Genomic DNA, 66,366 nt, shown 5'->3' with positions numbered 1-66,366 from the left:
AGATATTATCCTGTTCTAAATTTATCTTTGAACTTTAATTTCCAAATTTAATTCTTTTATTTAATTAATTTCTCAATTAATTAAATATTAAAGATATCATATTAATTCTCTATTAAATTAAATCATTAATTAATCTTTTTTAATTAGACTTAATTAATAGAAAATACATCAAGAACTCATATAACAACATATGAAAACCCTACATAGAAAAACACATACTAAATCAAAACAAAAAGGTTATAATCCCGAAATTACATCATTTGATGCATTCGGAGGGTACTTAACTCAGATACTTGTCCTAATTATCAATTAGGACAATTGGCTAAAGGGTTTAGGAATTGGACTTAAGAATTTATCTCCCCTCTCTTACCATTGAGACAATGCGATAGGGTACGCTCATCCTGACAATTCAAGGAAGTCGATACTTGGTACCTGCAACCTGCATAAAATCCACGCATGTACAAACACAATATTCTAAGCTAAACAGACAATGGCAGGAAGTGGTGCATCGTGTAGATCTCGTCTAGCAGGTGACTACGACACCCTTCCTTAACCACATCAGAAACACCATACATAAATAAAACAAACACGCACACCATACACATGCCGTATAGGGTAAGTATCCATAAGAAGCACATGAAATAATAAACCATCTAACTAATCATCATCGATAACTGAAACCATTGAATAATCATCATACATGCATGAAATATAGAGTATCAAGTAATCTCATCATATAATAAACTGAGTGTAAAACAACATCTAATAATCTCTAAAATAATAATATCAGTGGGGAGTGCAGTGAGATCAATTCAGGGAGACCCTTGGAGGGTAAGTTTTCAGGCTATGTCCTAGAGTTAGATGGCCTTTTGAGACATTCAGGAAGGATCTATGTGCCGCTACTGGATGAGCTTCACATATTGATCCTATCAGAGGCCCATCGTGCACCTTACTTGACACATCCAGGTGTCAAGAAGATGCATACAGATTTGCGACATTTATTCTATTGGTTCGGGATGAAGCGCGACATTGCTGATTTTGTGGCTAGATGTCTTGAGTGTCAGAGAGTCAAGGCAGAACACCAGCATCTGGTAGGACTTTTGCAACCGAATCTCATTCCTTCATGGAAGTGGGACATCATCTCTATGGATTTCATAGTAGGATTACTTATGACTCCTCGTCGTCATGATGCTATCATGGTCATCGTTGACCGGTTGACTAAGGTGGCACATTTTGCACCAATCAGGTCTTCCTACACTGTAGCTTCAGTAGCTAATGTCTTCATGCATGACATTGTGAGACTACATGGTATTGCCCGAAAGATCATTTCGGATAGGGATCATGTTTTCACTTCCGCATTTTGGACATCACTACAGCATGATCTTGGAGCACAGTTGAATTTCAGTTCAGCATATCACCCAGAGACAGATGGGTAGATAGAGAGAGTGAATCAGGTTCTCAAAGATATGTTGAGGATGTACGTGATGGATAGGTAGACTCATTGGGAGGACTATCTCTACCTAGTGGAGTTTGCTTACAACAACGGGTATCACAGTTCTATTGGCATGGCACCTTTCCAAGCCTTATATGGACGCCCTTGTCATACACCTTTGAGTTGGGATAGCCTTGAGGATCGCATCCTGTTGGGTCCAGAGATGCTTCGTGACATGGAGCAATAGGTTGTGCGTATCCGAGAGCACTTAACAACAGCACAGGATAGGCAAAAAAAGTATGTTGATGCACATAGGACAGATAAGCAGTTTGCTGTGGGAGAGAAGGTTTTTTTGAGAGTGTGTCCGCGAAAGAGTCCGATCCATTATGGAAAGGGCTCAAAGCTAGCACCTCGCTTTGTGGGACCATTCGATATTCTTGAGAGGATTGGTCCAATTGCCTATCGTCTTGCTTTACCGCCCAGCCTTGCTCGCATTCACGATGTTTTCCATGTTTCAGTACTTAGATAGTATATCCCTGATGTTGTACATATTCTTGATTGGAATGCATTGCAGGTAGAGGATGGGCAGCTGGCTTTGGAGCCAATTTGTATTCTGGAGCAGCGGGAGTTGACCCTCAGGGGTCGAACCATAGAGCAGGTAAGGGTCCAATGGGACCCTACTGATGACTCTTCAGCTACATGGGAGGATGCATCTAGATTACGAGATTTATATCCCTATTTGTTTATAGGCTTCCAGGAGTAAGCCTAAGTCTAGGGGGGGTGGATGTAGTGCCTGCCCCTAGTCTACATTTTCTAGTTACATTCCTGATATGATTGCCAAACTCTTTTAGGCCAATTTATGTTTGATGATTAGTATTATTATTTTAGAGATTATCAGATGTTTTTTTACACTTAGTTTATTATATGATGAGATTACTTGGTACTCTATATTTCATGCATGTATGATGATTATTCAATGGTTTCATTTATCGATGATGATTAGTTAGATGGTTTATTATTCCATGTGCTTCTTATGGATACTTACCCCATACTGCATGTGTATGGTGTGAGTGTTTTTTTTATTTATGTATGGTGTTTCTGATGTGGTTAAGGAAGGGAGTCGTAGTCACCTGCTAGACGGGATCTACACGATGCACCACTTCCTGCCATTGTCTGTTTAGCTTAGAATATTGTGTTTGTACATGCATGGATTTTATGCAGGTTGCAGGTACTGGGTATTGACTTCCCTGAATTGTCAGGATGAGCGTACCCTATCGCATTGTCTCAATGGTAAGAGAGGGGAGATAAACTCTTAAGTCCAATTCCTAAACCCTTTAGCCAATTGTCCTAATTGATAATTAGGACAAGTATCTGAGTTAAGTACCCTCTGAATGCATCAAATGATGTAATTTCAGGATTATAACCTTTTTGTTTTGATTTAGTATGTGTTTTTCTATGTAGGGTTTTTGTATGTTGTTATATGAGTCCTTGATGTATTTTCTATTAATTAAGTCTAATTAAAAAAGATTAATTAATGATTTAATTTAATAGAGAATTAATATGATATCTTTAATATTTAACTAATTGAGAAATTAATTAAATAAAAGAATTAAATTTGGAAATTAAAGTTCAAAGATAAATTCAGAATAGGATAATATCTATTTAATTTAATAATAATATATTTGGAGTTCATTTTTAAATAAATGCTAAATATTATTGTTATTTAAATTAATTAATTATGTTATCAATTAAGTTCTAAAATAAATTAAAAGTTGAAAGATATAAACTTATTAAGAATTCTAGATCGCATGATCTAAGCATGAGTTTAAATATGAGAATTAAATTAAAAGATTAAATATTAGAAATTAATAATGTTATTTTAATTTCATGAAGTACACATGAGATTAAAGTAATAAATTAATTTAAAATAGAAGTCAAGTAGAATATTAAATAAATTTATTTAATAAATCAACTTAATGTGCATAAAAGATGAATGCAAATTAAAAAGAAAAGATAAGAAAGGTTAATTTGGAGTTAACTCAGTTGTGCAAAGAGTCTTCTTGGGTGAACGCACAATTAGTGCCCTGATTTGAGGAGAAAATTGCTTATCACAACTTTGGAGGTTCATTCTAGGGGGACACGTATTTGGATGGGAATTTTTGGGAGACTACTTTTGGAAGCAAATTTCAGAAGGCTGAGACCAAGAAAGTTTTCCAGAGGAAGGTTATTGAGGGAAGTGAATTCTCTTACAGTTCCTGGAGATTGCATAATAGCATCAGGATCAGGTAGGGTCTTGTGTTTTTTATTATCGATTTATTACGCAATTATCCTTTCCTGTCTTCTTCGTGTCTGGGATTTGTAAATCTGAAATTCTCTGTGAGGAATGTTTAAACATTACGATATTGGAATTTATCAGATGCTTGTGTATAAAATTATGTATACATGAGATTTAAATGGGAAGGGTTGAATCTAATACCGAAATTCTAGATTAGAAGTTTGGATAGTTGACTATATTTCTATACCAATATATAAAAAAAAAGAGGCAATTCTTTAATATATTTATATGTTTATATATTAAAGAGGAATTGAGTTAGTATATTTATAAATTTATATATATATATATTTAAACGAAATTAAATTTCAATTAAAAGAAAAAGAAATTGTTAAAAAAAAACAAATTTGTTGTTTTTGGTTTTTTTTAAAATAATATATAAAACAAAAAATGTATTTAGTGGGGGGGAGGGAATCACCCCGTACCCACCCCCACTGTCGGCAGGCCGACAGTACCTACATCACAGGTACTGTGACGGCAGGTACAGAGTACCTGCCGCCGCAGGCCCTGCGACCGCAGGCTTGCAGCAGAGCCGACGGGCTTTAAACGTTTGTTGAAAGGTTTGTTTATTTCGTTTTTTTATATATACAATTTTTATTATTTATAAAAACAAAATTTTATTATTATTTAAAAAAAATTTAATTAATAAATATTTTATATATATTAATTAATAAATATTTTAATATTTATTAATATTTAATAATTAAATAATAATACACTTAACATAGTTTGTAAATATTAATTTATTAATAATTTTGGGTTAAATATTAATAAATTAACAATTAATGAATAGATTAAAATAAATAATTAGAATAAGCAATTATTGATTAATTTAATTAAAATTAGTTTAATTAAAGTTAATTAATAAGGAATATTATTTGATTAAATTATAGATTTGGATTGTTGATTTAATGAAAGTTATTATAGAAATGGGTTAATCGTAAGGGGTAGTTGTGAAAACCTAGTTACTCAAATTCGACGTTAAACTGAAACATAAACCTTACCTTAACTCAATAATAGACTTTCAAATCCAATCTCTGAGACTTTGATGTTTTCTATGTGTTCTCTGTGTTTTGGGGTTGTTCTAGTATTGACCAGTTTAGGTTGTTACCAGAGGCTCGGGGTTGTGAATGTGATGTTATGATGATTTGTTCTCGATCTTTTCAAACCAACCAAGGTAATGTGATTATATGCTCTATGATGGATGTATTTACTGTTTGTTATTGCTTTCCAGTTTCCTTGTGTGAAGCTGAGATGTATGTATTTGAGATACCTGACTTAACCATTTTCGAGTCTCGATTAGTTATATTTGATAACCATTTTTGAGTCTCGATCAGTTATACTTGGATTTCTTTTCGGTCGCTTGAGAGGACTGAAGTGTTTGTTATGTAACTTGTGATGTATGTTTGTCGATGATTACATGTTATTGCTTCTGCTACTATGTGTTTGATGTGTATGTTATACAATCTTACTTTAAAAAAAAAATGTTTAGCAAACTTAGTGAAACTTTAGGTTAATTCTTTTGGATCACTTGGCGGGGCGTTACATTATGTAATTATTATTTAGTTAAAATTAATCTAAATAGATCAATATAATTACATCTTTAAGGCTTACATTAACTTAGAATTGTGCAATACAATTAAAATTATTATTACACAAAGGACTAGGATTAGGGTATGGATTAGGATTCAAATTATATTTAAATTAGGGTTAAGATTAGGCTAAGGATTAGAAGTTTAAAAAAAAAAGGGTTTAGAGATTATATATATATGAATTTATGATAATCTAGTTAGGTATGAGATTATTGCTTAGGAATATAGGGTTAAGGTTTAGGTTGAGGTATAAAAGAAGCATTTTAGGGGTTAAGGCATGCATAATCCATCATATAGTATTTTCATAGATGTGATTTATTTATAAATTATAAAAAATCATAAATTCAATAAACAAGTATACATTCAATACAAACCAAAGATGATGCTTGTATTTAATAAGGGTGCAAGGGATATCAACAATTGAATCTATATACATTATATTTGTAATGACCTATTTAATATATAGATGAAATAGATGAATAATATTATATTCACGATCATTTATCTTTATATATTTATATAATAACTATATAATTATGTTGATTTTTCCTCCCTATTTTGACTAATATAGATTCATGCCATAAATGTTGTATATTAAAAGATAAATACTCATGTTTCCTATCTCTCTAATATTCATTACTCTTTCATTTTTCATCCCTTCTACAACTTTTATTTTGATTAGATATATTATCAAACTTCATAAAGTTGGTATTTGGGTTTTCACAAAGTTTTTGAGCACAACCTTTAATAGTACATCATAGTATATTTTTCCACTACCATTGGAAATATTACTTTTAGAACACATATTTGTTCAAGGGTCAAGCTAGGGTTGCATTCACAAGGACAAGATCTTATGGTAAGATTGATGATATTTTCCATGGAATCAAGAGGAAGATGATCTCATCCTTGATACTTGTATAAATGAAAGATTTAATAATTCAATCATAATAATTATGAGAACACTTTATTTATTCAATTAAATTTATGTTTGGTATTATCTTATCCCCAATTAAATTAATTCTACCTCTGAGTAAAACTTTCATGTTACATATTTTGTATTTAAGATAAAAAGGAAATTTTCATTATTATGTTACACATAAAATATAGACAATAAAATCAACTTGTGACATTACCAAAAACTTAAAAAATTTAAAGGAATGGATCTATATTGTCTTACCAAGTCCTAGGGGCCTATTCGAGGTGATAGAAGAAACTTTCAAGTTTAATATATTGAATATGAACCAAGTTATTGTTGTGATATACATATACATATACATAGCTCTAGATCATTTCATGATATAAAGGTACTACTTAATCTATTTTTTGAAGTAATTGATAGTAGCCAAAAGAAATGGGGGGCTAACCTTGGAGTACAAAAAGGCTAAGAATTCAGTCAAAGGTTACCTCCACTTTATCTAACTTATACCAACTTTAAATATCAAAAACCATAAAATTTTCAGAGCCAAATCATCTTTAACCAAAGTCCAAGGTACACTACTATGCATAAGAAACTATATAATAAATCAACAACATTTACAAATAGCACTACTATTGGTCAAAATAAACGACAGTCCAAAAACCCATGTGGGGTATAAAGTTTAGAGACATAAACATAAAAATAGAAATAAAAAATATTAGACCCTTGGCTTAATACCCTCCTCCTTCTCCTAGTTACCATTCTTTTTCTCCTCAGGTTCTTCCTTAACTGCATCCTCCTCCTCTACTTTCACTGGTTTGTCTAGGATGGTTTTTAGTCAGTCCTCCATAAGGAACCCATAAATGGAATAGGTTGCCTTAGGTATCTTTCCGAGGGCCTTCTCCTCTTTGTTAGCTTGTAGGAAGTAGAGGGTTATGGCCATGGAGTGCATGACCTTGGTGGAGAACTCCACCAAGGTTTCAAATCTATGGCAGATAGCAGTATGGATATCTGCCAGGTCCCTCATGGCCTTCTCAAGCCTCTCCATCTACACCTTAGTGTATCTATGTTTACCTTTCTTCCCAATACCTTTAGGGCTTTACTTCCAAGTAGAGGTGGTGTCTTCCCCCCCACTATGAGCTAGGGTAGCTTCTAGGGTATTAGAGATGTGGGATGAGCTAATAGAGTTCAGGGTAGGTTTAATGTCTAGGTGGAGACATTTCTTTTTAGCAGGTTTATCCTCACTGTTGAAGGATTCAAAGTTGGAACCATACTTTAGGGGGATCTTGAATGTCTCCATCTAGAGGCACTTGTTGGTTCTCCTAGCACACTATTTTACCTTCCTAGTGTCTAAGTCAAACTCAATAATGCTAAATTTGACAACAAAGCTAATTTTGACCTTAGTGGCATGGGCTTTCTTGGACCTCTTAAGGGTAGAGCTAGGGTTGGTGTCTAAGGAGACCTGAGGGGTGATAAAGGCCAAGGGGTTAAATAGGAGTGGGGATTTCTGAGCTAGGTGCTAGATGAAAATTTTATTCATGGGGCCTTGGTGGATAAGATAGAAGGGTTTGCCCTCCTTGTGTTTCCTTCTAGCCTTAAAAATACTATCCTCTAGTGAATGTAGTAACAGTTCAATGGAAAGAATATATGGTCCAAATTTTTGAAATGATTCAAGATAGGGAAATTATAATAGTATAGTACCTAAGTGCAGTCCTCCAAGGTAGTGTATCTGATGATCGCATAGCAGATGACATCCCAAGGCTTAGGGAGCACATCCCGGTCAAACCCACCACACAATCTCTTTGATTACTCCTTGAATATGAATAATTTTTGCAAGCTTTCCTCCTCATTAACTATTTCTTGCCTCTATCATTTCTTCCCATCCAGTGAAAAATCCCCTACACTCGCAATGGTTTCTTTAAAAAAATTGAAACTCATGCCACTAACAGTAACTTTTATTTCCTTCCAAGTTTGAAAGATTTGCATCGAGATGACTTTATTGTGTTTAACCATGCCCTCCATATAAGGTAAAGGGCCTCCCTCCTATAGGTAGACCATTGTTGCCTCACTACTAGTGATACACTCATCCACACCAACTAGTTCAATATGGTTGCTTGTGCCTATGTCATCTGCCAAGTCGACCACTAACACTTTCGATGACATAGCCTTGCACCAATTTTTGAAGTTGCTAAATATAAAATCAAAGCCACAATGGAGAAAATGAAAAGGCATTGCATAGTCATCATGAAATTTTAATGTTTCCCAAAAATAAAATATCTCCCAACTCAATACTTGTTGATAGACCCTTTCCATTTGTAAATGATCATCGCTAGTTGTAACACTTGCGAGAATAACCAACCTATCTTTATGATCATTGCATGAACATTCTTTAAATCTTGTTGAATCCCCTTCTTGCATCATTTTATGATAATAATCAATATTCACGATAACTAGGACATAAATGTCGATCAACATCCAAACACACCAAGAAATTGTTTACTAAGTGCCACATTCCTAGGACCATGTGTAAAAAAGGAGACTTGCTAACTATTTTGATAGTTCAATTATCATTATTAAAGGTAGGCTCCCTTACCAACAAAACTTGAGTTGATGATGGCATTAAACTAATGTCATCCCATTCAAATAATTGCATGACACCATGGCCAAAATTGGAAAGGATATCTACCACACTATTCCCTTCCTAGTATATATGTGCCACATGGATGTCATGGTAATCTTCCATCAACTTTCAAATTTTATTGATTATGGTTACAATTGATCAGTTGCATTTTCCCTCTCCCTTGGCAACCTTGATAATAAGTATAGAGTCCCCCTTTATGACTAGCTTAGTGACTCCCCAATCTCTCATAATTCTTAGACCCCAAAGAAACATAAGAGCCTAGAATTTATTATTAGAGCCTCCCTTATAGTTACTTGAATAAGAAACCACAAGAATTCCTAATTTGTTTTGAAGGATACCCCCCACAATGGTGCTACCCATCATAGCTTACCCATCAAAATTTGTCTTGATCTAGGACTCAGAGGGTGCCAAACTATCTTCTTCCTATCTAGGATTTTGGAATTGTCAAACTGTGCCACCATCAAGCTGACACTCCAAGTCAACACCCATTTCATATATGTTTCACTTAGAGGATGGGGGGGTTTCCAATGCCAAATCCTGCTACATTATTTTAGGAGTTTGATAACTTGTTGGGCTACCCCCAAGCTAGTGTTGGCTTGCTCCCTAAAGATCCTATTGTTTCTCTCCTTCTAGATTTTCCATGAGACATATGGTGGAAGAATCAACCATAGATTTTTGAGGTAAGGGTGGGTAGCCGAACCATCCCACTAGAAAAATTGCTTCAACTCATTATCCATACACCAAAAAACCTCCCATAAAGAAAGAACCTCCCTCTAGATGTCCATGGAAAAGGGATAGTGGATGAGTATGCATAGAATAGATTCAGCATCTTCGAGGCATAAAATGTAGAAGTTGGAAAATTGGAAACCTTGATGTTGGAGGTTATCAATGGTGAGGATCAGCCCATGCAGAGCTGACCACCAAAAGAATTTTATTTTTGGTAGTATCCAAGACTGCCAAGTTTTATGCTAATCTATTTGTGCCCCCTCCCTTGTCAAAGTGTAAAGATAAGTAGACTTGATAGTGAACTCCCTCAAGGGTGTGAGTTTCCACACCAAGGAATCCTCAATCAGGGTGAGGGGAATCCTCTAGGTGTGTAAGGGATACTACAGTTCCTGAGCTAAATTCAAATCCCTTGGTTGAAGGCTCTAGAAAGTAATCCATTGTCTATCAAGGGTTATAAAGTGTTGAGTTTGAGGGCCATGCATTCTAGTGCTCATCTTCCACAAAGGAGAAAACCTAATTTTCCTAAGGGGGTCATCATGGATCCATCGATCTTCCCAGAAATCAATTGAATTACCATTCCCCATGAACCAATGACACCCCTTTCTCGAGATCTTCTAGGTGTTAACAATGTTATTCCAGATCTTAGAACCTTAGGGTAGAGCTTGTGCCCAAATAAACTAGTGGGAAGACAATCCCCCAAATTACTTAGCCATTATGATGCTACTCTAGCTACCTTAGGAATTGACTAGCTTCTAGCCAATTTTGGTTAAAAGTTCCTTATTCAAGTGTACAGTTCTTCTTAAGTTCAATCCTCCATGAATTTTAGGTCTGCAAACTTTTTTCCAGCTAACCAAGCTCATTCTAGCATTTTCTTCAATTTCAGACCATAGAAAATTACATTGAATTTTTTCAATGATGTGTCTAAATCTGCCTAGTAGTTTGAAAATAGATAAGAAATACACTGAGATGCCTTGTAGGGATACTAAGAGGAGTTGGAGTTTCCCAAAATTGCTCAATATTTTTCATTTCTAGTCTGGTAGCTTCCTTTGTAATCGTTCCATGTGACCATTCCATAAATGGTTGGGGACCTCCTTAACAATGAGCAGTAGACCAAGATAGATGTCAGGAAGGGTTTCCTCCTAGAATCCAAGGATACTAGTAACCCTTTCCTACAAAGTAGCACAAGTGTTAAAGAAATACACTTTACTTTTTTGGTAGTCTATGCATTGGCCAAAGACTAGCGCATAATATTTAGGGTGTTTTTCCATTCTTTGGCTTCATGGATGGAGGAGATGCCAAATAGGAATGTATCATACACAAACTATTGTAAGACTTGAGGGAGATATCAAGAGGCAAAATTGATACCCTTAATTGTGCCAGAGTTAGTTAAAGAGACTAAATTTCTACTTAAAACTCCCACTACAACAATAAAGAGATAGGGGGTAGGGGGTCACCTTGGCAAAGACCTTGAGAGGAAGAAAGAAATTTTCTAGGGCACCAATAACAATCAATGAGAAATTAATAGAAGTTGCATCAATCTTTATAATTATTATTACCTTCTCATTAAAGCCAAGTTTGGCCAGAATAGCAAACACTTATCATAGGCTTTAGATATGTCAAGTTTAAGGGCCATACCTAGGTTCTTAGATTTTTCTATAGAGTGTAACACCTCATGGGTAGTATGACTACATTGAGAATCTATCTCCTTGGCACAAACACATTCTAATGAGGGCTAATAAATTTGTCCAAGAGGGGCTTGAAGCAATTCACCATAACTTTTGTAAACATCTTGTAGATAGTGTTATAAAGACTAATGGGTCTAAAGTCTTCCATTCTTTGGGGGTCCTTTGTCTTAAGAATGAGAACAATGAAGGTTTGATTGAGTTCCTTCAGCAAATTCCCCATTCTAAAAAAATCCCCTACATCATGAACAATGTCATACTTAACAATGTCCTAGAATTCCTAGAAGAAGGTAGGGGGAACCCATCAAGGCCAGGGGCTTTGTACTAATTCATACTGAAAATAGCAATTCTAACTTCTTCCTCTTTGACCTTACATATGATGTCCTCATTCATTAGGTCATTAATCACAAGTTGGAAGGTCTATAGGATATCACTCTGTAAGTTACTATCAACTTGTGCCAATGGGGGATTATATATTTCCTAGAAATATGAGTTGGCTCTTTCTTCTATTTGGTCCATTTCTATGACCTTCTAGTTATTATCATCCTCTAACATTTTAATAGTGTTTCTCTTTTTCCTCCTTGAGGCCAATCTATTGAAGAAAATCATGTTTTTGTCTCCATCCTCCAACCATTGGATCCTAGATCTTTGTTTCTAGGAAACTTCCTCCCTATTCAAAAGGGAGTTCCATTTGTGATGGCACTCCCTCTCCTCCTATTGTTGCTCCACCTGAGCTCTAGCTTATTTTTCATGTCCTTTTCTTTCGCTAAACTCCCAAATGATGATCTACACCATTTCTTAACCTCCTTACATATTCTCTCCAATTTTCCAACAATTTGGAACATGGTCATGCCTTCCATCAGTCCTTCCAACAATGAGAAATATATTCTCTAAAATCATTATGCAACTGCAACATAATCTCAAATTTGAAAGGCCTTCGCCTAGTTAAGTTTTGTGTCTAGGAGAAAAGAAAAATGGAATGGTCCAAAATGGTCCTTGGATAAGCCTTTAGGGTAGTGTGTTGAATAATGTTCCATCCAGCAAAGATAAAAGCCCTGTCAAGCCTAACTTGTAATAGGTTTTTCCCTAGTCTTTTGTTAGACTAGGTGAAGGCTAAACCCTAGAGAACAATATCTATCAAATCATTTCTTCTCAAGAAATCCTCCAAATCTTGCACACTATCTAAGAAGTCCTCTAGTCCTCCCATCTTCTTTGAGGGGTACAAAGGGGTGTTAAAGTCCCCCATACATAAGATATATCCTAGTCTTATGGATTACAATTTATTTTAATACATAAAGATTGATTATTTATTATTTAGAAATTAAAATAAATGTTAACTTGATTTTTTCATATAATTTTTCCAATCCACACATGTGAACATATGTGAATAATTGAGAGAGTGCAACAATTACCAATTTATAAATTTAATATAGACGTAAAATATTAAACTTACAATCAATTCAAACATTCATGTACATCACCTATGTAAGTTTTGGAATTGAATTTTTCAAGGTCTAAGATGCAAACAGAATTGGTGGTTTATAGATAGTTTATTTATGTCTAAATTTCCTATGATATTTGGCTTAGAAAGCATAAAATTTAGGATTCAAACTCAAGGATTAAACTTACATTCAATTCAAACATACATGTATATAACCTATGTAAGTTTTGGAATTTAACTTTTCAAGGTCTAACATGTAAACAAAATTAGTGGTTTATAGATAGTTAATTTATGTCTAAATTTCCTATGATATTTAGCTTAGAAAGCATAAAATTTAGGATTCAAACTCAAGGATCCCTAGTTTGTTGTTAGACCAGGTGAAGGCCAAAGCCTAGAGAATAATATCTATTAGATTATTTCTTCTTAGGAAATCCTCCAGATCTTGCATACTGTTTGAGAAGTCCTCTAGTCCCCCCATCTTCTCTGAGGGGTACAAAGGGTGTTGAAGTCCCCCATACATAAGATATATCCTAGTTTTATGGATTACAATTTATTTTAATACATGTATATTGATTATTTATTATTTAAAAATTAAAATAAATGCTAACTTGATTTTTTCATAAAATGTTTTCAATCCACACATGTGAACATATGTGAATAATTAAGAGAGTGCAACACTTACCAATTTATAAATTTAATACATATGTAAAATATTAAATTTACATTCAATTCAAACATAAATGTACATCACCTATGTAAGTTTTGGAATTGAACTTTTCAAGGTCTAGGATGTAGACATAATTGGTGGTTTATAGATAGTTTAATTATGTCTAAATTTCCTATGATATTTGGCTTAGAAAGCATAAAATTTAGGATTCAAACTCAAGGATTACACTTCATATATATATATATATATATATATATATATATAAGCTTAATCATTCAAAATAATTATACCATTTTGTGTTAAAGTAATTTTTAAGTGTTCAATGGATAGCTTATAGATGGTTTAAAATAATCAACATAATTTTTTTCTAAGTCTTAAAAATCATATACATTATGAAAGGAACAATAAATAACAAAGTATCCTACATCCCTTATTGAGAAAGAATTATAGATAAGTACTGATAATTTTCATGACTTGAGGTCATGACAACTTAGTGACATACTTCTTGTTGTAAAAGTGATGGTATTTTTCTTCACTACCATCACCTTTAGTTGGTTGGAAGTTGACCTTTGAACTATAGCTCAAAATGACAAAATAAATACAAATTTGGACTTTTCATTTTTTTAAAAATATACCTTAAACTAGAGGATTTGGGTTACATGGTTAAGTTTTAGAAATAACATTTTAGGGTATGAGTTCATAAAACATGGTGAGGTTTAGTGTTAGGGTATGGATATGGGTTAACATCATGGTTTACATTTACATTTAGAATTTAGTGTATATATGGTAGGATTAGGAACATAAGGTTTGAAACTTAACTTATTATCTATCGCTAGGAATTTATGGTTTAGAGTTAGTTTTAGGATTGAAGTAAGGGTTTTGGATTATGCATTATGTAGGGTTTAGTTAGGATGTACATATTAATGTCTGTGTTACTATGGCTCTAGTTAATATTGGATTATGGTTAGCATTCAAATTAGGATAGATTTATATAGTTCAATTGTTCTTATGGTTGAAGCATAATTTTTTGTAGACTTAAGGATAGAATAGGGTTATGGTTCAAGTAGAGCCAAATATGAACTAGTTATAGTTAAGGTCAAGAAGTGAATTATAGTTATGGTTCAAGATTATTGTTAAAGTTTGATTATTAAATTCAAGGTCTAATATATACCTAAGATTTGGATTATAGTTGAATTGGGGATACAAATAGGGTAATAAGTTAATATATTAGAGCTAGAAAATTATTTCACAAACATGTATTTAAGTGTAAAGTGTAGGTTCAAGTATAGGGTTTATACAAATCTTAACCATAAAGTTTGGTTAATATTTAATATGTACAAAAAAATAATTTACAATTACAATTTAGTTAAAATAAATCTAAAACATCAATGTAAATACATGTTTAAACAATCTAAACATCTAATACATCTAGAATCATCCATCACTTTAACTTTAATTATGTGTCATATAAATTGAATACATCCAAACATCTAAAATACTAATTTTTAAATGAACATCTAACTATCGAAAAAGGGAGGATAGAAAACATAATATAAATATAATTTGAATAATAATCCATACAAAAGAATAATTTACAATGCAAATCTAGAATTGTACATATATACAACTATTAATCATGAAAAGGGTTTGAAGGATAATCTGAATCTAGAAAATTAGGAAACTAGCATGATGTCAAATTCTCCTTTGAAAGATAATTTTAGTGAAAATTAGGAGATTGGAGTGTTGTTAGATTCTTCCTTACTTGAGAAAAATAAAGAGAATATGGTTGACATGATGAAACAATTAGTCATCTACAAGAAGAATGATACAAACTGGGAAGATCTAGTAGAAATGGAAGAAATAGAGGAGGGTGAAATTCTAGTAGATAGAAGTAGATCTATGGTGTTGGAGGAATCCCAAAATTTCCAGTCTATTGAAATCCAAAATGTTGTTTCTAAGCATCTTGAGACACCTTTGTGCAAAGAAATTCTTCCATTTCCAAATGATTTCAAAGTTGAGGAGAGGAACTCAGAAGGGAAGTATTTGAAACAAAAATAGAATCAAAGGAAAAAGAAGGAAAATAAAAGTAATACAACTCCTAAAGGAGTAGAGACTCGAAGTAGCAATCTAAGGTAAAACCAAATGTTGGAACTCTGGAGAAACCTAGAAGGAAATCTTCTAGGAAAACTAGAGAAATAGAAAGTTTACATAATATTGTTAATGGAACATAGGAAACTATTCTAGATTTTACCTCTAATTTTTTTTTGAAAATTATCACTTGGAATATTAGGGGATTGAACAACAGTCATAAACTTGATGTTCTTAGGAATTTTGTTAGGGAGCATAAGCCAGATATTCTCTTGCTACAAGAAACAAAAATGGAGAAGGAGAGAGCTGAAAAAATTAATTCTTTTAATGATTAGTATTTAAAGGCAAGTAGTTTAGAAGGAGCTTCAGGGAGTACTCTAATGTTATGGAAGAAATCCTACTTCTTAGGAACTATTTTGAATGCTAGTAAACGTTTCATGGTGGCTAAAATTACTAGAATTGACCAGAATAATGAATGGTATATTGTCAACATGTAGGCACCTAATATTAAGAATTCTAGAAAAAAGGTATGGGAAACTCTATCTAATACAAAGAGTAAAGACTACTTTGGTAGATGGATCTTCATGGGGGATTTTAATGTTCCTCTTTATGACCATGGAAAAAAGTGGGGTAATGTGAGTCAGTTGGATGGGAGACTGGATCTTATGGATTTCATTATAAAGAGGGTTCAATGGATCTAGATCTTCATGGTATAGAGTTTACCTAGAGTACTAAGAGGCCAGGTAATGATTGTATTTAGGCTTAATTGGATAGAGCTCTTATTTCTCTAGACTGGACTAAAGATTTTGTATGCAAGTTAGAGACATTATAGAAAATTAGGTCAGATCATTTTACTCTAATTTTTACTACTCAAAAGGTTAATATCAAAAAAACCTTTCCTTTTAAGTTTGAAAAAATGTGGATATAGCACCCACAATTTAAGCAGGAATTGGTTGAATGGTGGAATACAGATGTTGATGGAACTGCTCTTTTTAGAGTGGCTTCAAAATTAAGAAATGTCAAAAAAGAGGTTAAAATCAGGAATAAAAAATGTTTTGGTAATATTTTTGAGAGTAAATCAAGTATCAAGGAAGAACTAAAAAATATCCAAGGTAAGATACAGAAGGAAGGATACACTCTTGACCTTATTAGAGAAGAAAATGAAAAATTGGTGGAGTATCATGACATTGTTACTAAAGAGGAAATTTATTGGAAGCAAATATCTAGATTGGTCTGGCTGAATGAAGGAAATAAAAATACTAGGTTTTTTCATCTTTCTACTTTGAAGCATAGAGCTAAAACTTGTATCTCGTATCTTAAGAAAGGTAATATGAAGATTATAGAGGAAAAGGACACCTTGGAAGAAATGGTTTCCTTTTTTTCCAATTAGATGAAATCTTACTCTAATATTGATTCCATTCACCAAGAAAAACTTTTAAAGGTTATTCCATCTCTAATTACTGAAGAGAAAAATAAAATGTTAGGTGCTATTCCTAAGGAAGAGGAAATTTTGAAGGCATTTTGTTCCTTAGGAGGGAATAAGTCTCCAGGACCAGATGGTTTTCCTATGTTCTTTTTCCAGAAGGAATGGAAATTGGTTGGTAAAGATGTATGTGATGTTGTTAAAGAATTCTTTGGGGAAAAATGTATGCTAAAGGAGATCAATTCCACTTTCCTTCGACTCATTCCTAAGAAGATTGAGGCCAATTCTCCAGACCAATTCAGGCCTATTAGTTTGTGTAATTATTTCTATAAGATTATCTCAAAAGTCCTCATTTCTAGGATGCTTTTGGTGCTTCCATCTCTTATTACTATTCAAAAAAATGGTTTTGTCCTAGGTAGGCAAATTCTTAACTCTGTCATTGCTGCACATGAGAATATTCATTCTTTATCTTATTCCAATAATTAGGGTTTTATCATGAAAATTGATATTGCAAAAGCCTATGATAGAGTGGAATGGGCTTTTCTTGAAAAGATTTTAGTGGCCTTTGGCTTTAGTTATAGGATAATGAGGGCAATTCTTTAGTTGATTTCTACTACTTTGATTGCTATTCTGGTGAATGGGTGCTCCTCTAAATTCTTTAACCCTTCTAGGGGATTGAGACAGGGAGACCCTTTATCCCCTATTCTATTCACTATAATGGCTGATTATTTAGGGAGGTATATTGGGAAACTTGTTTTGCAAGGGGTTATTAAAGGTCTGCAGCTTTCTTCTCAGCCTCTTACTTTCTCTCATGTTCAATTTGTTGATGACACTATTTTCATGGAAAAAGTTGAAGCTAGGGAAGCTAGAAATCTTTAAAAAGCCCTTATCCTAGACTCTTCTACTTCAAGACAATTGATTGACTAGAATAAGAGCTCTTTGCTTTTTATTAATACCCCAATTTTAAGACAAAACAAAATTTCTAAAATTCTAAGGTGCTCAATAGGATCTTTTCCTTGTATTTACTTGGGTCTCCCTTTTGGACCTAAAGCTCTAGATTCTTTTTGGGAGGATCTCATTAAGAAGTTTAATAAGAAACTTGCTAGCTAGAAGGGTAACATTTTGAGTCAAGCTAGAAAATTCATGCTCCTTAAATCTTGTCTCCAAAGCATCCCCACTTATGCTTTGAGTCTCTTCAAAATTTCAACAAAATTTGTAGATACTATTGATAAAATCCAAAGGAATTTTCTCTAGTCTAGAACTGAGGAAAGGAAGAGAATGGCTTTGATAGCTTGGGATCAAATTCATAAGCCTATTAGGGAAGGTGGTTTGGGAATAAGGTCAGTGCAAAGTATGAATAAAGCTCTTCTAGCCAAACAAGGATGGAGAGTGTATCATGATGATAAGGAATGGAGCACTACATGGAAACATAAATACCTTTTTAATGCTCCTTATTTATCTGATTTTATATCATCTCCTAATGTTCTATCCCTTTCTATTATTTGGGGGGTTGTGTAGGGAGCTAAGAACATCTTAAGTAAAGGATGCTCATGGAAAGTTGGAAAAGGGTAGAAGGTCATAGTCTTGGAAGATGTTTGGATCCTAGATTATCCTCTGATTGAGGAATTTGAGGATAGGACCCAAATTGGTAAATGTAAGCAATTGTATGGGACTCTTGGGGGACATTACTAGTATAATAATAGGCAGGTAATCCCTATGGATGTTAATCATGATTTTCATAATATCCAGATTATGTTGAATTCCTTTTCTTTGTATCCCCATAAGGAAGATAAAATGATATGGAGTGCTGATGTAAGTGGATATTTTAAAGTTTCCTATGTATCAAATTTGTGGAGAAAGGTAATCACCCTTTGTGGAGTAGAAGGCCTTAATGTGGTTAATCGGTGTAGCCTATGTAAAGAAGGTTATGAAGATAGAGATCACTTGTTCTTAAATTGTACTTATAGTCAAAAAGTATGGAATTCTGTTCTCAACTTTTGGAATATTACTTGGGTCCACCAAAACAATATAGAACACTATTTTCAAAGTTAGAATTGCCCATCTAAGGATAATGATGTTAGTTTCCTATGGAAAATTACTCTTCCTCATCTTTGGTGGGAAATCTGGAAAGAAAGAAATAACATAATCCTTAGAAACAAAGAAATGCCTGAGTGGGTGCTTGGCCAAAATATTGTCAGAGCAACAAAGGAAAACTTCAATTCCTAAAGAAAGTGTAATGAAGATTTCCAAATTGACAATCCAATGAATACTAAAGGTTCTAAAATGAAGAAAGAAGATCAAAGACTAAATACTAAGTGGAAGGCTCCTCCTCTAGGATGGATTAAAGGGAATTTTGATGGTGCTAGTAAAGGAAGCTCTAGCACAATAGGTTGTGGAGGGGTTTTGAGGGATCACACTGGTAATATTATATATGCTATTGCTATACCTATTGGTACTTCTACTAGTCATAAAGTTGAGGCTACTGTAGCTCTTTATACGATGAGGTTAGTAGTGGAAATTGGTTTTTAGTACCTCTGAATGCAAGGAGACTCCTTGAATATCATAAATATGCTTAATGGAAAATGTTTGATCACATGGTCTATTGAAGCTAGTGTAATGGAAATAAAAACCTTAATGGATAAATTTGATAAAGTCTTTTTCTCTCATTCCTTCCATGAAGGAAATGCTATATGGCTAAATGGATTGCTAACCAGACTGTCCAATGGGAATGTAAGATGACTTGGCATGATGACCTAAGTAGGAGCATGGATTTGAAAGCTCTAATTAATTATGATAGAACTCATGTGACGAAAGGTGAGATCTTCTAAGATTAGCAATTTAATGATAAATGGATGTGGGGTTATGGAGGACACTATTATATTCCCAAGAAAGTACATAAATGTGATTATTATCCTAGCTTAGCACGTAAGTGTTTTAATGAGAACCTTGGTTGTTTTAATGAACACCTTTGCTTTTTGCAAATCTTTACATCTACTTCTCTGCTCAACTTTGGCCTTTTGTAGAGAAACAAGGTTTTCATAAATGAGTGGGGAATCAAGAAAATAGGAACCAAAGAACTATAAAGCATGAAAGGCTAAAGCCTCTATTTGGAAAATTTTGGAGAAGGGTAATGTCATTACTTACCTGGAGCACCTTCATGGCTACAAACCACATGTCACAGAGGCATTCTTCAAAAAATGGATTGAGGATAGGGTTTCCATGCATGGGGTAATGGTTCATTGGTCTAAGGATTTCATTGCCAAAGTTACAGGGCTACCTAAGGAGGGCATAAAGTTTAGCAAGGAAACCAGTATCTCAAATGCTACATTTAAGAAATTTTTGAAGACAAAAGAGGAGGAAAAGAATCTGGAGAAGAATGGCAACTTTTACGAGCTGAGTCAAATAAAAGTTATTTGGCAAGATGTCCTCTCTTACATCTATGAGTACTTCATTTTAGATGGTAGGGAAAAATGAGTTCATAAATTTCATTTTGTGTTCCTGAACCATTTTTGGTATAAGGATAGGATCCCATTTCCTTTTTATCTGAGGCTCTCTTTGCTTCAAAGTCTTCAAGTGCATAACAAAAAAGATTCTCGTCCAATTTTACATGAAGGGCTAATCCTTTTAATTGAGAATTACTGTAAGAGTAAGGCTATTGTATCTTCCCCACCCTCTAAGAAAAAGAGGGGCTTTGTAAGTGAAACCTATTCTAGGAAGAGTAAGGGAGAGGAAGGGGTTAGTGTGAGAAAGAGGACTCTAAAGCAAGATATGCCTCAAAAAAATGTAGAGGAATTATTGAGTTTGAGAATTCAGACAAAAATGATGAAATGAATATGGATAATGAGGAGAATAAAGATATGGGAGACTTTAGTTCAAAACTGGAGGGTTACCTTGGCAGAAAAGGTGAGACTAGTAAGGATGAGGCTAAGGAAAGTTATGATAAAAATACTGGGTCAAAAAATGTTGGAGAAGAGGATAAAAACTAGAGTGAGCAAACCCAAAAAGTGAGGGAGGAAAATTTGGAGGAAGAAATGGTGAAGGAGAAGCATGACCTCACTAGTAAGGGTGCTATGAATGTGGAGAAAGATATGGGGAAGCAGAAGGATGACTCTACTAGTAAGGAGGCAATGCTTTCTTTCCTTCACATTGCCAAGCTCAAGGAAAACTCCTCTCTTCAAGGTGACTCCTAGATGTACAATGAATTAATGAATCTAAAAAGAAGAATGGGAAAGATGCAGCAAGACCAGGAAGCTAACCAATATAAGATCATTTAGCTGGAAGTTTAGGTTGGCAATATCCTAGAGAAGCTAAAGGAATATGAATATAAACTCCAGCTTTTGATCAAAGAGAGTGGCAACAAGATGGAACCACTCACTTCAAGCATTTGCATAGCTGCTGCTAGCTTAGGGAAGAGAAATAATGAGGAAATCATGTCTTTTGGCAGACCAAGCAAAAGAACAAGATAGAGTTCAAGGAAGAAGGTGGCTGAGGCAACTAGGGGATCTACTCCTAACACTATCCAAAACATTGCAGAGGCGGGTAAGGAGGTGGTGAAAATGATCAAGGAGTTGTCATAGTTGCTAGTGGTGGTTCTGGTAACTAGTCTCTAGTCTAGGTTTTTTATCTAGTTTTTGTTCCTTTTGTTCAAACTCTAGGTTCCATGTCCTTGTAAAACCTGGTTTCATTATTTGGTCTTATTTTGTGGTTTCAGGCCCCTATAAAACCTCATTTTGTAACTTTTATACTACAGGTTTCAGGTCCTTGTAAAACTTGGTTGTGCTTACTTGAATTTCTTTTGCTTTTCTGTTAAGGGTTTTGGGTCCCTTCAAAACCTTTTTTTTACCTTAATCTAAAACTATTAATCATGAAAAAAATGCAATAAATTGACAAAATTGTAAAGCAAAAATCTAAAAATGAAATAAAATAATATAAATCAAATTAAAATACTTGGAAGACTAAAACAATAGTTGGGGAGTTAGTAGAAAGCTCAAATTAGGCTCCCATTTCTAAGCACAAATCAGGCTCCCGTCTCCAAATACTAATCAATAGTAACAATGACAAAAAACCCAACCAAAAAATGGGTTTTATGTTTTTTAAATTGGGAGCCTGATTTTTAAAATATGATTTGGGTTCCCAATCAATATTAAAAAATTGGATGCTCGATTTTTGAATATAGATTAGGCACCTGAACCACAATAGGTACTTAGTTCTTAAAATTTGGGTGCCCATTTGTAAAAAGGTCTCATTGCATGGAATGGACTCTTGTAGAATTGTGATCCAACTTCTTGCACTTACCCTTATAACATATTTAATATTCTATAAAATAACATGTATTATATAAAGTATCATGTAATATAATACATAATAACATATCTTATAAATTGTGTGTTGAAAAAAATTGCTTTAGGACTTCCTTTGGGATACCAAATCTATATGATCAACTCAAAAAAAAGTGTTTTCCCTTCTTCCTCTAATCTCATAACTTTGAGCATGTAGCTAAAAACTTTTTTTTTCACCCAAATTTGATGAAATGAAAAGTGTTTGTCCAAAAGATTCTTATCATTTCATCAATATAATTGTTGTCAAATTTGAGTCAAATAAGTACCTATTTCTTATTTTCTAATTGGGTTACCTTGGAAGTCCTAGTTGATAGACTAATTAAAAAACAAATTAAACTTTCTATTATGGTTAAAAAAGTGATGATGAGAGTAAATTTTAATGATGTAAACTATGTGAGTAATCTCACTAACAAGCTACATTCTACACATTAAACAATATGAAATATAAGAGAAAGAGTAAGAGAAAGAGGAGCTTTCTAACATAACTCTCAATATAACCCAAGTTAGATTAGAAAAGCCCAAATATATGAAGGGATAGAAATGCTAAACCCAAACTATAGTAAGGAAATATGTAGGAAAGTCCTCTTTCATGCATTGTGAATTAATCAAAGATATGCAATGTAAATGTGAAATTGAACTAATTGGTTTAATAACAAGTGTAAGATAAATCTGGGTGTTAAATGTATGCAACCAACCCAATTAAGATAAGGGATTAGGTATATGTTAAAAGATGAAATGAATGATAAAGACTTACCTTGAGTTGCGTTAGGGAAGATGTCTTTTTTCTCTGAAAAATTGTGAATCTGAACATGTGACTATAAATTTGTGATCATGATAGAAAATAGAGTAAACCATATTTTTCTTAGACCTCTAGGAATGGGTCAACTTGGTTGTAAAGTGCCCAAACATTTATGAGGAGATTGATGTGTTCCTAAGACACTATAGAAAAGTCAACCCAACTTCTCTGAAAAGGTCTTAACAATTAGTTTTTCAATCTATAACCATAATTTGGATATCTTGTTCCTACACATAGTAAAAATTGATTTTTATTTTGGTTTTATGAGGACTTTCCTTTTTCAAGCCCTAGATTGAGGAATCAGCCTTGAAATTGAAATGTAAAACATGGAAGAGAGTAAGACAAATGTAAATATTGACCTTTCTTGATGAAACCCCTATCAATAATAATTTTACAATGCACTATTGAATTTTCAATGAAGGATGGAGATAATCTCCACAAATGCAATGGATCTACCAAAACTACATTATGGAGTCATGGATGTAAATGTGCATCAATGAAGATTATGAATGCCACAATAAATATATCCTCCCTTTATGGCCAACAAAGGCTAGATCTTGAAGAGGAAATGCTCAAAAAGGATTCTTCAATCTTTAAAGCTTTGAATGATTGATAAAAATATGCTTGCTTGAGTGATTGAACATGCATTAAAATTCCTAGATTCCAAGTGTATTTCCTTGGATCTTTAATTATGTCTCATTATTTTGAAAATGAGGAGTCTAGGCTTTCTTTTATTCTAGTTTTTATGCATGAAAATAAAGCAAGCCAACTGAGACACCTAATTTCTAAATTTGTGACAAAATGATCTGACTCCAAGGTCTTGAAAAATTTTAAGATGAAATTCAAGATGTGGGATAGAATAGGAAAAAGAGTTGATTGAAAAAAAATCCATCCATGGTCCATAATGTCACTAAAGGGCAGACGCTAAAATGTCTCAATGATGGGTGCTTCCATATTTAAGAAGGTACACTTTCAAAAGGTGTAACATTTTTAAAATCTAAAACATACGTCACATTTTATGTTTCATCTATTGCAAAAAAAAATTAATTTTATGAAGTTTAGTCTAAGTTAATGTAGTCAGAAATGGGATAATTTTGATTCTTGAAAAGGTGTAGCAGGAAAAAAAACATTATTTTTTACGTTTAAAAAAATTACAAATAAATGTACATCACATTTGGACTTGAATCTACTACTTATATCTAGAATCTTGTAAAAAATATTATTATGTGATTTCATTTAAGGTGGTCAGACCCACTTCTTATATTTTCATGATTTTTTTGTACTATTGCATTGAAGTTTGGATTTTTAACCATATGCAATAGTTTTTTTTTTTTTTTTTTCAAATGGAGCTACTAACTTAGAAAGCGTATTCAATTAGATCTTAAATTCTCTTCTTACATATTTTTTATATAATATTTACAATTTGTTCAAATTCTCATGTCAACTTGCCTTACCTTGATGTTTTGAATTTTCATTGCCACTTATGGACCATATTTGGTACACCATTATCCTAACGTACCCCTATATGCTGATTAACAAAACCATTATTGATAATGTTGCAATGCAATCACAATTTGAAGGAAGAGATAGGAAGAAAGCATAAAGGACAATACTTTGATTCAAATGAAAGAGAAGAAGATGATGACTACTATTGGATGGGAAATAATTCTTGAGAATTTGGTTTGTTGAAGGTTATGACTTAATCTTCTAAATTCTTCTTTTTTCTTTTTTTCTACTTATGTTTATTCTTTGGCTATGTTATTTGGTATTCTTAAGATTGTATTTTTTTTCTTGAAATATGTTGCCTTGAAAAAATTCTAGTTTACTATTTGGTCTTCTTGTTGGCTTGATCTCAAGGCTCATGCTCGAGTTTTTTCTCTTATACTTTTTTTCTAGATATATGAGTTAGTGATCTTTCTCCTATTTATGCTAACTTACAAAAATGTATTAGTGTACCTCCAAATGAATATTTGAATCAATAATTTAATTTCTTTTAAGACATAGATATTTTTACTACAAAAAAAATGGAAGAGTGACAACTAAATTAAAAACTTAGACTTTAAAACTTCTAAAAAATCTCAATGGACAAGTACAAAAATAATTAACAAGAAAAGGGAAGTTGCAAACTCCAATATAGAAAAATGATAAATGAAAGCTTCACATTATAGCTGAACTTCAAATTTCAATACTAGCTAACTACTCTTCTAAAAATCATTTTCTCTACATATTCTAAGTCTCACATATATTCTTTATTTTTTCACATATACAAGTGCAAGTTGTCAATGATACACTTGATTCAACTCTAAATAGTTCTTGATTTCTTAGTATATACACCTTTCATGATTACCAAAGTACCACTAACCTAGCTTAAATTTTTAGCAGCAAAATTCTTCTACTAGAGTGTCAGTGAATGAAAAAATCAAAATGAATCTAGGTATAAACATTCTCATACCCCTCAACATAGAGCTCATGGTCACAATGTTCACCATAGGTCCTACTATTCCCACTATTCCCACTAAGATGTAGTATCACATAACTCCACTTGATGGAAGCTCTTGGATGATTAAGAAGTGAAATATTTTTTCATCTAACACTATGTATTTCTTCTCCCAAGGCTACTAGTCAACTACTTGATGTTTTGTATGTAAGACACCATCTTATATAAAAATTAAAGTAAAAATATTTCTACCCTTATCTTTATAATAATATATAATATATTCATCAAAATGTTAACATTTAAAATAATTATTCAATTTTTTTGTAAATGAAGATACAATTAAATATATGTATACATATAAACTATCTTATATTATGAATTTAAAAATTAAATTCTCTAAATTTCTATATGCACTTAATTAAGAATCAAATTCTTAATACCAAACAATATCTTTAAAGCTATTTTTATTATTATACATTGTGTCATATACCTATATTAATAGTCTTTTATTATAATTTTAATATTAAGTCCTCTCAATTGACAAATCTGCCTACTCAAGCTTCAAATTTCTAATATTAAATAAACAATAACATTATGTCATTTCATTTGATATATGTATTTATATAAGATTCAAATCTTTAATATTAACCAAACATCTTATCTAAAGTATTTTCTAATATTAATTAATGTCATCGTACTACTTATGCTAATATAAATATGACATGAAGTCTTATGAATTGATATATGTAACTATGTTTTAAAACTTTTTTTGTAATATCCAATCTACTTTCATTAATAGTACTAAGGGAAAATGTAAAATCTGTGTTAGGATCCCACATTATAAATATGAAAAGATATCAAAAATATATTTTAAAATTTTTTCTAACATTCACCAAATGACCCTTTTTATAGAAAAAATATACAGATTATACAATTCATCCACATTAATATTATAGGAAAAAAAAAATTTAATCCCAAAATTTATAATCTTTTTTTCTTTTACTATCCAATCTGCTACAATAACACTACCCATGAAAAGCTTAGACTTCTAAACTTCTACAAAATCTTTATAGACAAAAATAATTAACAAGAAAAATAAAACTTGCAAAATACAATATAGGAAAAGAAAAATGATAAATGAAAGCTCCGCATTAAAAGTTGAACTTCAAAATTTAATATCAACTAATTACTCTTTAAAAAATCATTTTATCTACATATTCTAAATCTCACATATATTCAATTCACTTAATTTTTTAGAACCAAAATTCTTCCATGAGAGGTTCAATTAATGAAAAAATTAAAATGAATCTAGGCATAAGCGTTCTCATACTCCTCAACATAGAACTCATTGTCATAGTGTTCAAGTTGGGTTCTACTATTCCCATCAAGATGTAGTATCACATAATTCCACTTGAGGGAATCTCTTGGATGATTAAGAAGTGACAATTTTTTTCATCTATCTATTTCTTCTCCCAAGAGTACTAGTCAACTACTTGATGTTTTGTATATAAGACACCATCCTACATAAAAATTGAAAATTTGAAGTAAATATATTAATACCCATATCTTTATGATAATATAATTTATATTCATTAAAAATTAAAAATTAATATAAATACTCATTTCTTGTAAAAGAGGATAAAATTAATATGTGTATACATATAAACTATCTTATATTATGAATTTAAAATTAGACTCTCTAAATTGCTATATGCACTTACTTAAGAATCAAATTATTAACATTGATCAAATATTTTTTTTTAAACAATTATTATTATTATATATTGTGTCATATACCTATATTAATAGTCTTTTACAATTAATGTAATATTAAGTCATTTCAACTGATATATGTACCTCCTCAAGCTTCAAATTTCTAATATTAACTAAACAATCCTTTTAATTTTATTTTTTTTCTTATATCTATTCTATCTCATCATACTACTTATTCTATTATAAATATAACATGAAGTCTTCTGAATTGATATATGTACCTACTCTTTACAACTGGTTTCTATTATACAATCTACTTTTATTAATAGTACTGAGAGAAAATTTATAGTCCCTGTTGAAATCCCACATTATACATATATAAAAAGATATGAAAAAGATATTTTAAAAAAAATCTAACATTTATCAAATGTTCATATATATATATATATAAAGCAGTAATTTCTAATTTTTTTTTATTTTTTTTTGTTTTTTTGATGAATAGTCCTTTTTTATTTTTAAATAAATATACTAATATTATAATTCACAAAAAAGGACCAATAAATAATCTATTTTTTTACTATCCAATCTGCTACAATAACACTACAAAAATGTTGGGACCCAAAATAATAAGGCTGAGAGATATTAAACATTGATTTTTTCTAAGTTCATTAAAGAAGGTATAGGGGGGGAGGTAGATTTCTTCTCATCAAAGCTTAAGAAACAATCTCTCATTTTATGAAGTCTCAACTTGATCTTTCCAAGCATATATTGACTGGACTTTTTAATAGATTTGATATGGACTGAGGTGTAGAGATAATCGTTTTCTAATTGGCAAATAAAACTACATCATCTTGACAGCCATACGTAACTACAATTCATGACGGCCAATGTTTTTCTCGTTATCTAAATCGACTTTTAACCGACCCAACGTATCTTTTTCTACGCTTTCTTTCTTATAAAAAGACACCCAACGCACTCACAATCTCACACTTTGCCTTCATATTTTGGTTTGCACTGGCTTTTTCTAGTGTTTGACATGGAGGTTTCATGGGCAACTTTATCCAAAAAAATAACCCTGATTTTGCTGATGGTATTGGTGGCTACAGATGCAGAGATTGATAGAAGCAGCTTCCCAAATGGATTCATGTTTGGAACTGCTACTTCTTCCTATCAGGTTCATTTTCTTTTCCATTTCAATTAGTTTGTTTGTAGAAGTTTTTCTATTTTTTCAATTATCAAGCTTACAAGCTGTTTGAATTTTGCAGGTGGAAGGTGCTTATTTGGAAGATGGGAAGGGTCTCAACAATTGGGATTATTTTACTCACAATGTTTCAGGTATACTCATAGATCTCTTCATTTTTCTAGGCTTTTGATAACATAGAACTTTTATAGAATTGATTTTGACATTTTATACTTGTTCATGACTATGTTTCTTATGACAGGAAGTATTATGGATGGAAGCAATGGAGATGTAGCTGATAACCACTACCATCTTTACTTGGTATTTGTACATAATTGGATGGCTCATGTTCTCTAATAATAGCTTTTGAAATCTCTCTTTTCTCCATATCTTCCATTTTATTTAGTGATTTATTAGATAACAAAGCAAGATTAAGGAGTGTCATTTGAAATGCCAAAAATAAGTTATATTGCTTTAGAAAACTTTGTTTTTGAATTATTATTAATTCTCAAACAGTAAATCTTATGGAAAAGCATGATGAAATCCAGGAAGATATTGACTTGATGGATTCTCTGGGAGTGGACTCTTATCGTTTCTCCATATCATGGTCTCGAGTTCTACCAGGTAAATATCATAGTTTTGTCTCAAAGTATAATAGACACAATAATTAATATATTATGATCAGTGTACTAAATAATTGATATGTTGTAGTCAATATAATAATTGTTTAATTAGAAATCTAATCGTAATCTTATCTTGAAAACATCCAAATCTAAACAGCTAATATGTTATAGTCAATATAACCATTGTTTAGTTAGAAACACTCTCAGCTCTCCATTAAAATAATAAAGGGACAATGACATTCAAATTTGTTTTGTCTCTCATAAAGCTGGAAGAGGAGCTGTGAATGAGGAAGGAATAAAGTTCTACAATAATCTAATCAACGCACTGCTCTCCAAAGGTAAGTAGGAGATGTGACTGGAAATCAACTTTTAAAATCATACCCTTCAACAGTAATTCATTATATATGTGAATGGTGCAGGAATAGAACCATTGGTAACATTGAATCACTATGATCTGCCACAGCAGCTACAGGATGAATATGGTGGCTGGTTAAGTCCCAATGTCATGTAAGCTTTATAACTTCATCTTCTATAACAGTTTTGTTTTTTTGCCTTTTTTTCCTTGTCCTAACAGTAAGATAATGGGGGTTATACAGAGAGGACTTCCAAGCATTTGCAGAAATATGTTTTGCAGCTTTTGGGGACAGAGTGAAATACTGGGTGACATTCAATGAGCCAAATGTATTTGTTCCCAAAGGTTATCTCACTGGAATTTACCCACCTGGTCGGTGTTCTTGGCCTTTTGGGAATTGCACTGAGGGCAATTCAAAGACAGAACCTTACCTGGCCGCTCATAATGTCATATTATCACATGCTGCAGCAGTAGACATCTACAGAGCAAAATATCAGGTTACAATAAGCAATATCAGATTTTTACAATTCATATTGAATGAATAAATTCTTCTGGATATGAATGTGTAGTAGTTTTTTATAATCAATGTTTTGAAATATTTTGAATAATACTACATGATCCATTATAAAGATGCAAAAGAGTCAAAGAGAACCAAAACCTTAATAGTAAAATGCTATTATATAATCATATTTAGAAGAAAGAATTCATCAGGATAGAAGTTAAATTTTCTTTAGTGGTTTTCAGTCTATGAGAAGAGAATCTTGTGCAAGATCTGATCTTTTCATAAAATGTATGGATTAACAAAAATCATGTCTCCAAAATTGCAGAGTAAGATTGGAGGGTCTATTGGAATTGTGATATCTACTACATGGTACAAACCTCTCAGGAATCTCACAGATGACAGAGTTGCAGTGAAGAGAGCATTGGCATTCACCACGGCCTGGTAGGGAACACTTGTTAACCACACTCCATCACGTAAATACGCATAGATTGGGTAACATAATAATATATTCTATGATCATTAGAATAAGATTGAGTCAGAGTAAACTTGATGTACATCACATCGAATCAGATTTCACATGTTGAATTTGCATGAGCCAATTAAAACTCAAACCTAGAACTTTAAATTTACTTTTAGAACTCTCTATCATAAAGCTACTGGATCTCTACAGAAGCACCTCTTCTTTAATTTAGATGTGACTTTATTACCAGCAACTTTCTTTATATGTGACTTATTACCAACAACCTTCTGTGACTTATTTCCAACATATCCATCCCTTGCCCCTCGCCCTACCCCTATAGCCTGCCTTCCGCCCCCAAACCAATTTCACTCCTTCCCCAATCAAAGAGTTCCCTTTGAGTAGGTTTTGGCTAGGGAGTTATGAAAAAACTAATTTTATCCAATCCCCAATCAAGGAGTGCCCTTGGAATAGGTTTTTCAATTGTAGGTCTAGGGAGTTATGTGAAAACCCATTTCACTCCTTCCCCAATCAAGCAGTACCCTTTGAGTAGGTTTTGGCTAGGGAGTTATGAAAAAACCAATTTTATCCAATCCCCAATCAAGGAATGCCCTTTGAATAGGTTTTTCAATTGTAGATCTTGGCTAGGGAGTTATGTGAAAACCCATTTCACTCCTTCCCCAATCAAGGAGTGCCCTTTGAATAGGTTTTTTGATTGTAGGTCTTGACCAGGGATTTATAAAATCAGATCTTTCCTAGACCTGATACTATCTAAAACATGCATAAATTAGTACTAGAACTTCAACTACCACTTTCCATTTGCTGTTTAACCTCTTTTAAGACGAACTCTTCTTTGATTCTACTGTAACTTATTACCAGCGTAAGAATCAAACACACTAAGCTTAAGTCTACAAACAAAATATTGGGTGAGCCCCCCACAGAACCACACTTTCATAATCTATCATCCATTACTATATTACAACTTTACTTTTTATTGCTATATACTTACGTTACTGTTTGTGGGTATGATTTAATAGGTTTCTAGATCCCCTTGTTTATGGACGTTATCCTCCTGAAATGAGCCAAATGTTAGGGCAGCGTCTGCCCACGTTTTCCAGGGAAATGCAGGAGAAATTGAGAGGTTCTTATGATTTTATGGGCATCAACCATTACAGCACTTTGTATGTCAGGGATTGTCTCTTCTCTCACTGTTTGGAAATAACGAATACGCTGGATGCCATGGTTTATATAACTGGTAAGAAATAGAGCTCATCTCCAAACAAAACCCTTCAGTTGGGAACAACTTTTTGATAAATATGACTTTTGTTGCAGGTGAGAGAAATGGAATACCTATCGGCGAGCCGGTACGTAGATATATAAGAGAATTTCCTTTCCTTTGTACAATACCCATTTGGCAGTAATAACTGATTTTCCATTTGAATGGTATTGCAGACGGGCATGGATGGGAACTTTGTTGTGCCAGAAGGTATAGAGAAAATTGTCATGTATGTGAAACGAAGATATAACAGTCCAGTTATGATGATTACAGAAAATGGTGAGTGAATGGATCTACTTGACGGGTTTCAAGTAAAAGAGGCCTTTTTTCTGTTGCAATTGTTTTTCAGTAAAATTTGTTCATTTTTGTAATAATTAATATATACTAGTATGTTTATTAAGGGAAGTATAGTAAAAGTAATTTTGATTTCGATTATAGTTGTTTGTAAATGGAGTTGTAAGTAGAGTGGATTTAATTGGGAGCAAACTTTGTAGTTAAGCGCATTCGAATAATTGGAGTAGAACTGTGAGGGGTGATTTCTATGTGAGTATCACCTATATCTAATGAGTGTTTAAGTGTTCCATTCATTCTTGTGAGAGACGGGTGACTAAAAAAACTACATAGTTGAATCCAGGCTATGTGAATTTTGAGCCAAACTCATTGACCCATGTGTTCATGAATAGTGGTTCAGATGAACCCATCTCTGCTGAGAATGAATGGAACACTTAGCACTCATTGGATATAGGTGATTTTCACAAGGTGAAGAACCGATACTTCCCAAGAGGTCACCCATCCCAATTCTACTCTAGTTCAAACACAATTAACTATGAAGTTTCCTCCATAGTTAAACCCACTCTATATAATCTCATTTAAAAAATTGTTATCAAATGTTGTACCATAGCCGCTTAAGTTCAATTGGTGTAGCTTCATTGCTTATAATTACATAGGTAGTAACTAAATCCTTTGTAAGATCTTTTATACACATTAATTTTTTTTTTTAAATAGTTATTTCAAAATGTTATTAAACATGTACTTAATATTAATAACAAGTCCAACCTACCGAGAAAGTTAATAAGTAGAAGGTTCAAAAAGCAACAAGTGAAAGGTGATTGGAATATAGATAAAAAAACGTGTGATCTAAAATGAAACAGAGAAACAAGTCCATTTTAAAATTTATTATTTACTCTAAAAATGTATTAAGTTTGTTTTCATGATTCACTTCGTGTGATTTTAAGTAAAATGAATTACCTAAATAAATCAAAAATAAATATCTCATTTACCGTGAAGTTCTCTGTAGAATCTCTTCTAATATATGGATGTCCACACAGGATATGCTGAACGGAATGACTCCTCGGCTTCACAGGAAGCTGTTTTAAATGATGTTGGAAGAGTCGAGTATTTGAGAAGCTACTTGACATATTTGGCAGCTGCCATCCGGTAATATAATCATATTGCCTATACAATTCCCAGTACTCTATTCAAATCTTCTTTCTACTTTTGTTTTTCTAGCCAAAATTAAATTAGAAAAACATGTACAAGGACCATTCTGACAAGTAATCAATGGGCCATTTGCAAATATAAAGATTGGGTATATTTGTTTGAATACAGAAAAGGAGCAGATGTGAGGGGTTATTGCGTGTGGTCAATTCTGGATAACTTTGAGTGGATATATGGCTACACGCAACGTTTTGGACTTCATCATGTTGATTACACCACAGAAAAACGACTTCCTAAGCTTTCTGCCAACTGGTACAAGACCTTCCTTAACAAGAACCAAGATTCACATCGCTCTCCTCAAGTGAACAAGTTAAAGCAACTCTCTGCAGATGAGCTGAAAGCTACATCTGTGATCTGATTCTCAATACATTTCTGTTTTAAGCACCATTTCTATGGTGATCTGATTGTGACTTAATACTCACTATTGTTCTAATCTCATATTTTTCTCTTAATTACCATATACACATGGGGATCCGATTTGTGACTTTATAAACTTTGATTAATCTCATATTTTTGTATGTAAATCATTCTTATCAGAAATATATCAGATATCAGAAGTATATTGGATGGTTCTTTCTTCTATAGATTAAAATGACATACTCCCTCATGCATTCCCTCTTTATGATTTCTGCGTGAGTACCAGCTATAATGATAAATTAATTTCACCATTTGTGGTTTTGTCCGTTTATATATTTTTCTCTTTTTCTTTTATGAAGGATTATAGATTTACGAAATTAGAGATTAACGGGTATCTAATCTAATGAATATTTCATAAGGGACAATACTTGGTGAAGATTTTATAATTGGGGTTACAAGTAAAGTGAGTTTAATCATAGAGAAAATTCTATAGTTAAGCGCATTCAAGATGTAGTAGTATTGGGATGGGTGTCCTTCCAGGAAGTCCCGGTGGTTCACCTTGTGAGCATCACCTAGGTCAAATGAGTGTTAAGTGTTCCATTCATTCGAATGAGAGATGGGTTCATGTGAACCACTATTCATGAAATATGGATCAATGAGTTTCACTAAAAATAGCAATGTCACAAGTATATATTATGTTAAAATTCATCTAGGCACTCATTTTCTTGAGTTAAGAGTTGAAGATTGAGGGGTTTTCATTTTGTAAAATTTGACTAGGCACTCATTCTCTTGAACTAAGAGTCAACCATAAAGATTGAGGGATAGTCATTCTATTAAATTGGTCTAGGCACTCATTTTCTTGAGTTAAAATTAAAGTCAAAGATTGAGGGGTGTTTATTATGTTAATTTCATCTAAGCACTCATCTTCTTGAATTAAGAGGCAAAGATTGAGCACTATTGATTCTAATAAATTTGAGCAGGCACTCATTCTCTTGAATTAAGAGTCAAACATTGAGTGGTATCCATTGTGTTACATTAGTCTAGGATTTCTATTGTGATGTGAAGCCTAATTAGACTTAGGGGTTTATTTGGCATGGTTCCCCTCTAGATTATTTTTATAGCGGTTTGGGGGTAGCGTCCCCAAGACAGGGTCGAGAGGTAGTGCCCCAGGTGTACTTCATTTCACAGTATAGGGTGGGGTCGAGGGGCAACGCCCCTGTGGGGCTATTATTGTTCTATTATTCTAGCCCTAATTTTGTAAGCGATAAAAAATCTTGTATAAAAAGGATTAGGGTTAGGGATTTTTATAATGTGCGATGTGAAAATTGGTTCTTGCAGTAGTATTGAGCTGCAAGGGATTACAGATTGTAATCAAGTTGTAATCACTAGATCATAATAATATTAGACTTGTTGTTGGTGGGCGTAGCCTATGAATTGGGTGAACCACACTAAATGTTGGTGTCTTGTGTTCTCTTATGTGTGATCTACTATTTTTTGATATTGGTTATATTTGCATGTAACTGTTATTTCTATCTAAGGTTAATCCTAACAAGTGGTATTAGAGCCAAACGATCATCTTTTTTTTTATAGCCAGATTGTCATTTTTTTTAGCAATCCTCTATAGGAAGGTCTCACGGTTGAGTGGGAGCTAAGGCAGAAGAGGGTAAGCTAAAGGTGGATATGTTTAATGGGCAGAACTTTTAGTTATGGAAGATGCAAATGGAAAACGATCTTTATCAGAAAGATTTATGGAAGCTGTTGGAAGGAAAATTCAAGAAGCAAGGAACTATGTCACATGAAGACTAGGAGGTTTTAGACATAAAGGCACTTGAAAGTATTCGATTATGCTTGGCACAATCAATGACATTTAACATTATAAAAGTGAAGACAATAGAAGAGTTGATAGAAACCCTAGCAAATTTGTATGAAAAACTCATTGCTTCAAATAAGGTATTTCTCACGAAGTGTTTATTTAATACGAAAATGGTAGAGAGTGGATCTATTGTAGATCATTTAAATGAATTTAATACTGTTACTAGTCAGTTGTCTTCTATGGGCATTAATTTTGATGAAGAAATTAGGGCTCTCTTAATTTTGTGTTCTTTGCCTGAAAGATAGAATGACTTGGTAATGGTTGTGAGTAATTTTATTTTTGAGTCTAATACTCTAAAATTTGACGATGTGATCGGTGTTATTTTGAGTGAGGAAACTCATAAGAAATCCTTAGGTGGATCTACATTAGGAAGTGCTTTGAATGCAAAAAGCAAAGGTAGAACTAAGAGAGGAAATAATTCTAGAAATTGTGGAAAATCAAGAGGAAAGTCAAAGGGGAAGAGGTCTCAATCCAGAGGACCGAGAGATTGCTGGTACTATGGTAAAATAGGGCATAAGAAGAAAGATTGTTGGACTAGAAAGAATGATGAAGGAGATAAACCAGAAGGGAACAAAGAGGCAAATGTGGTAAGTAACAAATCCAAAGAGGATGCTTTGCTTCTGTCTTTAGAAAGTGTTGATGATTCATGCATTTTAGATTCTAGTACTTCATTTCATGCTACACCTCATAGAGGTTATTTTATTGATTATGTCCAAGGGGATTTTGGGCTTGTTTATTTGGGGGATAATGAACCCTATCAAGTTGTTGGAAAAGGAAAAGTTAAGATGAAGTTGCAGAATGGGAATCATTGGCTACTACATGATGTAAGACATGTTCCAAGGCTAAGTAGGAATTTAATTTCAGTAGGGCAATTTGGTGATGAGGGTTGTGTACTTACTTTTAATGATAAAAATTGGAAAGTTTCAAAAGGTTCCCTTGTAGTTGCAAAAGGTGTCAAAGTAGACACATTATATCTTTATACTAGTTATATTGTTCCTTCTACATTGATTGTTTTAGAGAAAAATGAATGTTTAAGAATAGTTGTTGTAGTTGAGCAAGGAGAACACATAGCTACTGTAGATTCTGATACAACACTATGGCACAATAGACTTGGGCACATGAGTGAGAAGGGTATGAAAGTACTTCATTCAAATCAAGTTTTACCAAATCTGAAATGTGTCAATATGGATTTCTCTGAAAGTTGTGTATATGGAAAATAAAAGAGAGTGAGTTTTGTGAAGACTGGGAAGGAAAAAAGAAGTGAGAGATTAGAAATTTTGCATACAAATGTATGGGGACCGACTCAGGTATCTTCCTTTGGTGGATCTCATTATTATGTACATTTATAGATGATGCAACTAGAAAAGTATGAGTTTATTTTCTTAGACAAAAATCTAATGTATTTCAAACTTTTAAGAAATGGAAATGCTTGGTTGAAAATGAGACTGGTAAGAAATTAAAATGTCTCAAATCTAATAATGGTGGTGAGTATTGTAGTCGTGAATTTGAAGATTATTGCTCCACTAATGGTATTTGTAGACAAAAAATTGTTCCAAGGTCTCCACAAGAAAATGTTGTGGCTAAATGCATGAACACGACTATAATGGAGCATGCAAGGAGCATGAGGTTGCATGTAGAATTTTTGTTAAACATGTGGGTGGAGGCTATCAATACTACTGTATATTTGACTAATAGAGGCCCCTCTACTCCTTTGGATTGTGGTATTCTAATGGAAGCATGGACTAATAAAAAGGTGAGTTATTCTTTTCTCAAAACCTTCGGTTGTGAAGCATTTGCTCATATAGATTCTGAAAATAGAACCAAGATGGAAGCTAAGTCAAAGAAATGTGTATTTGTTAGATATGGCATTAACGAATTTGGTTATAGGCTTTGGGATTTTGAAAATCATAAAATTGTAAGAAGTAGGGATGTCATATTCAATGAAAAAGTGTTATACAAATATCTATTGCAGCAACATGAGAAGAAAGAAGATGATTATGCAGTGCCGGATGATACTCCAAAATCTGATGTTTCAACAATTCTTCATGATATGCAACAACCACAACAACAAATACCACACACCCCAGTGAATGTTAGACAACCAACAAGAATAAACAGACCTCCAGAAATATTCTCTCCTTCTTTGTAGTCTATTTTTCTTATTGATGCTAGTGAACCTGAATGTTATGATGAAGTTGTGCAGGTGGATACCAAGATTTAGTGGGAGTCTACAATGAAAGAAGAAATGGACTCTTTGCTGAAAAATAAGACATGGGATTTATGCAAGTTGCCTACATGTAAAAAGGCTTTGTAGAATAAATGGGTTTATAGGTTAAAAGAAGAGAATGGAGGTAAAAAACAATTTAAAGCCAAGTTAGTTGTAAAATGATTTGCACAAAAAAAAAATTTAATTTTCATGAGATATTCTCTCCTATTGTTAAAATGACTTCCATTCACATTGTTTTAAGTATTGTGACTACTAAATATTTGCATTTGGGGCAGCTTGATGATAAAAGGGCCTCCCTTCATGGTGATTTTGATGAAGAGATATATATAGCACAACCACAGAGATTTGAGGTCAAAGGTAAGGAGAACTTAGTGTGCAGATTAAAGAAAAGTTTATATAGCTTGAAGCAAGCACCTCGGCAATGGTATCTAAAATTTGAAAGGTTTATGCATAAGTATGGATATATTAGATGTCATTTAGATCATTGTGTTTATTTTAAGAGGTTGGATCTATATTATTTTATGTTTATATGTTGATGATATGCTTGTAGCTGGGTCTAATATGGATCATATTAAGGGGTTAAAACACCGATTAGCACATGCATTTTCTATGAAAGATTTGGGGGCATCAAAAGAAATCCTTGGTATGAATATTTTTAGAGATAGGAAGAATAGAAAATTGGCATTGTCTCGGGTTGATTATATTGATAAGGTGTTGCGATGTTTCTCTATGGAGAAGGCTAAAGCTATTAGCACACCTTTACCTAGTCATTTGAAATGGACTAAGGAGATGTGTCCCAAGACACAAGAAGAGGAGGACAAGATATCTAAGGTACCCTATGCTTTAGCTATATGATGCTTAATGTATGCTATGGTATGTACTAGGCCAGATATTGCACATGTAGTGGGAGTTGTTGGCAGGTATATGAGTCATCCGAGAACTGAGCATTGGAGTGCAATTAAATGGATTCTCAAATATTTGAGAGGAACATCTAGTAAGTGCTTACACTTTGGGGGCTCTACTACTACTTTACAAGGATATGTTGACTTAGATTTGGCAGGGGGTATTGATACTAGGCAGAGTACTATAGGTTATGTATTTACTATTGGTGGGGCAGCAATGAGTTGGGTTTCTTGATTATAGCAAGTTAATGATTTATTTGCGAAAGAGGTAGAGTATGTTGTTGCTATAGAAGTAACTAAAGAGATGGTATGGTTTCAATTTTTTATGGAAGAATTGGGACACCCACAAAGGGATAATTATTTGTTCACAGATAGCCAGAGTGTCATTCATCTTGCAAAGAAATAAGCTCTACATTCAAACACAAAACACATATAGTTGCGGTACTATTTCATTTGGTCAATTTTGGATGATGGACAATTAAAGCTACAGAAGATACACACAACTGAAAATCCAACAGATATGTTTACAAAGGTAGTGACAAGGGAGAAGTTGAACTCCTCTTCAACTTTGATTAGTCTTCTAGACTGAAAGACTAAAAGAACAATAGAATCTAGGGTGGTTTAATATTCCAGTGGGAGCTACAAGCTTAGTAGTGCTATGTTCAATCTCCAAGTGGGAGATTGTTGTGATGTGGAGCCTAATTAGACTTAGAGGTTTATTTGGCATGGTTTCCCTCTTGATTATTTCTATAGGGGTTTGGGGGTAGCACCCTCAAGATAGCGTCAAGGGATAGTGCCCCTACAAAGTCTTGGGGTAGCCCTCCAGATGTGCTCCCTATCGTAGTATAGGGTGGGGTCGAGGGGCAACACCCCTGTGGGGGTTTTTGGGGACCTTATATTGTAAAAGGTGTCAACTGCTATTTTTGTATTATTCTAGCCCTAATTTTGTAAGTGGAAATTTTTTTTATATAAAAATGCTTAGGGTTAGGATTTTCATAATGTGTGATGCAAAAATTGGTTCTTGTAGTGGTATTGAGCTGTAAGGGATTACAGATTGTAATCAAGTTGTAATCACTGGATCATAATAATATTGGACTTCCTTTTGGTGGACGTAGCCTAAGGATTGGGTGAACCATGTTAAATCTTGGTGTCTTGTGTTCTCTTATGTGCGATCTACTATTTTCCAATATTGGTTATATTCAAATGTAACTGTTATTTTTGTCTGAGGTTAATCCTAACAATTTCATTCTCTTAAGAGAGAAAGATTGAGGGGTGACCATCCTATTAAATTCATCTAGACATTCATGTCTTAAGTTAAGAGTTAGATATTGAGGAGTGTCACTACAACATTTGGGGTCAATCTACGATTAAAGTTATGACAGGAGTGTAATTTGTGTGTGATTTTTATTTATTTATTTTGCAATTATCCCCTACATCATTGTAATACTAACATTGGCATCGCAATTGCAATTCTCGAGTGATTATAAACAAAATAAAAAAGAAAACAAGACATAAATCATTATACATTTGATCGATTGTGCTATTGGAGAGCTTCAAAGATGCTAGTGGATCAATGCCAATTTTTCCATGCCCGTACCATTGAAGGTCTTGTCATGCCATTTTGATCTATGTTGTGCCCTTTCTCTTCCATTACCTTGTCGTTTGTGTGCCCTTTCCATGCTGCATTAGGTAATTTTGTGTTCCTTTTCATGCCCTACCATTTATTTCATTTTATTCTTAATTTTTTTAAAATTTAACATGATTTTTATTCCATGTAGTTTATTCATCCTCCTTCAATGTGCAATAATAGATTTTCAGCAGTGTCTACAATATAAGCTCTCAATCTTATGATGAGTTTCATACCTTCATCTTTACACAATGTCTTTCTAGTCTCTTTCTACTCACATGCCCATTTCAATTCATATGATCATCTGAATATAGTGTATGATAAGGTTTATTGTGTAACAAAGTTCTCCATGTGTGTGTGCGCACACACGCGCATGCATGTGTGTGTATACAAATAATCTACATCATGGATAAGGTTTGAAAGATGTGGGGTTTTGGATATCATTCAACTCTTCAAAATGAGATGGCTTAATTGACTTAATGGCTAAAACTTGGGCAAAGATGAGAGTAGGGCTAAAAGAAGTGGATCTTCTAAAATCATGTCATGTGAAGATGGGAATGCATAACATTATCACATCATTTCAATATAGAATCAACATGATCTCAGAAAAAATAGGAACCAAGCTACAATAAGGCCAAGGGATCATTCCTCTCTACATTTGATTTATTTGTGTGGCATTAGAATAAATAAATCTATTTCTAGTATGAATAATCTATTTATATTCTTCATGCAAAATTAAATATTTATTATACATCCATTGTGTCTATATTTTATTGTACCAATGTGTGGACTAATGATTTTTTAAGTTAGAATGTATATAACAATAAAATATTAATAAAATGTAGTAATCTTAGTTAAGTTTGCACTATGTTAGGCAGTGACTTGGTCAATCTAGTGTAGGTATATTTTAATTCTATTTCAAATGGGAAATCGATTATAATATCCTATCATTCTTTGTGTGTCCAATACTCTAACAATTTATATGGCCATCTATATATAATTCCTCTTTACTACTCTAAAATTTATCACGTGGCCATAACATTTTTTACTCCGATTTTCTATTTCTAACCATCACTTGATGAGCATACATTGATTACTCTCTACATGCCTAATTGAAATCTTCTCACCTTGAGCAATCCAATAGCATGAACTACAATATGAAAGGGTGCAACTAAGGAATTAGAAGGGTGTGACTAAAAGTGAAAGTATATTACCCAAGTTACAATAAGTTGCAACCAAAGAAATAATTGGCTACAACCCAAGATGCAATGGGACATGAAAAATAAAAGATGACAACATTAAAAAAATGATTGAAATCATTAAAACAAGAAAAAATAAAGACTTTTACATTTAATTTTGCAACAAAGGAAGATGGACAAATTTAGTGGAATATGCAACAAAAAAAGTATCAAATATTTTCAATGTGCTTGTAGTAATTAATGTATACATAATTTCAGTTTGCAATGTAATGTCAAGGTTTGATATGAGTGAGTAGTATAGAAATGTGTACAAGTTGATCACTCTACATAAATCATTTGTTTGCTTCTATGATTTCATTCTACAATGAGGAAACTATTGTGGTTTCTAGGAAAAGGAGATAAGTGAACTTCACTTATAGTATATTTATAAAGGTTAGTAGATTTATTTTTCCAAACTATTATTTTTTATTTTCACACGTGGTTCAAAACATATCTCCCCTTAACAACACATACATTGTACAATTGAAGCATTTGACAAATCATTATCACAAAGAGTTGGAAGAAATATATTGGCCCACTGGTCATTTCCATTAGAGTCCTAAAAGTTTGAAGTAACTTCCAAGTTTTTGTTTGAAAGGGTTCTAAGAAATTTAGAAGGTTTACATTTTCTTGTATAGAACCTAATAAAAAAATTTAAAATTAAAATAAATTGAATTGTAAAGTCTTTCAAGCATTTGTTACTTTGAGAAATTACATTTACAAATGGATTGTGATGAAATTAAATATTAAACATCTTATATTGCATGAAAATATCATAAAAGAGAGCAAACATACAAACTAAGTGTATTCAAACATGAACATGGAAACCATATAAATGACATTAATATGCATGAATATATGATGAAATAAAATAAGCTACAAACTTAAACTACTCAACCAGTACATGCAAACCTCAAATCATAAACATTGAAGATGTTTGTGAGGGAGGAATGTTAAAATGCTTCTTAATTAGGTTTAGATCCTCACCATTTCCCACATTGACTTTGTCTATGAGTTTTGATGTTCTTGATCTTCTTTGATTTTGGTCATGAATAAAAAGAAAGAATGAAGATTTTGCCATTAAAATCAAAGTATGTTGAGAACTAGAGCACATTTATGCTAAGATAGCACTCTTAGCATGTCAGTGATGTCCATTGTAGCAAGCAATTTAAACATTTTATGATATTAGTATCATATGTTTTAAGGAATTCTATGAGATAATCTTGCTTGTCATGGTCATTCTAGCAAAAAAACTCAATCAATCAATGTAAAATTTACAATATAATTTATTTTTAATTAAGGAAAATAGGCTTTAAAAGGGCCCTAAAACCCCGAACATAGAAAAGAAAGTCAACAGTTTAAACAAAAAAGGCTACCAAGAGCCAGAAAGAAAAACAATAGTTCCCTTAAACATAAAGTAAGAAAAAGCCAGGGAAGAGCGCCAAAAACCAAGGCAGGTTGCCAAAGGCCAGGAAAGAGCGCCAAAAACCAAGGCAGGTCGCCAAAGGCCAGGGAAGATCAACCAATGTCTTTGAGCATCTCTATGACATTGATCTTGAGGTTAGACATCTTGCCCATCTCCTCTTTCTTTTCCATAGTGTCTTGCTCAGGGGTTGTGGTGTCTTTCTTTTTGGTGCTAGCCCTAGTTCTTTTCCAAACACCTTCCTCCAGGGGCTTGTCTTCCTGATTTATACCTTGTTCCTTCTCCTTGCCTCTTTGAACCTCGCCACGGTGGATGAGCCTCTTTATGTTATCATGATCCTTGAGGATGTTGAGGTTTTGCTCAGATATGCCCTACAAGGTCTTCACCATATCTAGAGAGGTAGTGTTGAAAGCCTCCAACTTCTTGTCCATGCTGAGTTCATCCTTGTTAACCCTATTCCTAAGGTTGTATGTCTTCCTTTCCAACTCACTGAGTCCATGTTTGAGATTGAGGATCTCATGGTAGATCCATTTAGTTTTCTTGTAGCTGTCCACAATGTTGTTCTTAGCATTATTCAACACATCCATCTCTGGGTTGTCCCTAGCAATGTCACTAAAGATGATCAAGGAAGGGTCTATAAGTTCTTCTATCTAGATCTTACCCTCCTCATTCTCACAAACCTGGGTATGGATTATCTCTCTCTTGATCCCCAAATTGGAAGTGGTGTGGTCAAAATTTCTCCAAACCACCTTCCTGTCCTTGCCATTGATGGAGCACCTATAGGTGGAAGTGCCCACATCATCGTAACCCTATTAAGGTTCCAAGTCGAGCTGCTGCTCAGGCTTGTCCATTGGGTTTTCCTCCATCATCACACTTCCCTCACCCTACTTCTCCTTATTGATATCTTCCTTCTTCCTCTTATTCTTGGCAGTCTCCATGGCTTCCTTATCTTTGCTGGAAGGCACTTTGATAATAATCTTTTGCTTGGTCTTCTTGCTATCTTTTCCTTTTTTAGCCTTGGTTGTCTCCTTGCCATCATCATTGTCACCCCTAGTCTCCATGCCATCATCCTATTCATTATACCATTTGTCTGAAGAAGTATCTCTCCCAATCTTAGGGGGAGTGGCAACCTCCTTACTAAAATAGGGAGACATGTCCAAACTACGCTGAGGGGATTTTTAATCTTGCTAATCCGTGTACAACTCCACCTCCTCAGTCTCAGAGGGGGAGTAAATTTCATCAGTATCACCTGAATCCATTTTAACCCCTTTTCCCTCTTTCTTTCCCTTAATTTGCTTGCTTATTGTTTTAGACTTGCAATATTCATATAATAGTAAGAGCAGCCCTTCGTGGAAAGCAGGGTTCCTCGTTTTCTTATCTCAAAATTCTTGGATATTATCATTCATCGATGAATAGAGGTAAAAAGGAATGGAGATTTTAGCTCTGTACCTGAAGTGGTTTAACAACACAAAGTGGTAGGTGTAGATGCGATTGAACCTGGTGTCCAAAGTTATGTATTTGATAATGGTTCTCAGCACGAACCTCCAAATGGGCTTGATAGACCTTGGGAGATAGTGGGTTCCACTTTTTGCCATCTTTTTCTTTTCCTCCAAGTCTTTGGTGAACTCTATCACCACTTGCCCTAAGATTTTGTTGTCTCTGTAAATTTTTTTCCTAGTAATGGGGATGCCAGTTACATGAGAAATAATTTCCTCTATGATAGTGAAGTCCACCCCATCAATCTTCACATTGCCCTCGTTCCAGTGTTTCACCATAGCTTTGGTGGCCGAAGGTTTCTAGCCATGGAGATGCTTAATGTAATTGGTGATCTCCCCTTTCTTCAGGATCTTCCAGACTTTAGTTCTTCTCTTCCATTTCAAGGCCTCATCCTCTTGCTCTTGTCTATATCATTCGCCCACCATGACTCTCTTCTTACCTTTACCTTTGAGAGCTGAAACCTGCAAAATTTTCCAACTATAGACTCGTCTATTTTTTCGTGTTTCTAGCACTTTCCTTGTCATAATAGATGCTCGACTTGTGGTGAAAGATTTTGATGATGTGGGGAGTACCCGTGAGATTGTACTTTCACTTCATAGATCTATGCCTTCTCAAAAAGAAAGTAATTACCCTTTTGAGAACACACATGTGTGTATTGAAATTAGCCTGTGGGAAAATAATATTCATTATTATCATTAATAATACCCAATATGCCTGGGATTCAATCTATATCAATGGTTTCATTAATTTCTAACGGAATGCCACTTCCATGTTGAGATAATGGGTGTTGCACACATTGCATAATATTGTTATTTTATTTTTTTATTTTTTATTATGTAATGTTGTACCTAGATGGATGTGCAACATGTAAAGATTCCCATGGAATATTCTTGATGAGTTGTATTGTAACATTGTGAAAATATTTCATGTAATTATTTAATATTGGGAAAAAGAATTAAATGCCCAATATTAAATGTGGGGTCAATGGGTTAGGTAGCACATGGTTTACGTAATACCACTTAGTGGTTTTGTGCGACTTGCTACTATATAAGCAGCCACAAGGGTAGTTGTTGTATAGAGAGAGAGTGACAAGAAGATAAAAGGCAAGAGTCGAGCGGGACAAGGCTTGACAGGTTAGCCAAGGGAGCATTTGTGAAGGTTGAAAGCATGGCATGGGATGTGTAGATTCATGCTTGTTCACATAGTTTGCTCAGTTGTGGCTATGGCCATGAAGGCTTCCATGGTTGTATGGCAATGGTATTTTTGCTGAATAATATGTGATGATGGATGCTTTTGGAGGCTGGGTTTTTTCCTCAATGAGGGTTTCCCAGGGTATATCTTGTGTCACAATTTTGTGGGTATGTTGTCTATTCTCTTGCATGTGGATTTTTTAATTCCGTGTTTATTTCAGATCTATTATGGGTTATGTGGAAATGGTTATATTCTTTATTGCCAAGTTTCCTTACAAGTGGTATCAGAGCTATAGTTTTATTATTGTAACCCTAGATTGAATCCATGGGAATGCATGAGAGGAAAAAAGAAAAGGGCAAGATATATGAATGATTTATTGCAGATCTAAGGGTTTTGAGTTTGTTGTTATGATGGGATGTCAAAATATTTGGGCATGGGAAATTGTTGGACAAAAATATTTTTTCGGATGTTTCATTTAAATGAGGGTTTTGGGGGGTAGCATGCAGAAATGACCTCTTGGGTAAAAATAGACCTCACCATTGGATCCGGGTCGACATTTTCATAAATTTTGATATATAATATGCCCTAGTTTGGTCATGTTCAAAGGAAATGAAAGAGTTTTTTGGTTTCAGCCCATGATGGCCGTCAAATTTAATCCTGTCAAAATTTTCGTCACTTAAAAAAATAAAAAATGAAAAATCGTACTGAAAATGGTAAAAAGATTGTCTTAGTAAAACGGCCATAACTTTCTCTTAGAATATCGGATTTCAGAGTTCTTATAGGCGTTGGAAAGATAATTTAGAGAACTACAACGTGGTGTAGGTTTGGTTCCATGATTTTGAGATTTTGTCAGGTTTTAAGAGCCCTAAAGTCAGATGTTATTTATTTTGAGCACAGATTAGGGCATAACTTGGGCATACGGAGTCGGATTTTGGACTTCGAGTAGTCAATGAAAAGCTCTTGGAGAGATCTACACATTGGTTCAGAATTGGTGCAAGTTTGGCATGATTTATTTGTTGATATATTGATCTGAACAGTTTATAGGTGTATTTTGACTATGGTAACATTGTGAGTTTATGGCATTGGAGATTTAAGTTTTGATGTCATTGTATACTCGGTTCATATTGGTCTCATGATGATATGGTTATCAATGTTTGGTTTGGATATGCATGATGACTTGTTGGGTCTACAAGTTGTGCAGTGTTGTAAGCAGTCTATACTTACAGGTTGCATTTATATCTTGGTTATGGGTTGTCTTTGCCCATTGATCTTTCATTATTGATGCATATTCAGATTGGTGGCTTGAATTTGGGTTGTCTATGCCCTAAGTAAAATGATTTACTATTTTTTTCATGTAGAAGGGATGAGATGTTGTTACCAGGTACAGTCATGGTGGAGGATTGTGGTTGACTATGCTGACAGGTTGGACATACTTTGAGAGCCAGATGCTCAGTTCATGGATGTGATCATAGTGTCATGGATTTTGGCATGACATGATTGGTTATACAGGTACATCCTTGATGTTTATTAGCTTGGATTCAGTTATGGTGGTATATCTTCTTGGAAGAGGATCATGGTTATTTGGTTTCTTTTGAGGAGCTCATGATGTGCACTTTGAGTTCTTTGATGGTTTGATGCCTTGGTTGATTCTCATGGTTAGAGGATGGTTTTTTTATCATGATGTCATGGATAGCTTGGATACATGATTTAGTGGGAGCTTGTGACAGTGATGGGGTGACAGTGTAGGATTAGTTCCTAGTTTGGTTTGGATCTTCATATAGGAGATGGATTTTATGATGCCATAGGTGACTTGGTACCACGGTTGAGTGGGAGTTGTTGGCATTGATATATTTATTGAGTGTTTGCAGATGTTGGAGGTTTGTCTTAGATCCTGTTGTTGCAGAAGCGTCTTTGACATTTGCATGGTGCACTTGTTATCTTCATGGTGTTTGAAGATGGTTAGATCTTGAGGACTCATGGAGTTCTTGGTTATCTTCATGGTATGTGGAGATGGTTCTTCATGGTATATGGAGATGGTTTTCTTCATGGTGTGTGGAGATGGTTGCATCTTGAGGACTCACAGGGTTCTTGGAAAAGGTGTGGTTTATGCTTTTATTTGGCATGTTATCCTTGGTATGAGGATGGTTTCATTATTATGTCATGGTATACTCTTGATACGCATTTAGAGTTGTGACATGTTATGGTATGTTCATGTGGAGCATGTTATCTCTTTAGTTGAGATGGTTAGATCATGTTGTCATGTTTATGTTCCTGAGGCCATGGTTGGAACTTTGACATTGATCTTGGTTTAGTTTCTTGGTATTGAGTACACTGATCATAAGCTAGATACTTCATGATATTGCTATGTTGCATTTTGGATTTGGCATGGATTGATTGGTTACAGGTGCTCATGGATACTTCGAGATGGTGGTGACGCTGATTTCTCTTGGATTAGAGAAGTATTTGTTGGGACGGTTGATGGTTTCAGCAGGAAGTCCGAGGGGCAGTCACCTGATATGGACTTGAGAGGAGATTGTTCTTAGATGAGTCTTGGTTGGAGACTTGGGTATCTTGATGAGCATTCTCATTCCCCACTCTTGGTCTACTCGGCGGTTTGCTACTTGAGAGGTATAGCCCATTGTTTCTCTCAGTTGCATTATATTTATGCTTGTCTTTCATGGATATGGATCTTGAGCTATGGTATATGAGTTAGTTTTGGAGGGTTCATTTGAGAGATGGTTTAGCATTGGTTATCTCCATGTGCATATGTTGTTATGCTGGTTGAATTTGGGAGATGGTTTTATATTGGTCATTTTCCTTGGATTAGGAATGGTTATTCCTTGGTTTAGGAATGGTTTATGAGTTTGATCTTCTTGTGAGAGGCTTACATCCATGATTAGTTATATAGTATGGTTTGGGTGTTGTTGAGGCTTCTTGTTGGGGTTTTATGGAGGAGATCATACTTGCATAGTTTACATCTAGAGGTGTGTGTAGAAGGACATGATACAAGTTATGATTTGCATGGTTTCTCTGGTCTTGGTTATCTTCCTGGATGTTCAGTTTTGCTTACATTGGATTTGAGATTGGTTAGAGATTGTGATCACTGGTTTGTGCTCATGTATGTCATGTGAGAGATGACATGGTTATTACTTTATCTCTTTCCTCTGTTATTTGTGGAGAATTTGGGAGACTATTAGAGACTTGTTATGAGAGTTGTTCTTGCAGGATATTAGTTTATGTATTGTGGATGTCCTTGATACTACATGGATTCACTTCTTTGAGATGTGTTGAGTGGATTGGTTATAGATTTGACATTATCTTTTGCAGTGGGAGCTTTTTGGTATATATGTGGCAGGTATTGCTCTTGAGGCTTGTGATTTCAGGTTGCAGATTGGATATGTCAGTGATATGAGATTCACTTGTTATACCTGTGGGAAAATAATATTCATTATTGTCATTAATAATACCCAATCTTCCTGGGATTCGATCCATATCGATGGTTTCATTAATTTCTAACGGAATGCCACTTCCATGTTGAGATAATGGGTGTTGCACACATTGCATAATATTGTTATTTTATTATTTTATTTTTTATTATGTAATGTTGTACCTAGATGGACATGCAACATGTAAAGATTCCCATGGAATATTCTTGATGAGTTGTATTGTAACATTGTGAAAATATTTCATGTAATTATTTAATATTGGGGAAAAGAATTAAATGCCCAATATTAAATGTGGGGTCAGTGGGTTAGGTAGCACATGGTTTATGTAATACCACTTAGTGGTTTTGTGGGACTTGCTACTATATAAGCAGCCGCAAGGGTAGTTGTTGTATAGAGAGAGAGTGACAAGAAGATAAAAGGCAAGAGTCGAGCGGGACAAGGCTTGACAGGTTAGCCAAGGGAGCATTTGTGAAGGTTGAAAGCATGGCATGGGATGTGTGGATTCATGCTTGTTCACATAGTTTTCTCAGTTGTGGCTATGGCCATGAAGGCTTCCATGGTTGTATGGAAATGGTATTTTTGTTGAATAATACGTGATGATGGATGCTTTTGGAGGCTGGGTTTTTCCCTCAATGAGGGTTTCCGAGGGTATATCTTGTGTCACAATTTTGTGGGTATGTTGTCTATTCTCTTGCATGTGGATTTTTTAATTCCGTGTTTATTTCAGATCTATTATGGGTTATGTGGAAACGGTTATATTCTTTATTGCCAAGTTTCCTTACATTCCATCCATCCATCTAGCCACCTCACTTTTTTTGATGCCTCAGTTCACCAGCCTATCCGCCACCTTGTTGGCTTCATGAAATTCGTGTGCCACATGAATTTTATCAAAGGTTTGAAGGTCTTCGATGCTCTCCCCAATAATATTTGCCGTAGTCCAGGTTGGTTTACTTTTCCCCTTAAGGCAGTCGATAATGTTTTTGGAGTCTCCCTCTAACCAGAGACATTTGACTCCCACATCTTTGGCCAACTTGATAATTTGGTGAGCAGCCAGGGCCTTGGTAAAGTGATTAGTTTGTCACCTAATGGGAGCAGTGAAAGCTGCAATGCCTTTGCCATGTTCATTCTTGATAATTCCCCCCACTCCAGCCCTGCCCAGGTTGCCCTTAGCAACCCCATCAAAGTTGGCCTTGAGCCAACCAGTAGGGGGGAAGGACCAGCAACAATTCTCTCTGTTATTCTTGATCTTGAGAGGGGGAGGAGAGGGGCCCTTGGCAATGGTGTGGTTTTCCATAAGGGCATGGAAGCATTTTTGGAAAACAACTAGCTCATTCACCTCTTTGTCCCTAAAGATGTGGTTGTTCCTCTCCTTCCACACCACTAAGAAATAGTGAAATTTTATTTTGCTATTGAAAATTTTATCTTTGCTGGAAGCTTCTTTTTGTTTCTTTTCTTCACAAACTTCAAAATTTTCTATATTATAGTAGAAAATAATTTTTAATTACCATTTCAATCAAAGTCCACATATCTCTTGATTTATTCATATCTATTTTTCCCTTTTCTAGATAATTTAGGGGTTGTTATAAAGAGAATGGTTGAAGAAGCATTAATTAGTGGTTATCATTTAGAAAAAGGTGGAGGGTTTAGGCTCTAGATTAATTAATTATTATTAATAAAAATCTAGGTAAATGGGATGAGATATGTTCAATTACCAAGAACAATTAAAAAAGAGAGATTATAGATGACTATTAGGAAACTCATTGAAATTATTGATCATCTATTTTGGTTCTTGAATCTCATTGGATAGTCACATAGGAAAAAGATTGAAGATGCATTTTCACTCTAATCAGGATGAGTGTCTAGAATTAAAAGCAATGCTTGGTGAAATAGATGTTGACCTTACGGCTAGACTAGTTGTCAATTAGTGCCAAAACACTTAGTCATTTGGTTCGTTACATTATTTCTGAGCACCATAGAGTAAACATTATAGACAATGTAAACCAAGCTTGTCATGGAATGTAAACCAAGCAGAATAGAAAGTAGTGTTGACCGAGCTACAATAGTAACTAAGTTGTTGCAATATTAACCGAGCTCTTTGTTCTAAACAATGCTTGTCAAGTCATCAATTTTAACTAAGTTCCATGCCAACTTCTAAGTGATCAATATGGACTGAGCACTAGTGTCAATTGAGTGCTAGAGATTGTCAAGTTCACTATGTTTCCAAGTATCAATACATCACCCAAGTGTCAACACTGAGCTATCTAGGTGAAGATTGTTAAATATGGTATTGTAGCTGACTTCAAAAGGTAATTATTTTGATTGGTGTAAATGTAAGATATCTTTTCAAATCCAAATGAGAGAACACAAGGAGAGAGAGAGAGAGAGAGAGAGAGAGAGAGAGAGAGAGAGAGAGAGAGAGAGAGAGTATGAAGATGAAGATGGACTAAAGGCTACAAGCAATATAAGAGGAAAAGAAAAGTCTCATCCATCACATTAAGGTGATCATTTTACATTAAATGAGTATAATTTTGCATACTAAGTTGCATAACAAAGATCAGTTACTAGTTCATCCTAATAGGTACATCAGCCAAATCCTCTAACAAGGTGGACTTAACAACCTTATGTAGAATCTCCTAACCAAGTACATACTTCAGTGTATTGTACAAATCCTTTTACACGATGGACCTAAAAAAAATTATTTCTCCTAACTATCTAGATCACTAGAAGTGATCAATTGTAAGCCATAATAGGCCAACTTTATACTACGGTACTAAAGCTTGTGGGTATCATCCCCACCCCAGTTTTACTTTCTATTTGGAAGGTTTTTGGGTTACCAAATATTGTGTCAAGTGTTATGAATTTTTTATTGCTTTTAGCCTTTCATGAAGTAAAATTTTTTATTGGTTCCCAATTCACCCCTCTTAGTCACCTAGCCTACTTTATATTTCCAACAATAGATTCATGAATATTAGAATACCAATGATTATATCTACCACCATCCAAATTCGTATGGAAAAATAAATGAATAATGCAACATGAGATAAACATAGATGGAAATGGACAAATAAAATATGTGAAACTAAATATAGACATTGGATTAAGGTAATAGTTTTCCAAGAAAGTGGAAAGCTAAATCTAAAACCTCGTAGAAATTCAAATATTCACAGCTCAATAGAAGAGACTAAAGTTTGGAAATATAAAGAGAATATGTCACAATCACTAATATTACATAAAAATATAAAAAGAACAAGTAGCAATGAAGCTTAAAATGAATAATAATATCATCTCATTATGAACTATCTAATGAAAAGATAATATGTGAGAAGAAGTTGTCATTGCTTAAGAAGACATCTTTCCAAAAACTCTAGCAAATGTAGATGTAGAAAAATCTTTAAAGAAGAATCCTCTAAATTTCAAAATAATTTGCAATAGATAGAATAAAATGTAATTAATTGTCATTAAGAAAGCTCAAAGTAATTTTGATATATTCAAATTGCTATAGAAAATCTTTTGTAGTGGACAAATCTTATTAATAGTGTAAAATACCAAAGTAAAAACAAGAATCTATTGCATGAGAGAGATTGTTAAAGAGATAGGTCAACTTTAAATTAAAAAACTCTAACTATCAATTGGATACTCTTAGTAAGGGGGTTCTATAATATATTGTTGTAAATGTGCAAGAAGTTGGAGAAATAATTTTATGCAACAAAAAAAAATTAGAATGAAATTATCTTAACTATATTGTTCCAATATATAATTGTCATTTATCTAAATATCTAAGTTATAAAACATAATAAAATATAATCGCAACAAACATAAAAATATCAAAATTTCATGACACTCACTATTCCCAATCCACTTCATCACATGTGGGCCTATACGAGATGTTTCCCTTCCCTATCTTCATTAGCAAGAAATATGATACCAAACATAATAGTGTATCTGAACTAGTTGCTCCAATGATGCAATCACCCATCTATCTCTAGGTTGTGTAAGAACTTGTTGTTTTACATAATCTAGATAGATATTGATAGTTCCAAAGCCATAAACTTGAAGACCATCATGTGTGTGTCCCACTTTAGGGAAAAACTAGATGTCATAATCTTATGCATATGTTTCAATCACTTCCTTAAAGCTCAACTGAGGTGCACCTATGGAATTACTCGAGTGAATACTCATGGAATTTGAGGCTTGTTCTTGAGCATATGTTATTGCTTCTTGTTGCTACTGAGTGCCTCAATTTGGTGTTGCTTCGTCACCCTAAAATAGCTTACACTCTGTCTAGCCCCAAGTTGTTCCATAGTTATACCCTCTACATCTTGATTCATTGTTTCAAGGGCTACATTTAGCTGACTTCTTATTAAAAATTTCTTTCCACCCTAAAAACCACTGTGTTACTTCATTAAAATTAGGATTTGAACAAAGCCAATGATATAAAATGTGCTACCACTTTGGAAAAAATGTTGCCTCCAACATTGTAACCATATGATGAATGGAAATGGAAGATAGCCAAGCCATAACCCAATTAAATTGGTCTAGTTTCTAATTAGCTAGGTTAATTACAAGTTCTTGTAGAACTATCATTAGATTAGGTACAATAAAATGGACAATCAATTATTTCCAGCTAGTAGGATGAAATACAATTTTGCTAGGTGATAAAATTGCATATGAAGATGCATCATTTGCATGCTAGGCATGAAGCACATTTCCCAACTTATAACGAATGATTGGATATTAAGACTCCACATGCTAGCCCAACAATGGAAGCCAAGGATGTAGCCATGCATGTATTGGCATAGCCTCCTTGGAAGGATCCCAAGTATCTACTATTGTTGTTAATTTGGGCATCACTATATGATCCAAAATGTTACTAAGTATTGAATCAAGTAGTAACTTCTCCCATGTCTGCAAAAAATGTAGCATAGGTTTAGGGTCCCTTGGCTCCCATGAATTTGTAGCATATATTCTCACTATTGGAAGAATAACTTTAGTGAAGAGTTGAGCATAAGGAGTTGAAGAAGCAAGTTCTGATTCTGTGTAAATGTCATAATCATGAAGTTCATTCCCTTGTAGAAGCCTCTATGATAATGGCATTACCTCTAAACCATGAAAATGATATTGAAGTGGTTCCCAACCTTGAAAAACTCTTATAAGAAATGGAAAAGAAAATACAAATGCAATACATGAAAAATTGCACAAATTATAGTCCTTCCAATATTTGGACTATAAATTCTCAAAGACAATTGAAAGTGCTTCCAATGTCATAGTACCTACCACAACACTTTCATGGATTCTATCCAGTGCTCCCATTATATCCTCTATGTTGTCTAGTTGTTGTTTCTATAGTGTAGTCTCTTTTTTAAGTCGCTCCTTCTCCTTCTAGTATATTTACATAGACTCTCTCTCATGCATTAAATTATGATCAAACTTCTAAACATCTGCCTCTACCATATCTAAAATGAACTTCACATTGTGTTGTAACTCTACCATTGGTGTTTTATCCTTAATAACTAATAATTCTTTAGGTGCATTTTCTTGTAAAATATTAATTTTGTTGAATAGTTAAAAACTCTTAGAAAGTGCATTTTGGTTTTCTATTAGCATTGATAAGCTTCCCTTGAAAAAAATCAAAATGAAGAGGCATAAATGAAATATGAATTATGGCATTTCCTTCATTGCACCCATATCTTCTCTTTATGTCCATAAACTAGACAATAATGTCTATTGGTTCTCATCAACAACTAAGATAATTAGTTTGTTACCACTGTCAAAAATTATCATTAGGAGAAAGATAGTGAAAATAAGTAATCTATATGAAATGAGAGTTGTGTTGATGTGGTAGATGGAGATATAAATGGAGCATATTTATAGGGGTGAGATGGGTTGATCATTGGGTGAGAAATGTGATGAATGGGGATGAAATGCAAAGGTGGGATGTTGAAAAGAAATAATGGTGAATTTGAGCGAGGTGAGGTGAAATATATTTTCCCAAAATTATTTTGAGCTTTTCAACTACTCATGAGTTTAATAGAACACCATATTTAAATCTACCACTTATAAGTTTTGAGTGGGTTCTAAAAGACTAACTTGTTCAATAATTATACCATCTTCAAACCATATGTGCAGATATAAACATTGAGTACAACATATCCAATATTTTTGCAAATATACACATTAATTACATCAAATTTTTCTTTCAAAACCATATGTGTAGATATAAATATTAAGTACAAAATGCCCAATGCTTTTGCAAATATACACATTAATTACACCAAATTTTTCTTTCAAAACCATATGTCCAAATATAAATATTAAGTACAACATGTCCAATATTTTTTCAAATACACATAGATTACACCAAATTTTTCTTTCAAATCCATATGTGCGAATATAAATATTAAGTAAAATATGTCCAATTTTTTTTGCAAATATACACATTAAGTACAAAATTTTTTATTCTTGTAAAACCATATGTGCAGATATAATTATTAAGAGCACCATGTCTAATTTTTTTCAAGGTTTTCTCTCTAATGTTAATGTGTATGTTGAAATGGTTATTAATGATAGATCTAGGAAGTACAACCAATTCAATAAGGGTACAAGAATAAGTTATTCCTATGAAGAAGGATCATGTTAGATAATACATGGGAATTTGATCAAAATAGGGAGACAATAGCTAGATTTTTGTCTAACTTTCAAAGAGAAGGTGATGAAAAATATATTATTGTCCTTGCAAGAGTTGTAATGGCTTAAAAACAAGAAGAATCAAAATCAAAATAGCTAAGAGACATTGTAGCGAGAATGGTCACATTAAAGCCTAGGGTTTTATTATCATCCTTTGGTAAGTTATTTGTTCTATTTTTTTCGTAATTAATATACATATGAACCATGAAATGGGGGTTTGATTATCACGTTGAAGGGGGGTTTGATTATCATCATTTTATAAAGGTCAATCTCCCTAGGGTAGTACGTGATATGGCCCACCACATATCAGAGGAACATGGAGGTGTGAATATGGAGGAACATGGAGGTGTGAGTATTGAAGGAGAAAATCATCATCCTATGGAAGATGATGATCATGCATTAGAAAACACATTTGAAGATAATGGTAGGAATACATAGATCCATGACATATTTGGTTCTACTATTGCTGTTGATGACGATGATGAGGATGACATTGAGGCCATCCATGATATAGATAAACTTGAGAAGGAAAATATGACACTTTACAAAGGATTCCAATAAATTCTTCTCTCTATTGTATTGCTGTTGGTGAATTTGAAGGTTATGAATGGTTTATCCAACATAAAAATGTCACATATGCTAAGGTTTGTCACATATATCATTATAGTTATAAAAGGTGAAATATGTACCGTTAAGATTGATTATACTAATGACTTATAATTTTTGTTATAGATTGATAGGTGACTTTTTCTTACCACCATCAAATATTCTCCCTCGCTCATATTGAGAATTATGTGCCACTATGAAACATATTGGAATGGAGTATCAAGTGATAGATGCTTGTCCTAAAGATCATGTTATTCATCATAAAGAACATGAAAATACAAAATAATTCCCCAAATTCCATAAAAATAGATATTAAGATGATCAAGTGACAAAAGAGGTTCCTCGCAAGGTTCTTTGTTACATCCTTATTATTCCTCATCTTAGACGAGTATTAATGTGTAGTAGCTTGGTACAATTTATAGATTACCATGAACTCAATAGAAGTTGAGATCACATTATTCAAATGCCTGTAAATGGCTCAACTTTTATGGACATAAAGGAAAAGTGATCACTCTTTAATGAAGAACATCAAAATTTTAGATTTTCTCTAGCTACTAATGGTGTTAATCCATTTAGAGAGATGAGATTTTTTTACTCAGTGTAGCCTATTTTTGTTATCAACAATAACCTTCCTCCGTGGATTTCAATAAAGAGAGATAAAACTATGTCAGCAATAATTGTTGTGGGTATTTTATTATTTTATTGTTATCTACATGTAATTATAAGTCTTCAAGTGAAATGACCACAATAATTATCTGATGTTTTTCATTCAACTCGATAAGTAGGTCACTTGAAAGATATGAATGTATATATTGTGCCTCTTGTCAATGAGTCATTGGTGTTATGGAATAGTTTCACTATGTATGATATCTCTAGACCAATTGGACAAAAACAATTTCAATTCTATGCAATGCAATGCTTGTATGGATAATTCATAATGCCCCAAGTTTGACACATTTCTATGGTATGTTATGTTGAAATCTAGTTGTATGCGATAATACTAATTTTAATAATTAGTTCATATTTAATCCAATTATATTGTTATCTTGTAGGTCTTTAAACAAAGGGAAAATTTGCACATCCAATGTGTGGTCCAAAGATAGAATCTTGTCATTCCAAATATTTAAGAAAGTAGGTGTTTGATGAGTATATGAACTTCCTCCACACAAATCATAAGTATCAAAGTGTCGAATGTTAGGATTAAACCACAAACAGAAATAACAATTACATGAAAATATAACCAATAACAGAAAATAATAGATCACACAAAAAAAGAACACAAGGCACCAAGATTGAACATGGTTCACCCAATCCTTGGGCTACATCCACCAAAAAACAAGTCTAATATTTTTATGATCCAGTGATTACAACCTGATTACAATCTGTAATCCCTTACAGCTCAATACCGTTGCAAGAACCACTTTTGCATCACACCTTATGAAACAATCCCTAAACCTAAGCCCTTTTATACAAGTATTTTAACCACTTTAGGGTTATAATTAATAATTACATGTCAACCCAAAATCCCAACAAAATAGGGCCCAAAATTTATTTATTTTTGGGGCGATGCCCCGAACCCTAAAGAATTTATGAAGTATGTATAGTACTTTTATGATCACTCACCAAAATCTAACAATCTCTCACTTGAGGACTAATCAAGCTCCACACCAAACAACAATCTACCACATGGAGATTGGTCCTGTAGAAATACTACTACCACTTGGGGCTCCCACTAGATCAAACCACCTTGGACTCTACTATTCTTTTATTCATATTTAGTCTAGAAGACCAACGGAAGCTGAAGAGGAGTTCAACTTCTCCTTTATTACTACCTTTGTCAACATATCTACTAGATTGTCATTGGTATGTATCTTCTCTAGCTTTAACTATCCATCCTCCAAAATTGACCGAATGAAATGGTAGTACAATTGTATGTGTTTGGTCTTTGAATGTAGAGCTGAATTCTTGGCAAGATGAATGGCACTCTAACTACTTGTCAAAAAATAATTACCCTTCTTAGGATGTCCCAATTCTTGCAAGAAGAACTGAAGCCATATCATCTCCTTGGCTGCCTCTGTAGCAGCTACATACTCTGCCTTTGTATTGGATAAAACATTAACCTTTTGTAACCTAGAAACCCAGCTCACGGCTGCCCCACCAACATAAAGACATAACTTGTAGTACTTCGCCTGATATCAATATCCCTTGCCAAATCTAAGTCAACATAGCCCTGTAAATCATTAATAGAGCCCCCAAAGTGTAAACACTTATTGGATGTTCCTCTCAAATATTTGAGAATCCATTTGACTGCATTCCAATGCTCAATTCCTAGATGACTCATATACCTGCTAACAACTCCCACTGCATGTGCAATATCTGGCCTAGTACATACCATAGCATACATCAAGCTTCCTATAGTTGAAGCATAGGGTACCTTGGACATTTTATCCTCCTCTTCCTGTGTCTTGGGACACATCTCCTTAGTTAACTTCAAATGACCAAGTAAAGGTGTGCTGACAACTTTAGCATTCTCCATAGAGAAATTTTGCAACACCTTCTCAACATAATCAACCTGAGATAGCATCAATGTTCTATTTTTTCTATCTCTGCAAATCTTCATACCAAGGATTTTTTTTTCTGCCCCCAAATCCTTCATAGCAAATGCATGTGCTAATTGGATTTTCAACCCCTTAATGTGATCCATGTTGGACCCAGCTATAAGCATATCATCAACATATAAACATAAAATAATATAGCTATCATCATCCAACCTCTTAAAGTAGACACAATGATCTGAATGAAACCTACTATAACCATGTTCATGCATAAACTTGTCAAATTTTAGATACCATTGCCGACATGCTTGCTTCAAGCCATATAAACTTTTCTTCAATTTGCACATTAAGTTCTCCTTACCTTTGACTGCAAATCCTTGTGGCTAAGCCATATATATCTCTTCATCCAAATCACCATGAAGGAAGGCTATTTTAACATCCAACTACTCTAAATGCAAATATTCAGTAGCCACTAGACTTAAAACAGTATGGATAGAAGTCATTTTAACAATAGGAGAAAATATCTCATCAAAATCAATTCACTTTTTTAAGCAAATTCTTTTACGACTAACCTGGCTTTAAATATTTTCTTACCTCCATCCTCTTCTTTTAACCTGTAAACCCACTTATTCTATAAAGCCTTTTTACCTACAGGCAACATGCACAAATCCCATGTCTTATTCTTTAGCAAAGAGCCCATTTCATCTATCATTGCAGACTCCTACTAAATCTTAGTATCCACCTACATAGGTTCATCATAACTTTTAGGCTCACCAGCATCAGTAAGTAAAATAGAATACAAAGATGAAAAAAATCTTCATGGAGGTCTAATTTTCCTTGTTGACCATCTAACATTCACTGGTGTGTGTGGTGCTTTTTGTTGTGGTTGTTGCACATCATGAGGAATGGTTGGAAAATCAGCTTTTGGAGTATCATCCAACACTACATAATCATCTTCTTTCTTCTAATGTTGCTACAACAGATCTTTTTACAACGCTTTCTCATTGAATATGACATCCCTACTTATTACAATTTTATGATTTTCAAAATCCCAAAGCCTATAACAAAACTCATTAATACCATATCCAACAAATACACATTTCTTTGACTTAGCTTCTAGCTTGGTTCTATTTTTAGAATCTATGTGAGCAAATGCTTCACAACCGAAAGTTTTGAGAAAAGAATAACTCACCTTCTTACCAATCCATGCCTCCTCTAGAATACCACAGCCCAAAGGAGTAGAGGGACCTTTATTAATCAAATATACAATAGTATTGACAGCCTCTACCCACATGTGTAACGCCAACCCAACATGCAACCTCATGCTCCTTGCACATTCCAGTATAGTCCTGCTCATGTGTTCAGCCACTCCATTTTCCTGTGGAGTTTTTGAAATAGTTTTCTGTCTATGAATACCATTAGTGAAGTAATAATATTCAAATTCATAACTGCAATACTCACCACCATTATCAGATCTGAGACATTTTAATTTTTTACCAGTCTCATTTTCAACCAAGCATTTCCATTTCTTAAAAGTTTGAAATACATTAGATTTTTTTTAAGGAAATAAACCCATACTTTTCTAGTTGTGTCATCAATAAATGTAGAAAGATACCTGAGCCAATCCCCATACATTGGTATGCACAAGCTCTAGTTTCTCCCTTTTATTTTCCTTCCCAGTCTTTGCAAAACTCACTCTCTTTTTTTTCCCATACACATGACTTTCACAAAAATCCATATTAACACATTTCAAACTTGGTAAAACTTTCTTTGAATGAAGTACTTTCATACCTTTCTCACTCATGTGCCCAAGTCTGTTGTGCCACAATGTTGTATCAGAATCTGCAATAGCTATTTGTTCTCCCCGCTCAACTGCAACAATTGTTCCTAAACATTCATTTTTCTCTGAAAAAATTAAAGTAGAAGGAACAATATGACCTGTAAAAAGATATAAGATGCCTACTTTCACACCTTTTTCTACTGCAAGGGAATGTTTTGAAACCTTCCAATTTTTATCATTAAAATTAACTACACAACCCTCATCACCAAGTTGTCCTGTTGAAATTAAATTCCTACTTAGCCTTGGAACATGTCTTACCTCATGTAGTAGCCAATGATTCCCATTCTGCAACTTAATCTTAATTTTTCCTTCTCCAACAATCTGACAGGGTTCATTATCCCCCAAATAAACAAGCCCAAAATTCTCTTAGACATAATCAATGAAATAACCTCTATGAGGTGAAGCATGAAATGAAGCAACAGAATCTAAAACCCATGAATCATCAACACTTTCTAAAGATAGAAGAAAAGTGTCCTCTTTAGATTTGCTACTTACCACATTTGCCTCCTTGTCTCCATCTAATTTATCTCCTTCATTTTTCTTTTTATTCCAACAATCTTTCTTTTTGTGCCCTATTTTCCCACAGTACTAGTAGTCATTTGGTCCTCTCGATTGAGACCTCCTCCCTTTTGTCTTTCCTCTTGATTTCCCATGATTTCTAGAAGTACTTCCTCTCTCGATCGTTCGACCTCTGCTTTGTGCATTCAAAGCACTTCTTGATGTAGATCCACCTGAGGCTTTCCTATGAGTTTCCTCACTCAAAAATAACATCGATCACATCATCATATTTTAGGGTACTAGATCCAGGAATAGAATTGCTCATAGCCATGCTAGAACACAAAATCAAGAGAGCCCTAATTTTTTCTTAAAAATTGATACCCACAGAAGATAATTGACTAGTAATAGTATTAAACTCATTTAAATGATTTTTAATAGATCCACCTTCTGCCATTTTCATAATAAACAAATGCATCATAAGAAATGTCTTGTTTGAAGCAGAGGGCTTTTCATACAATGTCGCTAGGGTTTTCATCAATTCTGTTATCATCTTTGTTTTTGTAATATTAAATGCCATCGATGGTGCTAGGCATAATCGAATGCTTCCAAGTGTATTTCTATCCAAAAGATCCCATTTATCATTTGACATAGATCTCTGATTCTTGGCTTTGCCTTCCAACAATTTCTATAAATCCTTTTGATACAGATAGTCTTCCATTTGCATCTTCCATAACTAGAAGTTCTACCTATTAAACCTATCAACCCTTAGCTTACCCTCATCTGTCATTGCTCCCACTCAACCGTGAGATTCCCACTCAACTGTGAAACTTTCCTACAAAGGATAAATAAAAAAAAACTAGGCTCTGATACCACATGTTAGGATTAAACCACAGACATAAATAACAATTACATGCAAATATAACCAATAATAGAAAATAATAGATCACACAAAAAAAGAACACAAGGCACCAATATTTAAGGTAGTTCACCCAATCCTTGGGCTTCGTCCACCAAACAGCAAGTCCAATATTTTTATGATCCAATGATTACAACCTGATTATAATCCATAGTCCCTTACAGCTCAATACCACCACAAGAACCAATTTTGCATCACACCTTATGAAACAATCCTTAACCCTAAGCCCTTCTATAAAAGTAATTTAACCACTTTAGGTTTATAATTAATAATTACATGTTGGCCCAAAATTTTGATAAAATAGGGCCCAAATCAGTATGTATAGTACTTTCCTAATTAGTCACCACAATCTAACATGGAAAAATATATTTTCAATGGGAAAGAACATCAAAACCATAAATAATGACACCTCGCCTATGGTGGTTGGAATATAATAGAATTCAAGGTAGTATCACTCCCCCTAATGGATTATGTTTGGAAATGATACATTTTTATTGTATTTTGTTGGGTAATTATCTAATTGATGATTGTGAAGGTTGTCAAGGAATCACTAACCACCTTCCAAAGGGACTAAAATGTTATCCCAAAGAATTTAGTATGTTGGGCCCTACTATGAACAACTAAAAATTGTGCATATGTTTGATACTATGCATATTGGAAAGAATGTAGTAGAGACACTGTGGAAAATATTGGATGGAAGGTGTGACAAAAAAAACTTGCCAAAATGTGTAGTGAAATTTATGATTCCAATCATGCAATGAAAAATATCATTGAATTAAATAGAAATGGAGACTTGATTAATGCAAGTGCCCTTCCTTGGTTATTAAGAGAGCAAAAAAGTAATGCCATAAAAGAATTCATACGAAAAAATTAATTTCCTATAGGACTTGTTGCAAATATAAGCAATCTCATATCAAAGAAAAGTGAATTTGGGCTAGGGCTAAAAATGCATGGTTCACATACCTTCATCAAGCTAAGTCATAGAATTTTGTGTTTATAATATATTTGTGAAACTACATTCAATTTCATTGTATTACATTATAAAAGAATGAAATGATCAATTGACAATTGTTTTAGTATGTGGTACCCCTATTGCTCCCAAAAAACTTTGATAATAATATCAATCAAGTGATATATGATCTTGGAAAATACACAAGATAAGAAGTAATATTTGTTCAATATATCAAACAATTAATAGATTTTAAAATCTCATATTCATATGTTTTTGTGTCTTGAATCCCTTGTTGGTGGTTGTCATCTAAAGGAATTGATAAAGAAGATATAAAATATTGGAATAAAAGAATTCATCAACTCATGTATGAAATGCAAAAGTGTTTACCTTCAACTTTTTTCAATGCACAAGAACACTATCCCATACACAAAGTTAAGGAGATTGAATTGTGTGGACCTATATAGCCTAGGTCAATGTGGATGGTTGAGAGACAGTTCAAAATTTTGAAGGGTTTTGTTTGACAAAAAGAATGTCCTGAGGGTTCTATGATTGAGGGATACATTTGGTGTGTGTTACTCAATATCTTCCTAATCTTGCAGCAAAGACCCATATAGATTGTATTTGGGATCTATAGTTCTAACATTAATGATGGTCTATAATTCAAAAAACTTAATTGACCTATTAAATAGATGTAAACATGATGCATTCTTTTAGCTCCACCTATTGTCCATGCATATAGAATGAAATTGTACATGCATTCTCGATTTAGAGTGGAAGAATCATATTTTTGATGTGACAAAAAAATGACATGCACCAAAAGATGGGAAATGATGTCACTTTTATAGGTTTGGTGTTGGATATAATTGATTAATTATGTATTGTCTGTGATGTTACACAAAATTCATATCATTATCAACTAGTATATGCCAAGATCACTTGGGTAGTGAAGATAGTATTCTATGTCTACTGAGCGTTCTTGCATTTACCTAGTTTAGAAGGCAATGTCTATCGAGTTCACTCTTGCATCAATGGAAAATGTGCAAAAGAAGAGTGTTAGCCAAGCTCACTCAGTTAATGAATGGAACTAGTGTTAACTAAGCTCACTCAACTGCTAAAGGATCTTTGCAAGTTTGCAGTGTTAACCGAGCGTCTATTGGTCAACATAGGAAATCCTTTCTGAGTTAGTGTCTACTGAGCTAGATCAGTTAACAAAGGATTTTTCTTTTGGCATATTAAGCTTAATTGATTTATCTATTGGTTCTAGTTGAATTTGATGATGAATATTATTTATTCTAAGTTGTATATGAGCTGACTTGACAATATGAAAGATATAAGGTGAGGTTGAGAATTCGAAAGTGTGCAAGTATGAAGATGTGATGAATATATTGAATAATGAAAAGAGGGAATTAATTTGAAGGGTAAGTAGAATATCCCTACGGAGAAGAAAAGATATATTTGATCAAGATGGATCAAGTACAAGCCAAAACAAAGATCTATAATCAGCAATTCAGTTGCATTCAAATCAGGTCATCTCATTGTTACTCTCTAACCATTATAGCAATGATCTAAATCTCTTAACAATGTTGGCTTAACAGGTATTTGTAAATCCTCTAACAAGGTGGTAGTTCTATTAAATTGTATTAAGACCTCTAACAATACCACTCGTAATAGGGTTATGAAATCCTTTTACTGGGTCACACCTAATAGTGTGTTTTGTACACTTTAACAGGGTTGGCTCCTAATAGGGCTCACTTTAGAAGAGTGAAAATAATAACTAGTTGCTATTGGTGGTTTTTTTTTCGAAATTGGGGTTTGACATTAAATCCTAGTGTCAAATGCATTCATGCTATTTTATTTTATGTGTTTGCAACTAGGTTAAATAATGGTAATCTCAAATAACATTTAAAGATTTGCATAATCAGTATTTACCATGTTATAGCATTTTATGTGTGTTTACCGAGCATCAACATTCAAACTTTATTTTATATTGACATCTAAGGGATTTGGGATTTATTTTAGTGGTAACTAATTCACCTCTCCCCTCTTAGTTACTCTTCTTATATTTCTAAAAATTGGTATCAGATATTTTGGTGCTTGCAGAGAAGGTTTCAAGGACCTAAGCTAAAGATTAGGATGTCTTACAAAAGAGAGATTCCCAAGCTGAAAAGAGATGATTTTATAGAATGGAAAGGACTTATGAGGTTACATTTGACTACTATCAATGATTTAGAGTGCAAATATCTTGATACTAAATACAAGACTCCCACTGGAACATTATCAGTTGAAGATACTACTAAAATGAAGAATCATAACGTCATGATGATTGATATTGCATCTGCTCTTAGTTATGTTGAATTTGATGAAGTTAAAGACTGCAAAATAGCTCATGAGATGTAGACCAAGCTAAGAGACATATATGGAGGAGATGAAAATGTAAGAAGAGCTAAGGCTAAAAGTCTTAGAGGTCATTTTGTTCAGATGAAAATGAGAGAAGATGAGAATATTACAAAATATGTGGAAAGAATCAAAGCAAGTGTAAGTACAATCAAAGCACTTGGAGGAGACATTGAAGAGAAAATAATTGTAAGAAAGGTACTTAGAACTATTCTTCCCATTTATGAAATTAGAGTGTCTACCATTCAAGAGATGAGATGTGATCCAAATAATAAAATATATTTGGATGCTCTAGTTGGAAGATTGATAGCTTTTCAGTTAGATAAATTTAATAACTATGTTCCTAGTTCGAAGGTTATTGAGTTTGCATTTAAAGCTAAGCTCTCACTCAAAGAAAAGGGTAAGAAATCAAAACTCACTCAATCAGAAAGTGAAGAAGAAGAAATAGAAGAAAGTTCAGATAGTGATCTTGAAGTTGTTTGAAGCCCTACTTGCAAGAAAGTATTCCAAAGGTAGAGGAAAGTACAAAAGAAAAGTTCCTCTAATCTACTTTTCTTGTGAAGAAGTTGGTCACATTGCTGCAAGGTATCCAAACAAAGAAATCAGAGGTGAAAAGAAAAGAAAGAAGCACAAATGCAAGACAAATTCCAAGAACTACAAGAACTACAAGGACAAAGGTATGAAATCTTTTTTTATAGCTAAAGATTCTGATAACTATGAAGATGAAATGGTATTTATTGCTGTTAAAAATGAATTTGATGATGAAGGAGATAAGATGTCACTCATCTCTCATGTTAGAAAAAATGACATATGGATTATTGACAGTGGCTATTCACACCATATTACTAGAGATAAATTAAAATTTGAGCACATGGAATATTATAATGGAGGTAGTGTGGGATTTGAAAATAATGAACCATGTAACATAAAAGGAAAAATATGTATTTCATTGACTAAAGAACTTGTATGTGACAATGCTTATTGGGTTGAAGGACTAAAGCATAATCTACTACGTGTGGCACAATTGA

General features: G+C 33.6%; 1 protein-coding gene and 1 pseudogene across 1 annotated transcript; one reads left to right on the top strand and one right to left on the bottom strand.

Annotated features, from left to right (window-relative positions):
• Positions 1–28,203: 28,203 nt before the first annotated feature.
• LOC149568146 (beta-glucosidase 18-like) lies at positions 28,204–33,672 on the top strand. The gene is made up of 13 exons (XM_089821143.1): positions 28,204–28,399; positions 28,491–28,560; positions 28,668–28,726; positions 28,954–29,029; positions 29,295–29,366; positions 29,448–29,535; positions 29,625–29,877; positions 30,208–30,323; positions 31,377–31,594; positions 31,672–31,703; positions 31,792–31,894; positions 32,944–33,052; positions 33,224–33,672. The coding sequence occupies exons 1-13, from the start codon at positions 28,262–28,264 to the stop codon at positions 33,468–33,470; spliced, it is 1,581 nt and encodes a 526-aa protein (XP_089677269.1). The 5' UTR covers positions 28,204–28,261; the 3' UTR covers positions 33,471–33,672.
• Positions 33,673–52,799: 19,127 nt separating this feature from the next.
• On the bottom strand, positions 52,800–54,578 carry LOC149568145 (septin and tuftelin-interacting protein 1 homolog 1 pseudogene; annotated as a pseudogene).
• Positions 54,579–66,366: the final 11,788 nt, after the last annotated feature.

The sequence above is a fragment of the Cupressus sempervirens genome, chromosome 3 (assembly GCF_028749045.1).
Source record: "Cupressus sempervirens isolate cs-2001-9-10 chromosome 3, ASM2874904v1, whole genome shotgun sequence".
Lineage (NCBI taxonomy): Eukaryota > Viridiplantae > Streptophyta > Pinopsida > Cupressales > Cupressaceae > Cupressus > Cupressus sempervirens.
The sequence above is the reverse complement of the archived record's forward strand: the minus strand, read 5'-3'. Positions and strand labels throughout refer to the sequence as shown.

What these genes read in the sequence shown, in the direction of transcription:
- LOC149568146 (XM_089821143.1), top strand. Translation starts at nt 28,262, where the DNA reads ATGGAGGTTTCATGGGCAACTTTATCCAAAAAAATAACCCTGATTTTG. An exon ending in ATGGTCTCGAGTTCTACCAG is followed by an intron (nt 29,030 to 29,294) that starts GTAAATATCATA and finishes TCTCTCATAAAG; the next exon opens with CTGGAAGAGGAGCTGTGAAT. An exon ending in TATTTGGCAGCTGCCATCCG is followed by an intron (nt 33,053 to 33,223) that starts GTAATATAATCA and finishes GTTTGAATACAG; the next exon opens with AAAAGGAGCAGATGTGAGGG.